General features: G+C 36.1%; 1 protein-coding gene across 1 annotated transcript; it reads right to left on the minus strand.

Annotated features, from left to right (window-relative positions):
- Positions 1-8144: 8144 nt before the first annotated feature.
- On the minus strand, positions 8145-57491 carry LOC131159509 (ras-related protein RABF2a). The gene is made up of 7 exons (XM_058114474.1): positions 57147-57491; positions 54550-54627; positions 54287-54454; positions 26116-26164; positions 25765-25838; positions 9913-10006; positions 8145-8531 (listed from the first exon to the last, which is right to left on the minus strand). The coding sequence occupies exons 1-7, from the start codon at positions 57183-57185 to the stop codon at positions 8437-8439; spliced, it is 597 nt and encodes a 198-aa protein (XP_057970457.1). The 5' UTR covers positions 57186-57491; the 3' UTR covers positions 8145-8436.
- Between the last annotated feature and the right edge of the window lie 14598 nt (positions 57492-72089).

The following is a 72089-nucleotide window of genomic DNA, read 5'->3' on the forward strand; positions in this document are numbered from 1 at the left end:
GGTGAGCATAATTAAGATAAAACTGAATTAACTAAGTAAATTCTCGATAAATATGGTTGTTTGACCGAATTCACCACATACACAAATACCACATACGCATGCACATACATCTATGCATGCATTCATACATGCAACATACATACATACATTCCCATGCCTCACACACAAATGGCATATATGCATACATCCATACAGATCGTCATGGATGCATGCACACATGCATCACACACATGCATACACGCATCTCCATGTCTATGCACACACATAACCACATGAACATGCATTCATGCATATACATCCATACATGCATTCGCCATATCATGCACAAGCACACACATACACATGCATACGTGCGCCACACACCCATGCATCATCATGTAGAAGCACACACACGCTCACACTGACACACACTGATGAAGATAGGAAAGAGAGAGAGAAGAGAAAGAAAATTTTAAAAATAAAAAAAATAAAAAAAAAAAAGGGGTGCAGTGTAGCTGGAAGAGCATAAGGGGCAGTGAGGGAATGGTAGAAGGTAGGGGGAGTGGCGTAGGGAACATGGGAAATGGAAAGGAAGGGAGAGGGAGGGAAAAGAGAGAAAAAGAGGAGAGGGGGTCCCTTACCGACGTTAATGGTGGGGGTTTCCAATGCATGTGCCGGGTAAGAGGAAGGAGACGATGCTGAAATGACATCGTTTCAACCTTTTTCTTCTATAATTCAAAACCCAATAAAATGATGTGGTTTTAAATAGGCGCGCATGCGTGTGTGTGTGTGTGTGTGTGTGTGTGCACACGTCTGCGCGTGGTCGCTAACCTGATTTTTTTTTTAAATAATTTTTTTTTGAAAAAAATATTATAATTGGAATTTAATTTAAAAGTAGAATATTTATTATAATATTTACTTTTTTGAAAATTTTAATTTATTAAATTAAAGAAAGAAAGTACGTGGGGTGCAAAAATTTTAGGGGTGTCTAAAAAATGCTAGAAAATTATAGGAAGATAAGAATTTTGTCTCGATTTTTGTGCAAAAATAGAAATCCAAAATTACCCTCCTTACTATTTCGAATTGCTTTGGATCACCTTGTGCAGTCAGATTCGGCGAAAACCAAGTTGAAAAGTCAGAAACGATGGGGCTTCTATCTCTTTCTTTATGTCAAATGGAGAAATTGCTAGAGGACACTACCTAACCATTTCAAACTATTTCAAATCTTCTAGTGCAGTCAGAATTGGCAGAAGAAGACCAAAAAGATCAGACCGATAGCATTTCACCTCCATTCGCGTACCCAATGTAACGACCTGCTATTTAAATGGGTTTTTTTTTATACTATAATATTTAAAATGCTCTAATACCATACTGGATTAAACCCATCCATCAACCTAAGCAGCAAGAAGCAGAAATCAAATAAACATAACCATATATAAATTATATACAATACTAGAGTGCTAAATTGTTTCCCAAAATATACATATATAACTGTTCCCCAGAAATATCCTCAACTGGCTGGGGCTATACAATACTCCTAAACAAATACTTACTCTCTATTGATAGGGCAGTACTGAAGCCCCTCTAACCGCGAGCCTGATCTGCTAGCCTACCTGGATCACCTGAAAAATGTTAAAGTAACTGGGATGAATCAACGCTCAGTAAGACGAAATATGCTATTGCTAGTGTGTGACAAATGAGTTACAATACTGTGAGAATCTGTCACTATATAGTCATGTGTCACTGAATCTGTAAAGTACAATACCAGCAATATAAATCTTCATCCTTTACCTGTTGCTTAACATTTCTATACTTTAGGTTTCTACACAAAATACTACTAATATACATATATATATTTTCTGTTTCTATAAAACTGTATAAACATAGTAATAACTGTAAACTTCCCTGTGGATAACTGTGTGTCATGATTTAACCCCTCATGACAAGGTTGTGCAGCCCGTAGGTGGGATTTACCTTGGCTAGCCAACCAGGAATAAATCACTATACTCCATAGTCTGATCAGCCCTCTTCAACCCATATTTGATGGGGAGTCTGTCTACTCGTGGGCTCTATGCGATCGAATTTTATACCACGTATTATCTGAATAGGTGGTTGCACTCTATATACTGTATGTAGCTACGGTATCGTGTTCTGTAAACTGTATGGTCCAACAGGGTCTGATACTATATAATACATCTCTATATATACAACTATCGTTTTTACCATGATTCTGTACTAACTGTATAAATTATGACGCTGTAGAAAATTGTATCTATATCAACTGTGTTTCTGTAATAAACTGTAAAAGTATATATCATGGTACTGTAAACTGTATCTGTATCAGCCGTATAATCATGGTATTTTGTAATTACTATAAAACATAGCCACTGTTTGTACATTCTATAAAACATAACACAGGAAAATACTATAAAACATATTTCTGTACTATATCTATATTCTCAAGCCACACAGTACTTTTAAAACATATTAATCATATTTGATAAACTGTATAAATTTCTGCTGTAAACAATACTCTAGTGGAACATTTATAATTTTATACTGAAAATATACTCAAATAACCTAGTATAGCATATTTCTCTTACTTATTTCCTGCTAAAAATCCCCTACTATTACGGGTCCAACACCACAGGGTTCTCCACTCAAGACTCTAAAAATCACATTTTTCATAACAGAATATCAATATTTCTTGGCCTACATCATTTCCTACAATTTCCAGAAGGCCAAAAATTGAAAAAAAAAAAAACATTTCCCTGGATTTGGGATGAATTCCAACTTCGTTCCACCGACGATCCACTCTAGTGGACTTGCAGAGAACTCCACCAGGAGTGTTGTGGTGGCCTCATATTGTCGATCCGGTGACTGACGGGGCCAAAATCGAAGAGAGAATAGGGAAAGGTCGTAGGAGACAGAGAGAGAGAGAGAGAGAGAGAGAAGAGCGGCATTGAAATTCTATGTAAAATGAGTTTAAGCACTATTTATACTGCGGGATTCATCGACGAGCCACGTCACCTCGTCGACGAGTCCTTCAATAATTTCGTCGACAAACTTCGTCCTTCGTCGACGAATTTCAGTCTGTCCCAAAAACCCCTCTTGGTATCTTCTCGTCGATGAAGAAAAGACCTCGTCAACAAGGTCCTAAAGAACCATTGTCGACGAAACCCCTGTGTTCATCGACGAGACCTGGGGAAATTTCTTGGAAATTTTACCTCCTAAATGCAATGCATTCGTCGACGAAGTCAGTTGCCTCCTTCTGTTACTGATTCCATTTCCCTCTCTCTTTATTATTTAAATACCATTATTTTTGGAGTCATTACACCCAAAGTCTAAATCACTACGAAACCTCTTCTTACTATTTCATATTGCTCCAAATCACTTGGTATAGTCATATTTGACAAAAAGAATCCAGAAAAGCTCGGAATAATAGGGGTTTTTACCTCAATTTGCACGTCTAAAGTCAAAATCACTATCAAACATTTTCTTACCATTTTGGTCTACTCCAAATCACCTGACATAATCAGATTTAATAGAAAGTGAGCAGAATTGCTCAAAGTGGTAGGGTTTTATCTTGGTTTGCATGCACATGGTCAAAATTGATGTTATACCCCACCTTGAAGTTTTGGATTGCCCCAAATCACTTAGGATAGTCAAAAATGGCAAAAACATAGTGAAAAAGGCAAGAAAAATAAAAAGGTAAAAAGAAAGAAAGAAGTAAAAATATTGTCTACCTTCGTTTTGGGCATTCGGTCAAAATGGCCATTGACAACTACCCCTCTTTGGCCGACACCTTTGAAAAAAAAGGGTCAAACAAAGATAGAGATGTCTATTTTGACTAAATTTTAAATGGAGTTTAGGAAAAGGGAAAAAAAAAAAAGAGACAATAGGGGTGATTGAAGTGATTGACCTCGAAAGTTGCTGATCCCAAACAATCAAATCGCTAGAACTTGTTTAGAAGGATATGGTGGAGTGATCGGCCTCAAGAGTTGTTGATCCCGAACTATCTAATTGCTACAACACACACTTAGAGGGATTAAGCAAAGTGATTGACCTCGAGAGTTGTTGATCCTGAACTGTCCAATCACTTGGAATAAAATACTTGACGAGTGGAATTGTAGACCCCTACACTATCAACCCACTTGGAATAAAATACACTTGTTAAGGATAATTGTAGACCCCACGTTGCCAATCCTTTTGGAGTAAAGTCCTCGATAAAGGGTAGTTATAAGATCTTTACACTGTCGATTCTTTCGAAATAACATACTTGACGAGGGAAATTATAGACCTCAACATTGTCAAGCCTTTTGGAAATAAAGAAACGTCCATGGGTACCTAACCATCTTAGATCGGAATCACTTGACAAAAGGGATTGCACAAGCCCTATATTGTCAAGTATTTTGGAAATAAAGAAACGTCCATGGGTACCTACCCATCTCGGACAAGAAAGAGCGCTTGAAAAGTGGGATTGCATGACCTTTACATTGTAAAATCATTCAAGAATAAAGAAACATCCATGAATACCTATTGGACTGGAAAGAGTGCTTGGCAAGGGGGATTACACAACCCCTACATTGTCAAGTCACCTAAGAATAAAGAAACGTCCATGGGTACCTACCTATCTCGGACGAAAAAGAGCATTTGATGAGAGGGATTGTAGGACCCCTACATTGTCAAGTCACTTAAGAATAAAGAAACATCCATAGGTAGTTACACATCTCGGACTAAAAAGGGCAATTGACAAGGGGGATTGCACAATCCCTACATTGTCAAGTAACTTAAGAATAAAGAAACATGTATAAGTACCCACCAATCTTAGACTCGAAAGAGTGATTGATGAGGGGGATTGCACGACTCCTACATTATCAAGTCACTTAAGAATAAAGAAATGTCCATGGGTATCTACCTATCTTGAATTGGAAAAAGCATTTGACGAGGAGGATTACACGACCCATACATAGTCAAGTCACCAAAAAAATAAAGAAACATCCATAGGTACCTACCCATCTTGAATTGGAAAGAGCACTTGACGAGAGGGATTACATTACCCAAACATTGTCAAGTCACTTAAGAATAAAGAAACATCTATGGGCACCTACCTATCTCAAACCGAAAATAGAGTCGATGAGGGTGGATTGCGCAACCTATACGTACATTGTCAAGACACTTAAGAATAAAGAAATGTCCCTGGATACCTACCCATCTCAGATCCAAAAAAGCATTTGACAAGGGGGATTGCATAACCACTACATTGTCAAGTCACTAAAGAATAAAGAAAAGCTCATGGGTACCTACCCATCTTGGATTAGAAAGAACCTTGATGAGGGAGATTACACAACCTCAACATTGTCAAGTCACTTAAAAAAAAATGTTCATGGGCACCTACCCATCTTAGACCATAATAAGCGCTTGACAAGGGGGATTACATGACCCCTACATTGTCAAGGTTCTTAAGAATAAAGAAACATCCATGGTTACCTACCCATCTCAAACCTTCATGGTTGATTACTTGAAAAAAATAAAAATGTTTTGCAAATGAACCAGACTTACATGCATCTTGCACACCCTAGAATAATTGAAAGAGAAGACAGGACTTAGGTGCATTTTGCACAGCTTGGATAATTAAAAGAAGAGACACTACTTAAGTATCTTTCGCACAACCTAGACAATTGAAAGAGAACAGGTCTTAGATGCTTCTTGCATGACCTAGATTGATTGAAAAGAGACAAGGCTTAGGTGCATCTAGCATTACCTAGATAATTGAAAGAGAACAAGACTTAGGTGCTTCTTGCATTGCCAAGATTTGATTAAAAGGAAACAAAACTTAGATGGTTCTTGCACAACCTGGATACTTGAAAAAAAAATAGGACTTAGGTGCTTCTTGCATGACCTAGATAATTGAAAGGAGACAGCAGTTAGGTGCTTATTGCATGTGTTGTATAATTGAAAAAGAATAGGACTTAGGTGCTTCTTGCACGACCTAGATAATTGAAATGAGAACATGACTTAGGTGAATTTTTCCCGACTTGGATAATTGAAAGAGAGCAGGACTTGGTGCTTTTTGCATGACTTGGATTGAGTGAAAGGAGATAGGACTTAGGTGCATCTTGTACGACCTGGATAATTGAAAGAGAATAGGACTTAGGTGCTTCTTGCATGATTTAGATAACTGAAAGGAGACAAGACTTATGTGCATCTTGCATGGGTTGGATAATTGAAAGAAAACAAAGCTTACATGCATTGCATCACCTGCATGATTGAAATAAAACAAGAATTATGTGCATCTTGCGTAGCCTAGAGAGATTGAAAAAAGAACAAGACTTATATGTGTTGCATCACCTGGATAATTGAAAGGAAATAGGACTTATGTGCATTTTACATGACTTGAAATACTTGGGAGGGGACAAGACTTATGTGTGCCTTGCACAACCTAGATTTATTTGCATTGATTGTTTGTGCATTAATCTTATGCGTATTAAATTTAATTATTTTTTAACAACCCAATTCACCCCTCTCTTGAGCTGCCTTTGGGCCTTCATAATGGTGCTCACATGTTGAGCATGCATGGATGAATTGATATTTGAGATGCTCAAGGTTAAGCATAAGTGTTGTCATATGTAGATCGAGCATGGATTCATTGATGGTCATGGATTAGAAATCTCAAATAAATTAAGGTATATGCTTATGGATTAAGTATAGATGGTTGCATGCTCACAAATTAATCATAAAAAGACAAATGGTCATTTAAGCATTGATGGATAGATGTTCTTAATTTGAGCAATAGACTGATGGGTGCCCACAGATTGGGCATAAAAGATAAATGCTCCTAGATTAGTAAAGATTGTTGCATGTTGACAAATTAAGCATGAAGAGACAAATGTTTATATAGAGATGCTCATAGATTGAGCATAGTGGGTTACATGCTCACAAATTGAGCATGGATTGGTGCTTATAAAAAGAAAGATTCTCACAAATTAAACATGATAGATTAATGTTCAAGGATCAATACTTGTTGATCGAGCATGGCAGATGTAACTAAATGCTAATAACTTGAGCATGGACTAACGAGAGGATCAATGGATGCTCATAGATTGAGCATAGCTGGAATGGTGCAAAAATAGTGAGCAAAAATAGATGGATACTCACAAATTAAGCATTTGTGTAAGTGTGCCCCTAAATTGAGGATGATTACGTGCTCACAGCTTGAGCACTAATGGAGGACATCTCTAAATTAAAAATGGATAGAAGGGTGCTCATAGATTGGGTATAGCAATATATAGTAGGAATGATGATATACTCCCAAAAGTTAATCAAAAGTGGATATGTGCTCTAGATTGAGAATGGAGAAATAGACAATTAAAGATCAATCATGGATGATTGGATGCTTATAGGTTAAGTTAGATTTGATGCTCTTAAATTGAGTATGAATGGATAGATGCTCATAGATAGAGCATGGTTGGATAGATTCTTGCATATTTAAATATATTGAGCTTGATTGGATAGATGCTCAACATAGAATTGGGGTTAATAGGGGCAGGATACTATGCTATACCCCAGTGTGAATCTCCTAAACCCTAATTTAACTTAAAACAAATTAAATATGTCGCAATTTACCACTACACAATGCACAGACAAAGAGTTCAGAACACTTACAAGACAAATGATAAAGAACATATTAGTTGATGTCCATATGAAGAAGGAAGAGGTCTTTATCCCTTATTTGGTGGATTTCTAGTTGAAGAATAACTTTTGAGGGTCAAAATGTACTTTACAATAAAAATTTTAATAGACATGACAATTGAAAAAATTATAAAAGTAGTTTGTAAATAGCTTTATTATTATTTTTTCAAATTTATGTATTTTTTTTCTAATTATATTTAAATTCATATAATCATTTAATTTTGATTTTAATTTAAAATGTATAAAATAAATAATTTAATCCAAAAAAACTAATTTTTCGATATTAAAATTTCTAACAAGTTGTCATGACAATTAGAAACCATAAAATTTGATTTTTAGTTTTTTGACAAGCAACTGAAAATCGACAATAGAAACAAAAAACTAATACTTAAAAATAAACAAGTATTTATAATTTATTTTTTCACTCTGAAAAAACAGAAACAAAAAATTAAAAATAGCAACAATACCAAACAGACCCAAAATGAGTCATTACTTTTTACCTTCTTATCATCAATAAACAAGATAATTTCGTACATACCATAATAAGACCGTTTAATGCATCCTAATACAATCCATATATATACCATAGGGACTTTGTTTCACTTGCACAATGTAGTTCACACAAAACGACTATCTCAATTCCCAAGTACCATCATATAGAGCATCTAAATGGTCATGTACGGTTTCTGAATGAATGATACGACAATTCCTCATCGGCAGAACACTGGGGAGTAAAATGGGACGGTCGGGTATTGATGGAACAGCTCAAGAACAACAGGATGCCATCTCCGTCGACCTGTTATTCATCAGAACCATTCCGGATGGGTTCTGCTCTGGCCGAACTCGAGGCAGTCTTTTTGCTGCAGCAAATATGAATGAATAAAACATTATGAAGATGAACAAAAACTAGTAAAGTTTAAACAGAACTGTGGACATGCGCAGATCTTTTAAAGGGGAAAAACCAATATATATTTTGCAGGTGTAGCAGGAATTCCACGACCCTCGCCCTGTTGAATAGCTGAATGGCTGGTGCTTTGAAAGGGTCCTAACTAGCACTTCCTAACCTTGTGTGAACCTTTCAAAGTATATTTATTTACTTATTTCTTATATAAACATATCTTTGGAATAGTTATCTAGCCATTTTTGACATATGAGAGTGGAATTGGATTCGTCATCTGTTTTAGTTCCAAGGGAAAATTAGAACCAGGACTAATTCAGTACCCATTTCCAGAAAAAAAAAAAATTTAAACCTTAGGTCACATAGGGTTTATGGAATACCGTTTCCTAGGAATACGATAGAACATAATGAGAATCTAATGAACTGTAGCGATGTAATAATTTAGAAAAAAGTTACTCCAAGAAAAATTTATACTACTCCACCCAACACAAAATAAGGAAGACTTTCCCATATGAAAATGGGAAATAGTTCATAAAAATGTTTGCACTCTTATTTGCTTTATGGTAATAATACTTATTTGTGTGTGTGTGTGTGTGTGTAAACTATCAAATTCTTCCATTATAACCATTCTATTCTAGGAATAGACATTCAAAGAGACAAATGTAAACTTATTCTTGGGTAAATCAATGCTATACAGATCCATATGTTCCAACTTATTTTCGTGTGAGCATATCCAAGATGCAGCACACGTCTCCTCATACAAGAAGTTCAAATCACCTTGTTTGCAACCAACACATAATTTTTAAGGAAACTTAATCCAAATAATCTTTTAGCTTCAGTTTTCTTCATTCAAATTATCAGAACAGAGATTGAACAGAAACAATTTGGTTTGCACTCATCACAACCAGAACCAAACTGAAGAACCCAGTTCCTGAAACAAAACTGAGTAGTTCAGACCAGTTTGGTTTAAATAATCAGGCTATCCAAACATGAGTTAAACACTAATAGACCGACTAATGATCTGGACTCCAGCAGCAGAATCCACTAAAAAAATTTACCATATTAGACATAGTTGTATTCCCAAAGATGGCCAGCTTCAAAATTACATTGAAATCCAATGTTTCTGAGATGCACACTATCTAAAGAACAGTAAAGGTCAAATAAAATAAAATCAAGGTACACAGACACACAAACTGAATTTTTTTTTTTTTTTTTGGGTACTCCCAAGCACTCTCATCCAACCTCGAGTGCCAAACAAAAAATAAATAGAATAAAATAAAACAACCCAACCCCCCACCCCCTGTGCCCCTAGGAGAGACGTGCAATAAAGACAGGAAACATACCTATTTCATAGAAAATATCATTGACATTTAATGCGGTTTTTGCAGAGGTTTCCATAAAGAAAAGACCATTTTCCTGAGCATACACTTGAGCTTCCTGCAACAAAAGTGGCAATGATATGAGAAACACAAAATTATTGATGTATGAATCTTAAAAACATTTTACCAGGTCTATGCCTTAGATTTAATAGGCATAAATATCATCATTTTTTAAATTAACAAATAATAAACCATCTGAAGAAGACAATTTTCTCACACATGGCACAGAATAAGCCATTAACAAAGTATTGAATAGGTATACTTCATGTAATTATCTGGATATGTAATTCAATGACGTTATGAACTGAACTTATGACATCTTGGAACTTTTGCTGAAAGGTATTAGGTGATATGCTGTGTTAAGATTTGACTAAAATAAACAACCTAACTTGAAGATAGGTCTCTCCCTCTATTTATAATACAAATTAAGTACATTCTAATGACAATAATACCCTTACTAACTCTCACCAATTAACATACTAACACACTTAATAATAATAATACTAAAAGACATAAATAACCTTTAACACTCCCCCTCAAGCTGGAGCATAAATTTCATATGCTCCAAGCTTGTTACAAATGAATTTAACATAAGCACCCCTCAATGCTTTGGTAAACAAATTAGCAAGTTGCATATCCGACTTCACATAAGCGGTAGTAATGAGCTTCTGCACAAGTTTCTCCCGAACAAAGTGGCAATCAACTTCAATGTGCTTCATCCACTCATGAAAGAATGGGCTGGAGGCAATACGAAGAGCAGCTTGATTGTCACACATAAACTTCATAGGCTGAGAATGAGAAATACCCAATTCTTCCAACATGTTCTTCAACCAACCAAATTCACAAGTAGTGTGAAACATAGCTCTATATTCTGATTCAGCACTTGACCTAGCCACCACAGTTTATTTCTTACTCTTCCAAGAAACCAAATTTTTACCAACCAAGACGTGTTACCCAGTTGTCGATCTCCAGTCGGAAGGCAGTCCAGCCCAATTTGCATTTGTATATCCATGGATATAAGCGTGACACTAATCATGAAATAAAATACCTCTCCCAGGTGCACCTTTGAGATATCTCAAGATGTGAATTACTGCATCTCAATGACTTGTCCTTAGAGAATCTAGAAATTGACTCACAACACTTGTTGCAAAAGATATATCCAACCGAGTGACTGTGAGATAATTCAACTTTCCAAAAAGTCTCCGATTTTGTCTAGGATTAGGTAGCAAATCACCCATATCTGGCACTAACTTGCTGTTCGGATCCATGAGTGTATCAACCGGCTTAAATCCCAACAATCCCGTTTCATCCAACAGATCAAGAACATACTTCCTCTGTGACAAAACAGTTCCGATACGAGAACTAGATACTTTAATACTCAAGAAGTATTTCAATGGTCCCAAATCTTTGGTCTAAAACTTGGTCTGTTAAAGAAGTTTGAGACTCTGAATACCTTTATCATCATCACTTGTAATAACAATATCATCCACATAAGCAACAAGAAGGATCCTACCCTATGAAGATAAAATACGGAATGATCCATAACACACCATCGAAGACCAAAATTAAGTACTACAACATTGAAACAACCAAATCATGCTCTGGGAGACTAATTTAAACCATATAGAGCCTTCTCGAGCCAAACACAAAGCCCGACTCCCCTGAGAAACAAACCTAGGTGGTTGCTCCATATAAACCTCCTCCTCAAGTTCACCATGCAAGAAGACATTTTTCACATCTAACTAATGCAGAGGCTAGTTGCAAGTAGTAGCCAAAGAGATGAACAGATGTACTACTGTAAATTAGGCAACTGGAGAATAAGTATTAGAATAATCTAGTCCATACGCCTAAGTGTATCCCTCAGCAACAAGAAGGGCCTTTAGACGAGCTACAAAACCATCAGGGTTGACTTTCACAGTGTAAACCTAGTGACAATCAACCATAGACTTGTTAGGAGGAAAAGGTACCAAGTTCCAAGTACCATTGTCATGTAAAGCTTTCATCTCTTCAACCATAGCATCCCTCCACCCAGAATGGGCTAAGGCTTCCAAAACAAATTTAGGAAGGTTTTTAGATGATAGACCAGTAACAAAACAGTAATAGGAGGGTGATAAGGAGTCATAACAAACATAGTTGAAAAGGAGATGTTGAATACATGTATGTTTACCTTTCCGAACAGCAATACGAGGATCAACATCACAGAAAGTATGATATTGAATGAGGAAACCAAAGGCGTGGTAGTAGAAACTAGAGGGAACTCTCTTCCTTGGAGCCGCCGTCATGAATGCACCTTAAAATTAGGATGATCGAGACGATGAGAAGGGCTCGAACTACATGGAGACTCAGATGGTTGGTTAGGTAAGGACAACAACGTAGAATCTGGAAAATTAGGCAAAGGAAGAGATTCATTGAGCTTAGAAGTGCTCAATTACTAGGTGTAGTAAGGTGTAGACTCAAAGAAGGTAACATCGGGAGAAACAAAAAAGCGATGCAACATGGGACTATAACAATGATATCCCTTTTGAGTATATGAGTAGTCCAGAAAGACATATTTTATAGCACGAAGATCCAACTTGTCCACCCTAGGAGTTAGTTGATGAACAAAAGACACCCAAATGTACGAGGAAAAGAAAATACAGGTGAATTAGGAAAGATGAAATTTTACCACTAAGAACAGAGGATGGCATCTTGTTGATTAGATAACAAACAGTAAGTACAACATCACTCCAAAACACTTTAGGTACATGCATTTGATAAAGTAAGGTGCAAGTGATTTCAAGATGTCTATTTTTCCTCTCTACAACCCCATTTTGTTGAGAAGTATGGCCATAGGATAATTCATGAACAATACTAAACCGAGTCATATTAGTGAATTGTACACTAAAATACTCTTTAACATTATTACTTTGAAGTATTTCAACTGGCAAACCAAATTGAGTATTTATTTCAGAACAAAAGGCACAAAATACATGAAATAACTTAGAATGATCGTTTATTAAAGATAACCAAGTCATTCTTGAATAATCATCCACAAAAGTTACAAAATACCGAAAACCCAATTTGGACACAACCCTTCTAGGACCAAACATCATAATGAACTAATGTAAAAGGGCTTGCAGCCCATTTATTGAATCGGGAAGCAAATGGAACACGATAGTGCTTTCCCAACTGACAAGACTCACAATCGAGACTAGACACAAAACTCAAATTAGGAACAAGACATTTTAACTTTTCCAATAAAGGATGATCAAGGCAACAATGAATTTGGAAAGGTGTGGCAGCAGTAGTGTAGGCGGTAGAAGGAGATAACGGCTTAAAGTGTTAGAGTCCACTAGCTTCACGCCCTCCGCCAATTGTTTTCCTCACCTTCAAATCCTAAATAACCATAGAATCAGGGAATAATGTCACTGAACAATTCATAAATTTAGTAATTTTGCTGACGGACATAAGATTAAAAGGAAATTTGGAAATATATAAAACCTAAGGAAGAGAAATAGAAGAAGTGGGATTTACAGTCCCAATTCCATTGATTGCCATGATGGATCCATTAGCAAGAGTAACATAAGGTAAACTTGCAGGATATTGAAAAGTGGGGAAGAAGCTAGGTATACCTGTGATATGACTAGTGGCAGGACGAGAAAAACTGGATGATAAGCATACTGTGTGATTACCTATTTGGGCAAGAGATGCATTGGGAAAAGTAGTTTTTTGTGACGCTTGATACTGCTGGAACTTGGAATACTCTTCCTTCAACATGCATATAGTACATTGCCCCCCACTCGAACCCAAAGGTAAGGAGTCGGTGGTGGCTGCATTGGCTGCCCCCAAAGGTGTGAAGTCAATGGTGGCTGCATTGGCAACATGTGAAGGTCTGCTGTAAATATCCCCGCAATGCTCAATAGTATGATTACTTCGTCGACAATGAGTGCACTTGCAAGGAGTACCTCTACCTCGTCCGTCTTTACCACTACGACCACTCGAACCACCTCGATACCTTTTGCGATTGTTTGGTAGAGAACTAGAATCACCTTGTGTAGCAAAGGTTGTCCTCTCAGTGCTAAATGCAAGAGCAAGAAAATGTGTGCTATAAGGAAGCACGAAGGACACAAGAACAAACATCGACAAATGATGGCAGCCCAACACTACTAAGTATTTAGGATTGGACTGCCTTAAACTTGAGTCTCAAGGCTGCTAGAACACGAAGAAATGTCATATGCTCCCTCTGCTTCTGCATCTCACGAACGTCAACAGTTATAGGTTGCACGACATTAAGCTCCTCATGAATAGGCTTTATCTCTCCAAAATAATCTGCAATACTCCTATCTCCTTGTTGTAACTGAAAGTACTCCTAGGATAAATCATACATGCGTGTAATGTTACTCGAGTATAAAAGTTTGACATACTCCCAAATCTCCTTGCACATATCTAGATGCATAAGCATCCATGCAATCTGTGGCTCCATCGAATTCCATAAGAGGGAAACAAACAACGCATCTTCTTGAACCAACATTTCTTTTCTCTTCTCATCAGAAGGATTAGATTGGAGCAAGTGGTTGGATTTCCCAAATCATGCTATGTTGTGAAAATTGAATGCACAGCGGAAACAAATGATCATACAACGCAACAATCAATAATGAAATATACAGAACCACAATCATACAGAGTATAATGAAACTAATAAAACAATAAAACGAAGAATTACGGGGTTTGGCAATGCCTACATCCACGGGAGCAACCGGCAATGTAATTTTCACTATCTTGTGTCCAAAGACAATAGGTTACATCATACATGTATATATAAGTTTCCGGGAGGCCTTCCCTCCAAAACCCCACTCGTCCAACATCCCAATTCAAAATTTGAAAACAAACACTGAGTAACCGAGCCAAACCGTCGACAGTTTGCAAACATACCATCAGTGGTTTAATACCGAGAGCAAACAGTCAAAGTTACAGACCCAGAACCATCGACTGTTTCACTGCACTGGACCAAACCATCGACGGTTATAGGGAAACCGTTGATGATTTCCTCTTGCAAGTCAACATTCCTGTTTTCTTCATGTTTTCCCTTTGTACATGCCTTCCACTCAACATATGAGCCACATATTACAACAACCTCCACTTGGGCAAATATACACCCCTTAGGAGAAAATTGAAAAACATAAACTCGTTGCTCCACCTTGGGACTATAGGTTGGGACCACCTCCCATCTAGCAACTGGAGACATTTAGCAAGTCCAAGCAATACTTGAACTTATCCGTGGTAACCGGCTTTGTCAAGATATCTGTTGTGTTCTCAAAATTGTGAACTTTCTCAAGCACAAGTTCACTTGAAGAAACCAACTTCCGGATCCTGTGGAACCTTGCATCTATATATTTGGTTCTTGCATGATACACTTGGTTCTTCACCAAATAGATGACACTTTGACTGTCACAATACAACGGAACTCCACCTTACTATATGTCCAGCTCCTTGACTAAACCAGTAAGCTACAATGCTTCCTTGGCAGCTTCGGCGACTGTCATATACTCTGATTCAGTTGTTGATAATACAACTAGAGATTGTACCATGGACCTCCAAAAAATAGGTCGTCCCACAAGAATGAACACATACCCTATCGTAGACTTCCTGTCATCCAAATTCCCTGCATAATCTGCATCAACATACTCTACAATTGACGGATTACTCTGTTGCTTGTCAAACATGATACCATAGTGAGAAGTACCCCATAAGTATATAAAAATCCTTTTAACGACATTCCAATTTTGTCTACTCAGATTTGAAATAAACTTACTTACCACGCTGACGGCTTGTACCAGGTCCGACCTTGTACATACTATAGCATGCATTAAACACCCCGCTACACTAGCATAGGGGACCTTTGCGATGTCACGGATATCATCATCCGTCCTTGGGCATTGAGCGGCAGACAATTTAAAGTGATTCGTTAACAGTATACTTACCGATTTTACATCAGTCATACTAAACATCTCCAACACCTTCTCCACATAACCACCCTGAAATAACCACAATCTCCTTGCAATTCTGTCCATGCGAATTTTCATCCCAAGAATTTTCTTGGCTGCACCAAGATCTTTCATGTCAAACTCTTTATTCAACAAAGTCTTCAACTGATTTACCTTAGTCATATCTTTGGCGGAAATTAGCATGTCATCAACATAAAGCAGTACAAAAATGAGAAAACCATCATCAAGATTCTTTACATACATGCAGCAATCATACTCACACCTCCTGTAGCCTACCCAAATCATATAGGTGTCAAAACGTTTGTACCATTGCCTCGGAGACTATTTCAGCCTGTAAAGTGACTTCTTCAATTTACAAACCAAATACTCCTATCCGAGTTGACTGAACCCTTCTAGTTGTACCATATAAATCTGCTCCTTCAAATCACCATGGAGAAATGTTGTTTTCACGTCCATTTGCTCCAATTGCATATCATAATGCATCACCAATCTCAACACCACCACCCTAATGGAAGTGTGTCTGAACACAGGGGAGAAGATTTCACTATAATCAACCCCTTTCTTTTGTGAGTATCCCTTTGCTACTAACCGTGCCTTGAACTTCTGTCATTTTTTTTATATCGCTTCCTTCTTCCTACACACCCACTTACAACCTATCGCCCTCTTCCCTTCTGGAAACTCCATCAAATCCCACATCTAACTCTTATGCAATGATTACATTTCCTCCACCATGGCACCCATCCATCTAATTTTTCTCCTGACTGTGTACTGCCTCTTGAAAAGTAGTTGGATCCTTACAAGTGGTAATGAGAACATAAGATATCAGATCATCAAATCCATCTAGGCGGTGGCCTGATAGTGCGTCTGGATCTGTGTATAGTAATACTATCATTCTACTTGTTTCTCGAGCTTGAACTCCCTGCATTCTAAATACTGTCATTATTGCCCTAAGTCTCTAATGTCACCTACACAACATGCTCATCTCTGCTCCAGTTTTCTGGCTTCTGTTTCTCTTCATCTTCTTCCTAAGTACGCTTCACCATGGCTTTCTCATCGAAAACCATGTCTCTACTGATCACCACCTTATTTGTCATTAGATCCCAGAGCTTGAACTCATTCACACCTTTCTAATACCCTAAAAAAATGCAACGTCTAGACTTTGTATCAAGCTTTGATCACTCCTCACTAGAAATGTGCAAATAGACTAAAAAATTGAATACCCTCAAACCGGAGTAGTCTACTACATTACCTGTCCATACCTCCTCTGCAACTTTCCCCTCTAGTGATGCCCTAAGCAATCAGTTAATCGAGAAACATGTCATATTCACTGCCTCGGCCCAAAAGTTCTTTGCTAGCCCTGCATTCAACCTAAGGCACCGAGCCAAAGCTCGGTTCATCCTTTCTGCCACACTATTTAGTTGTGGGGTCCAAAAAACTATGAAATGTCTCCTTTATGCCATGCTACTCACATAACTCCATGAACCTCAAATCAGCGTACTTAGTTCCATTATCTGAGTTGAGACATTTAATTCTCTTCCTGGTCTGGTTTTCAACCTCAGCTTTCGACAATTTAAACTTGGCAAACGTCTCTGACTTGGGCCGCATGAAGTACACGAAGACCTTCCGTGAGTAATCATCAATGAAACTCAAAAAGTACATATGTCCACCCCGTGATGCTACTCTCACCGGCCCTCAAACATCCGAATGAATGTAAACAAGAATGTCTTCTGTCTTGTGAATGACTATTTTGAACAGCACCTAATTCTGTTTTCCAAGAATGCAATACTTGCAGAAATTCAGTCTGCATGTTTTAACACCCTTCAAAAGATTCCTCTAATGAAGTTCCTTCATCCTATGCTCACCCATATGCCCTAACCGCATATGCCACGAAATAATGTCATCTAACTCAAAATCTACGGCTGCAGCTTCACCTACAATTGTAGTGTCTAGTAGTGCACAGATATTTCCTGCTAACTTCTGCCCGTTCATCGCTGTTAGAACGCCTTTACACACCTTCATAACCCCACTTTCAAGACTTGTAACTAAATCTGTTATAATCCAAAGTGCCCAATGAAATCAAATTCTTCAGTACATCTAGTATGTGCCTTACATCAGTACATCACACATTTTAATTATGACATTTCTTATTCCAACTATTTTGCACGAAGCATCATTTCCCATTAGAACAAAACCAGAACTAATTGAACTATAGGTTCTGAACCATTCTTTATTTGGTGTCATGTGATAAGAACATGCCGAATCTAGGATCCAAGAATCCGTAAGGCGATCCGACCCCAATGAAACATAAATCATATCACCATCACTGCTTTTTGAGTTTCCTTCTTTTACTACATTCGCTGATTTTGAAGTACCTTCTTCATTTTCAGCATTCCCCTTCTTCCTTTCCGGACACTCTGGTTTTATGTGCCCCTTTTTTCCACACTTAAAACACTAAATATCCTTCTTCTTCTTGGATTGCGATCGAAACTTTTTACCACTCAATCTGTTCTAGAATTTGCTTCTCCCATGTTCCTGGTTACCCTTTACCATAAGCCCTTCACCATGTGAAATTTCATTGCTAGCCTTCTTTCTTTGATGAAAACCCAGCAGTGTGTTTGTTACCTCTTCTAAATTCAGGATTTCTTTACTTCATGTTATAGTAACCAAATTTTCATACGTGTGAGACGCAGGTAGGGAATTCAATAGCATCAAAGCCTTGTATTCCTCCTCAAACTTCACATCAACCCACATCAAATCACTTACAATTTGATTGAATGCACTGATGTGTTAATTCAAATCCAAACCTTCCGCCATCTTAAGCCAGTACAACTTCTGCTTATGATACAATTTGTTCGTTATAGATTTAGACATATACTGGCTTTCAAGTTTCTTCCAAACATCCGCAGGAGATTCCCCATCCATGACGTGAAATAGCACGTCACCGGCCAAACAAAGTCTGATAGTTGCCACAGCCTTTGCTTGTAATTCATTTCAACTTGTTTCATCCATGCTTTCCGATTGAACACCATATAAAGCCTTCACCATACCTTGCTGCACTAACAGATCCTTAACCCTTTTATGTCATAAACCGAAGTTTCCCGTTCCATCGAACTTAACAACATTGAATTTTGCAGAAGAAGTTCCAGAATTCATTACAACAATGCTCCGATACCAATTTGTTGTGAAAATTGAATGCATAGCAGAAACAAATGATCATACAACGCAGCAATCAATAGTGAAATATACAGAACCACAATCACATAGAGTATACTGAAAGCAATAAAACAACGACAAGAAAAATTACGTGGTTCGGCAATGCCGACACCCACGGAAGCAATTGGCAATGTAATTTTCACTATCTTGTGTCCAAAGACACTGAGTTGCATCATATAACATGTATATATAAGTTTCCCGGAGGCTTTCCCCCCAAAACCCAACCTGTCCAACGTCCCAATTCAAAACTAGAAAACAAACGCTAAGTAACCGAGTCAAATTATCAATGGTTTGCAGACATACCATCGACGATGATTTAATACCGAGAGCAAACAATCGAAGTAATAGACCCAAAACCGTCGATTATTTCACTGTACTGGACCAAACCGTTGATAGTTATAGGGGAATTGTCGACGGTTTCCTCCTGCAAGTCAGCATTACCATTTTCTTCATCTTTTCTCTTTGTACATGCCTTCCATTTAACATATAAGCCACATATTACCACATGCTAAATAAATCCAAACAGCTTTAAACCACAAAATAGAGTTCCTTCCATCTAACTTTTGGGTCGTTATTTGTGGCAGCAATGTAGGAAGCAAATTTTTGGAATTCATAGATTCCATCCTAACACTCCCAAATTATCAACCACACCAAAACAAGAAGAACAATAAAAACTAATCAAGACAATCACAAACTATGTGAATCGCTAACACAACCTTGGACAAGGTGAAGAACTCACCGATGGATATAGCACTGCCACAGCTTCACAACTGAACATTCGAATGCCGTCACGGCTCCAAAAAACTCACAAAGAAGCCTTCACAAACCCTGAACAAAGATTAACGAAATACCCCACATGCATGGTCGAAAAAGGTTGAATTTTTTAGCAAAAAACAGGCCTAAAAGCTTGATAATATAGTCTAGAGAAGGAATCAAAGCATGGCAGAGTAAAAGAAACAAAAAAAAAAAATTGATCAGAACTTCACTCACGCGCCAGCATGTGGGTTCGGCATTGCTGGCATTTGGCCAGCACGTGGGGGCTCCTCCAGCGAAGGGGTTTTGTGGGGTTAGGCTTAGGGTGGTTCTTTTTATGTGTATGGTTGGTTTTGTGAAATAATACAAGATGGACATGGATCTGGGAAGGACAACTGCAGAAATGATGTTTTCTAGCAAGGCAACAACAGTTAAGGAGAATAAGGTTTAGGTTGGATCATGCTATAATGCCATGTTAAGATTTTATTAAAATGAATGACCTAACTTGAAGATAGGTCACTCCTATTACAAATTACATACATTCTAATGACAATAATACCCTTACTAACTCTAACTAATTAACATACTAACACAATAATAATAATATCAATAAACATGAATAACCTCTAACATGCTACTTCTATTGGATTTCTGCAATCTCGATTTTAGGCATCTAAAATGATGTCATATGACACAACTGTACTAATAAACAAAAATGCATTAGTTTTTTTGTAGAAAAATAAATTTCATGAAGAGATAAAATATGCCCAACACGGAGAAAAAGATATCCTTTTAAGGAACAAAATAAAACAAAAAGAGAAGCAAAAGAAACCAAATCCAGACAACTGGTAAAGCCAGAGACAACCCATTAAAGATACAAATATTTCTTTCCGACTCCCCAACAAACAGCAAATACAGCACTCGTCCACAGTCTTCTAGCATCATTCTTGCCAAACCCTCTAAAAGATGCAAGAAACCCTTCAAAGAATCCAAACACGCCTAATTCTGACTAAAAAAACAAAAAACTAAACAATATGTTCCACAAACTCCAAGCTACTTTGAATTGCAGAAGGGAAAAAAATGTGATTTAGTCTCAACACTGTCAAAACTCATAAAACAAACATCTGGGGAAAAAGCCTTAAGGCTGCCTAGCGTCTTCTCTGCAACAGATTGTTGGGTGTCAACTCCATTAAGTACTGCCAACCAAATAAATACCTTAATCATGGAAGGAACCTTAACTCTCCAAATATGAAAAGACTAGAATGAATCAAGCAGTTCAATAAAGATTTAGAGAAAAAAATCCCAAGCCGTCTAGACCCCACACTCTATAATCCCTCCCAAAAGCAGGCTGAAAACCATGTAAGAAATGGAGCAACAAAGGAGGTCAATCGCCTCCCCAATCATCAAGATTTCTACAAAAATTAAAATTCCAAGAAATGGATTCCCCCTTATTGTGAGGTCAAATGAGAGAAAAAGAAGCTTTCCCCACCCAAAGTCCTCCCAAAACTAGATATGAGAGCCATCACCAACTTATATTTAATAAATGGAAAAAAAGAGAATTTTCCAAATGAATTTTTGAGGACACATGAGTAGCTCCAAGCCTCCAATATCAGTACTATCCCAACCATTCTTCTACATGCCAAATCTGCTTTTAATAACCTATCTAGAATTTGGAACATTAGGGGGTACATTTTTACCGATATATCGGCGAAAATGTGTAATAATCCAAAATCCATGAAATATATTAATACAACAAAACCAAGCCTTAAGTCCCACTAGGTGGAGTCGGCTATATGAATTATTTTCCACCAATTTATGCGATCATGGACCATTTCTTTTGACAAATTCAGGGCTATTAAATCCTTACTCACTATCTCCTTCCAAGTTATTTTAGGCTTACCCCTACCCCTTCTACTGCCCCCCCACAGTAACTAACTCACTCTTCAATTGGAATGTTGTCTAGTCCTATTACTATCCCATTTTTCATCTTTTTTAGGGCAAACTTAACTTCATTAACTCCAATTTTGCGAATAAATCTTCTATTTTTAGTCTTTTCCTCATTTGTCAAATCCAAATTTAAGCCTTCTATTTGGTTTTCATTAAACTTACTAGACTAACTTTGCCATTTTCTTTAATGTCTTCCCATGAAATATATTAATAATGAATGGAAATAGAATTATAATGTTATAATTTCCCACTTTAACCAAAAAAAAAATGTTATATGAAAAATATTGAATTAAATCATTGGATTTTTGGATTTAGCATTTAGGAACGAAAATGTACCACATTTCAAAATGCTCAAACCAATACATTGTTTGCAAGGGTGCTTTTGGGTTTCTGGTAACTATGAGCCTTATGCCAAAGGGAATCTACTTCAAAAGGAAACTGCTATAATCAATTTACCCATTGAAGCTAAGTTTTCAGACATCAAGACATGAAGACCAAATCCCCCCTCACTCAGATCTACACACAACTTCCTGCTAATACAATGATCTCTCCTCTTCCCATACCAGAAAAGGACATCCTCAACCTTTTTTCTAACCTGCCTGCCATCCCAAGAAGAATACCAAACAAGAAAAGAATAGAGTTGAAGGAAAAAAAATACCAATGACTCATACTCAATGATCTTCAAACAAGAAACCATCTCGAAAATTCAAAAGAAATATAAGAACATTACCTAAGGACACATCATCAGCTATGGAAAAAAACTGTATAAGCAAATTGAAAATTTGATACAGTAATCGCCTCACTACCCGCTAAATCCCCTGAATAAATCCTCCCCACGGTCCTAAATTTGGTTTCTGCAACCAAGACGAAAGAAAAGAAAAAAAAAACCCATCCTACACACATCCCTTGAAATAAACCAATTTTTGGGTTCCCTAATGATAATAGAAAAACAAGCAGTAGACAAACAACCCCGACCTCCTCCACCGAGACACAAGAACCTCTCCATCCAAAACATTATCTAAAATTTTCCAGCTAGCTCAATCACAAATTTTCTCATAATTCACCTTAAAATCTACCTCTTAACCCTTGTTATTCCCATAGTGCTTTCTCATAATTCACTTGTACTATTTTTCAATTCCAATTATCTGCCCCCAACGAAAGCACTATGGGAATAACAAATAGTAACACTTAAAACTGAACTAAACATACAATCAAGGATCTGACAATAAACTTATACACACTAGTCACCAAGCTAATAGACCTGAAATCCTTTATAGAACAATTCTTAGGCACCAACATGATAACAGTGAAATAACACTACTCTTTCAATAATCCTACCTCTATAAAACTGAAACACCTTAACCAAGTTACTAACCTTCATCAAGTCACAAATAAACACATCCCAACAAACCGGGAAAAAAAAACTATATTAAAACTATCAAAGCCTTTTCCCTATCCTCATCCTCAAAAGATTTGTCCATCCAACTCAGAAAACCACAAAAAAACACCAATCCAATCCCTCAATCTTTGTCCTACACTCAAGCTCCTCCAAGTAAACATTTTTACAAAAACCAACAATTTCCTCAACAATTAAGTTGAGTCCCTAACAATGTCACTTGTACTATTTTTCAATTCCTTAATCATATTTTTCCTTCTTTTCCCATTCGCAATCTAATGCACAAACCTAGATTTTACAATTTCCTTCCCTAATCCACTTAAACCTAGATTTCGCCTCCAACTCCTTCTCCTAGAGTACTAAATCATTTAACTCATTCTTCAAAATGAAACTATCAGCCTCAACCTCAGGCAACTCCTTAATATCCCCCCCCCCCCCCCAACTAGCCCACACCCGGATCCAAACAATCCTCTCCTGTAAAATACTTTCGTAACTCTTATGTCTCCATAAACCTCCAAATTCCATCTTTCATACTTCCCTCAAAGTGCTTCAATCCTTTTATAAATTTAAAACCTTCCCAAACCAACACTGAAAAATCACCCAAGACTTCCCACTAAATAATGAAAGGAACGATAGGTCAATCAAATATTCCCAAATGAAAGGGATTAGGATACCTCACCTTACTAGACCAACATGGTGACAAATGATTGCATACTAGCCAAGAAAGAACCTCCTAGGTGACATTATGAAACTCATCCTCCTATTCCCACACACACAAAAAAAAAAAAAAAAAACGAGTTACCAACTGAGTAGGCATAGAATGCTGACCGCAAACAAACCACGCAATCAAGGAATTCTCTAAAAAGGGTATTTGGTTTGTAGAATCTTTCAACATTCCCAAGAATGTGATGCCTGTGTCATCCCATTCCCATGTTTGTTTGCGTACCGAAATCTAACGTGGCGGCATTCTAACATTTCTAGGAATGAAAGATTTCCACAAAACAAGGGCACCGCATTCCCACTCTCTCCCATGGGTAAAAGTTTCATGAGAATTGTACTTTTGGGACCAAATTGCCATCATTACTTGGTTAATTGGATGTTAATCCCATAATATAATATTATTAAACAATATTATTATATTTAATATAATAAATAATCAATAAAAATAGAAAAATATTTTATAATAATATAATATACTGGATAAGTTTTGGAGACTATATCCCCTCAATTACTTTGGTTAATTACTAAGTGTTGAATATTTTCTTTAATTTGTGATTGTCATAAGTTCGAGGACATGGATTCAATTCGTAGCAGGTTTTTGTGTTGAAAATATAATTGTTTTTTGTATATTAATTATAAACATGTTAAAGGTGTACAATGGGTCATCTTCTCGAAATACCTGCCAGGATTCCCATGTCCAACTTCACAAACATGGGCATTAGGATACATTTCTAGGACACTTACCATGCAAACAAAAAAAAAATATTTCCATAAAGCAAGGATCTCATTACCAAGATGGAATGTCATTTCATGAGAATATTTTTCATGTGGCGAACCAAACACCCCTTACAAGAATATTCCACAAAATGCACTCCTAAAATAAAGTCAAATTTTTGCATATTCTCTAGAGTGTCATTTTCCTTTTACCTCTGCTTTCATTTCATCTAGCCAAGGACTATGGGAATGGCACATTAGTCAACTCTCTAGCCTATTTAAAGAAAATGGAAAATAAACCAAAGTTCTTTTGTTTTACAAAAAACAATATCTATAGTATGTCTATACATACAGTGAACTATTCAAAAGGGCTGCAAACCATTGTGATTTCAAACATAGTAAACATACACTTGAAGAACTTCCATGATGTCAAATGAACTCCATTCATTTTTCATAACTTGTGGATCAGAACAGAATTTATATGCATACATACATTTAAACAAACACATGCACACCACACAGCCGCAAACGCAGATAAAAGGAACTCTCTAATACTATTTCTCCACAACACTTCCCTGGCCTTCAGATGATGCTAATTTTTAGTCTCTTCCACCACAAAAATCTTTCACACTGGAAGATGAGTAAATTATAAAACGAGTATATTTCACCATCTTCTAAAGAGGTTTGGTGATATTCCAAGCACCTCCCTGAGGTTTGAGAAGCTACTTACCAGCAGAATAAAACAACAACAACAAACCAAGCCTTAAGTCCCATTAGGTGGGATCGGCTACATGAATCCTGTTCCTCCAATTTATGCAATCATAAAAAATTTCCTTCGACAAAATCATGGCAATTAAATCCTTACTATCTCATTACCAACAGAATAAAAAGGGGAGAAAAAAAAAAAAAAACAGAACAAAAATAAAATCCCTAGCTATGTATTTCTTTTCAACTCTCGGATGTCAAAAAGGACCGAATATTCTTCAAAGTTCAAACTTCCTCAATCCTTTATATCTTGTAAATCTTCTTTGCTTATATTATAACCGGTTCTATCTGCATGGACTCAAAAGCTAATAATGATTTACTTGCCTCTGTTGTCACCTTCCTTGCATCCAACAAATCTGCTTTATTACCAGCGAGTGCCACCACCATATTTGGATTACCTTGCAGCAAAGAAATGAGGAAAGAGAGAACATTCAGAAAAATGACAACAAATAGCTACCCAATATACCAAGTAAATTAACTGTACAGAATAATGATTTGATTTTAAGAAGCCTATATAATGGTCACAGCTGAAATTCACTGTGCATTGCATGTCAAAGCAGTGCCCAAATCTGCTTTAACATGCTGAAAACATGTCAGAAATGCTGACAATAGAACCTGAACAAGAGCATAACAAGAGTACATAGAAAACATAGAATTAAGAATAACACACACTACCTTGTGCTTGAAGCTCTTGAACCCATTTTTTTGCCTGATGGAATGAGGCCTACACATTAAGGGATCCCAGCATTTATTCGCATTGCATAATTACAGAACAAGTCAAAGATGAGCAATAGTGCAATAAGAATAACATAATATAGATACATTAAAAAAAAAAAATTAAACAGCTCTTCTATACAAGCTTAAAGTTTTAGCTCAAGTGGTAATCTAACAAGGTCACTTTGTTCCTATTTCTTGCATATCCATCTAGGAAAAATATGAATTGTTTTGACATGTTTAATTGGTTTAAAAGTCTCAACAAGCGTCAGGTCCTAGGTATCCTTTTCTCACTTTGATGGGTGTTTAGATTCATATGCATTGTTTCTTAGACCGGCTAGTTTAAACAAAAAATTAAGTCAATTGGTATAGGTTGTCGGGTCACCTATGTATACATTTTGCCAAACACAAGCTCTATGGTTTTGCACAACAGTACAGGCAACAGGTGGAACATGACACAAAATACAATAGGAAAAACCTATTAACACATGGCATCATTTTTTTTATTAAGACTTTATTAAGAGAAGGAAAACATACAAGGCGGACATCAAACCCTCCCAAACAATACAAAAGACAACCAATAAATAAATAAAGCTAAATACTGCCAACGATCACATTGAAGATCAAACAAACTAAAATTACCAATCGTGGAAAATATGAATATATATCTCAGGAAAAAACACCTATAAAATAACAAAAATTGCACACAGCCATAATCTCCTGGTTTGCATCTGAAACCTCTTAAAAGGCAATCAAAAAAAGTCTCCAAAGTCCGAAGAGTTAGGACATACCCAACACTTACCAAAGAAACCAAAGAGCTTGTTGGCCTCCCTATCATTAAGATTTCTAGAAAAATGAAAGTCCTAAGAAACACAATCTTCATCAATTATCAAAAAATAAGAAATAGGAGACCAAAGTAACAAGAAAGAAAGAAAGAAAGAAAAAGCAACAGAAAATAGTGCCCTCCACCCAAAAGGTCCTCCCAGAAACGGATCCAAGATCCATCCCCCACTTTGTACTTAATACAAGGAAAGAAAAGGGGTGACAAAAAAAAAATGTGGCATGCAATGGGCAAGGCTCTCATGCCATTGGGGTCCAGGATGAGCATGATGTATGCAGTCTTACCTCCACAATTGGAGAGACTGTTTCCCTGACTTGAGCTGCTGACCTTCAGGTTAGGAAGTCGCACCCTCACCATTGAAAGAAAAATGTGACATCAGCTACATAAATATCTGTGGAATTCATGAGAAACTTTATTCCTAATATTACAATCCATCCATTCACCTGCAAACCAAATTTACTCTTGCTAACTTAATGCCAAAGAGAGTTGGTTTCCAAAGGAAAACACCAGAACCACTTACCCACATGGCATGAATGAAAAATATCTTAAAAGAGAAGTTTGTTCCACCATGAGGGAGTAATTAAAAGTTAAGAGGTCAGGTTTGTATCAAAATTCAAAAAACCAGTCAGTTACCCCTCGCATGTAGGACTCCAAAGTGGCCACCACCCTAGGTGAAGTGTTCATGAAGAGATTTACATAACAAGAAATTTGGAGTACCCTATTTCAAGTCCTTAGTGAATCCTTATTGTACAAAACTTTGGGCTTACTTTGATCATGCTAATAATTTCAGTGCACACATTTCCAATCTTTTCGTGGACAGAAAATCCAAGATGAATAGCTTACAAGGAGATAAAGATGCTAAACATGTGGACTGTCCATGCTCCTTGTGAACTTAAGGAGGGGATTCACCATTCAGTAGCACCAACTTGTTACATGATTTAATAGTTGAGACATGTGAAAACTCCTATAATCAGTCTTTTACTATTGAGGCCAAAATTCATGTCAATAACTTTGATCCTGACCACGTTTAGAGACTGTTAAATCTATTCATGGTCCCTCCAAGCTTGAGGCATCGGTCCATGATACTTTTTGAGGTGGTGTCTTCTTCTCCTTTGAAAATATGCCCCTCAAATCTACTCTTATAGTGCCATGCATTCCTTGACCAAATCTAATAATTTTTTTCTGTGATTGCATATTTATAGGATTTACCATTAGATTAAGGGCTTGTTTCTTTACCAAAAGGCAGGAGAGCCTCTTTGTTGCTTCTAGGAGACTGTAAAAGACTAATTACACCTCTAGTTCCAAGGTTTCAATTCCCCTTCTTGCTTCATGTGTTACATAATATGGATGTTGCCGAGATTCCAAATGACCACTTTCTGATTGGAATTTTTCTTTGCTACTTTATTAACAAGTGAGTTTGTTCATGCATGCTTGGCGTGTAACATTAGGATTTCTTAAATCTCATCCATTTCCAAGTTGGAACGGGAGAAACAACTTCTTTTGGCAAAACAACTGGTGCAACCCATCTCCTCTGAGGTCTCACTTTCCTGCAATCTTCAATCTTGCCTGTAACAAAGATGCTTTGGTGAGTCTGTATGTGGACCATTCTCTCAATGAGGCAGCCTGAAACATCCCTTTTGTTCAAAATGCTCATGACTGGGAGCTTGATTTTTTTGCTGATTTTAATGGATGTCTTTATAGATATATCTGAGGGCGAGCCTTGGATCAACGGTAAGGTTGCTCCTTTGTGACCGGTTGGTCATGGGTTTGAGTCCAAAGAAACAGCCTCTCTACATAAAAGTAGGGATAAGGCTGCGTACGCCATGATGACCCTCCCCTTACCCTCACAAAGCGGGGAACTTTATTGCTCGGGGACGCTCTTTTCTGTATAGAAATATCCCCGATATGACCAATCCAGATGTGCCATTATGGCAACTCATAAAAATGGTTACTTCATGGCCAGCTCCTTCTAGAAGCAGCTGAACAGCACTGACTTGATTTCCCCTTGGAAAGAAATTTGGAAAACTCTTGCGCTAACCAAAGTTGCTTTTTTCACTTAGGAGGCAACTCTGAGGAAGATTCTTACTCTCAAATTAATTCAGAGAAGGGATTCCACTTAGGTTAACAGATGCTTTCTTTTCAAAGTTGATGCAGAACTGTTGACTACCTTCTGCTCCACTGCCCCAGGACCAGAATTTTTTGGAATCTGACTACTAATCTTTCAGGACAGCCCTGGACCATTTCTGAATCTGCAGGAAAGGAAATCTGGGCTTGGAAGGGTTTTTCTGCGAATAGAGAAAGGAAAAAAGCCTGGTCCTTGATCCCTTTCACCATATTTTTGAATTATGTGGAGAGAGAAATGCTAGAGCCCATGAAGGAACTTCTACTTCTCCACAGTCCTCAAGGATGGGTGGCTTTCTAAGCTTCCTTCCTGGTTTAATAAACAGAACATGCCAGACATTCAATTTTTGATCTCTTGGATACATCGTCACACTGTTGATTGATCTCTTTTGCTTCTTTCTTTTTTTCTCTGTTTTCTTGTTTGTAAATTGGTGGCACCCCTTTGACATAGCCAGAAGAAAAAGCCCATAGAGAAGTGAGGAATCCAACTCTATTCAAAGGAATAAGTAATGCCAGAGACAGCATATTGAAGATACAGGCATTTCTTTCCAACCAAATGCTCCAAAATCCAAAAAAAAAAAAAAAAAACACTGCACAAGCTCACAATTTTCTAGCATCATTGTTCTTATGAGACCATTTAATAGAGTTAATGAACTTAATATAAAAAGATTTGTCACAGCTCTACATATGCAACAACAAATGGATAAAGGTTCTAAACACAACAATAACAAAGATGCAAACAAACAATCAAATGCACTGATGTGAAAAGGCATCTTTTCTGTGTTTTTTTTTTTTTTTTTTTTTTCAAACAAGAAACTGAGTAAGCAATAAATCACATACACTAAACAAACACAATGAGTGAATTTCTCGACTTGCCAAATACCCTAAAGATTGCCTTGCAATCACACTCAGCTGTTCCTGCAATTTATCAGACTTTTACCCTTTTTCTTTTTTATAACAAAGAATTGTATTAAAAGAGAGAAGCGTGTACATCAGAAAATTAGAAATAGAAAGGAAAGGAAAAAAGAAAAGGCAGGGAGAATAAGAAATCCTACCTTTACATCAATAGAAACTAGTTACAAAGAACGCAACCCAAACAGAGAACCAAGATCAATGTAACAGGGCCAAACAAACCCGCTGCAAGTCTTCCAGAGAAACATGACAAAAGAGCCATTTGCCAACACCCACAATGATCCAAGATATACCACCCTACTCCAAAGCAAATTGTTAGCAATAGCCACCTTTTGAATATTCTAGCATTCCTTCCCAACCAAACACACCAAATAATAGCCATAACGATGTAATTCCAAAGAGCTAACCTAACCTTTCCTTTGCCAAAACCCCTAAAAGTAATGGTATAAAACGCCTTCAAAGTGCATGGACAGACCCAATTTTCACCAAATATACCAAATAACATATTACAAATAGCCAACATGAAAGGGCAATGAAAAAAACAAATGTGCACAAGTCTCTTCACTCCTCATACAAAGGACACAAATGTTGAGGGACAAGGCCTTATTAGGTCTTCTCTCTTGTAGAAAATTATTGGTATTAATTCTTTCAAATATCACAGTCCAAATAAAAGCTTTTGTTTTTTAGGGAGCTTTAGCTTTCCAAAACAAAGGATACAAAACAAAAGGATCCACAGTAGAATCACAAGTCAAGTGGGTGAAAAAAGATTCACAAAAGAATTCCCCAAAAGGATCTAAACTCCAAACCCTATCATCACTCCCCAAATGAACATGAAAAGAATCGAGCGACCCGGTCAAAATAGCCATCTCATTAATCTCTCTCTCATTTAGATTTTTCCCAAAATGGAACATCCGAGTATGCCCATCTTCTTGCAAAAGAAGAAAAGCAGAAATCGAGATGTCACGAAGATCCGATAAACAAAAAAGACAAGGGAGGGAAGTACTAGCCAAAGGAATCTTCCGCACCCAATTATCCTCCCAAAAGTGAATACACTCCCCATTAACCACTCTATAATGGACTTTAGGAAGGAAATAATCATAAATATGAGATACAAACTTCCAAGGACTCAAATAATTAGTGTTAGTTCCCACTTCAGAATCCCACCCATTTTGTAGCATTCCAAATTTACTGTGAATTACCTTATGCCGAAGAGAATTAGGCTCTACAGGAAAGCGTCATGACCATTTCTCCACCAAAGACATGCTTTTGGACACCAAGTTATCAAGACCCAAGCCTCTCCCTTTTAGGCACAAGCAGTCTTCCAACCTACAAGATGATCTCTACTACCCTCTCTCCCACTCGACAATAAGAAATCCCTCATTAATTTCTCAAGCCTCAGCACCAACCTCATAGGGATTCCAAAAAGAGAAAGGTAATACAAAGAGATGGAAGACAGAAAAACGTGGATAAGGGTAATACGACCCCCTAAAGTGGACAACGCTCCTTTCCTCCCATCTTATTTCCTAGCCACTCTCTCAAAAAAAGGGTCCCATAAAGAGTTCACATTGGGATTACCACCTAGAGGGACACCTAAGTAATAGATCAAATCAAAATGGCACAACCAGCACGCCTAGAAAAAGGATAAACATTAATATCCCGACCCACCAGACCGCTCTGACAGAAATTAATTTTCAGCCTGGACACTTTTTCAAACACCTGTATGTTAGTCAACAAATTAGGGAAGTAACTTATATTATCTGATACAAAAAGAATAGTATCACCTACGAACTGAAGATGAGAAAAGATGCAATTCTCATAACCTACCATAATCCCCTCCACCAAAACTCTATCTACACCTCTCTCAATCATTCTACCCAAGACGTCAGTCACAACAGTAAAGAGAAAGGGAGAAAGAGGATCTCCCTGTCTTAGACCCCTGGACGCACGAAATTAAGACTTGGCCTCGCTGTTTACTAAGACAGAAAAGACCAAAGAAGATAGACATCCTCTAATCTATTTCCTCCACCTCAGGCTGAAACCCTTTCTAGCCATAATCTTGTCGAAGAAGCCCCAGCTTACCCTATCATAAGCTTTCTCAAAATCCAATTTCAACACAAGACCCCTCTTATTTCTTTGAACAGCAACTTTAACCGCCTCATTAGCTATCAAGGCAGCATCTAGGATCTGTCTGCTACCTATAAAAGCTCTTTTTCTAAGAGAGATAGTGTCCTCCAGAACAGTAGCCAACCCTTAGATAACACCTTAGTCAAAATCTTATAGACACTCATTACCAAGCAAATAGGTCTAAAGTCCTTGACTTTAACTGCACCATCTTTTTTGGGGACCAAGGTAATAAAAGTGGAATTCAAACTCCTCCCTACCACTCCATTGTGAAAGAATTCAAGAAAAACTTTGAGGAGGTCTCCCTTGAAGGTCTCCCAACTATCCTGAAAGAAAGACATAGTAAAACCATCTTGCAGAAACTCAGAATTTTTGGCAAAATTTCTTCAATGTCTTGCAAGAAAACTTCAAACTATCACCATTCTTTTTATAGAATCTTAAAATATCACAACAAATATAAATCTTGATGCAGGAAGAATTAATTCTCCTTGCACAAGCAGTCCAACTTCTCATGGTGCATATCAAGGAACTTGAAAAAGAGTGCAAAGCTAGTGTTTTTGGTCAAAATATGACATTCTGGAAATAGTAGGAGAAGGTTTGATCAAGTCACACATACAAAGCTAGCATGTGAGGCCCGTTGCTTCCACCAAGCATTCCAGTAACTGTGTTCAGCACAATGGAAGATTGGGATCACAATGAGCAGCAGAGTTGTAACCAAAAAAGGTTTGGAAATGAGGAGATAACTGACTTGAAGCAGTTGACCAACACCAGAGTGTCACGTGGAGGCACATCAACTTGCAGGTGGCAGCAGTTCTTCTAGTTTTGGCCAGTCTGTGGCTTTCAAGTTCAAATCTGAAGTCTGATTGCTGGTTAAACTCCTTCACAATGACCAGGCAAATTCAAGTCCTTTCCTGAGATTCTCTAAGTGCTGCAATGACTATGAGAACTCAGGTCAGAGAGACCTGGGCTTCAAAGATGACAGTTGCAATAGGAAACATCCACAGTGGATTGACTTTGCTGTGATATGTGCTAAACTCTTAGGTTACATTCAGTTTGTGGAAAGTCTATTCCCAGGGATAGAATGAATGAGATGGAAACATAATAAAAAATTGCATAGGAATATAATAAATTACGAAAAATTTACTAATGTGAAAGCTTGCATTATTCCATCCAACATGAAATAGAATGATAAAAAGGCATTCCTATGGTGAGAGTAAGGAATAGGTATTCCTTGTCAATTACACAGCAGGGAACAAGAAAAAGAGAGACAGAAGAAGAGGAAGGGGAGAAGAGAGGAAGAACGAGAAGAATGAAGAAGAGAAAGCAGTGGTATGAGTCCTCCACTACTCTGATTCAATTCAAATTGCACAACCGAATATACAACACACATGCACAATACTTTAACACCCCACCACCAAAGTAGAACACATATTAACATAACAGTCCCTAAATAACTAAAAGTTATTAAAACATAGCTTCCAGATTTAACACTCAATTCTTAACAACAACTAAGATAGGCTTGCCAAATGGGTGGCCTAAGCAGTGGTATGAGCCCTCCACTACTCTCTCTGCACAATTATCTATCAGGAGTCAATGAAACCTTGCCTGAGACCATCTCTTAAACTAAATGAGGTCTTCCATCATGTTCATTCCAGCACAAGTACACATAAGGAGTTCATAATCCCATGCATGATTTTGTTGATCCCAGTACTCAATCAATATGATTTCTCATCATGTTAATGATCAGCTCGGTGTACAGCCATTTTAGGCTCAAAAGATGTCAACAATGGGTTACTGAACTGAATTTGAAAACATTTTCTTCCTATGTTGATGCAGACTTCATGCTTGGTGAGATTCTATTTTAGATTGTTCCTATGTTTGTGGTTTGCATGCTTGTGATGTATTGGTGAAAGCCATGACAATTTCAGAATTTCATTTACAATGGGCACAAGTTGCCAAATTCCATCAGCAACAGCCATCAAAATTGGTTTAGTTCATGATAAATTGTGTTGCTACTTGTCTCCAATGTGAAAGCCTCCTTTGAGTGTAGATTTTGGGTTACTCCTGTACACCCAGTCCTATTAATCAGCATTCAAATCCAAACTTTTTCATAGTCGAGGGGAATCACGGCAGCAGTAGCCTTATGTAGAAAGGACCCAACCAGGAAGCCCCATGCATCATTCAAGAAATTTAGGAAATGTAGGAATCATTTAGTTGTGGCAAATAGTTTTCATTTTCCATTTTTAGTCTTCCAAAGAACTATAAAAAAATCCAACTTACTTTTTAGTTTTCCAAGATTCATATTAAAAAGGCAGAAAATGAAGGTTTTGTTTAGTTGTGCAAAACTGTTTTTATTTTTTATTTCTAGATTTCAAAAATAATTACAATAAACACACCTTGTTTTTCAATTTTTCAAAAATTACATAAGGTAGAATCAAGTATGGGGTTTAGATTTGGATTTGTGTGGATTTGGAAGAAACTCAATACAAATTTATACTATATTTTGTTTAAATCTGCACAAATCCAAATCTAATATCCAAATTCCATGCTGCCAAACACTGGGTAAAAATTCAAAAATCTGGAAAAAAAAAAAAAAAAAAAATTTGTTTTCCAACTTTCCTATATAAATTTTGAAAATTAAAAAGCAAGGTGACATTTTTTGTAATTATTTTTAAAATTAGAAATGCTAAATAAAACTATTTTCACAAGCAATTAGTGCCAAAAATTTTTATTGCTTTTCATTTTTTATTTTTTTTTGTACAAATGTTTTACAACTAAAAAATTAGCCAACTTTTTTTTTGTACTTCTTGGGAAAATTAAAAATGGAAAGAATAATCAATTTAATTTTGGGAATTACGCTTTAGGGTTTTGGTATAAATATTGCATTGCAATCACTTTGAAATTTGTGAAATTGGGAATTATATTTAGGGCTTTCCTACCCTTTGAGTTTAGACAGTACATCCTACACCAACCTCTGCCTTCATTCATTTATTGGCAACTGCACCAATGTCTCTGCCACATAGAGAAACTCTACAAGGCTCACGCAGTCCCCTGTCCAGTAAGCAGCTTCGATGAATCTGAAATCTGGTATGGTGCCTCATTCATCATAGTAAAGGCAGTATAAGACAACAATCATACTCCCCTCTATCACAGGTCTGTGAGGAGAAGAACCTCCTTTCTGGGAGCAAACACATTAAGAAGGCAGCCGAAGGCAGCCAAAATGTCTCGGGCCTAACCTGATTTGAGTCATTAAAGTATTCAATAATGGGCCTGACCACACAACTAATAATCCATTAGGCCCAAAGTTCGTTATAACCAATGTCCAGCCCGCCCTTGAGGGCTGCAGGCATTCAAACTTGAGTTGCAAAGCAGATGAAACATGCATATGTTATTGTGCCAAGAGCAACAACCAAAATTATTTCCCTCTTTGAACCAGGAACCTCCCTGCCTTTCCCACTCACAACTCGTCCAAATGGCCAGAAAACCACCAGCGCTGCACTGGTTCATTGCTGTTCTTTAAAAATTCAACAATTCTAGGCCTCATTGAAGCTCCCAATCTTCCAAAAAAAATGCTCTGCCCTGTCCCTGCATTCCTCATATCCTGTTCAACAGTTTAGGGAGTCTCAGAATGCTCCCTGATCATGTCAATGTTACAAGAACCACAATCCCTACGTATGAACATGATCTTCACTGGCAATCCCAGCTAGTATCTCACTAAAAGCAAACTCAGCTAGAACCTTAAACATTTTCCACCAATCGACTGCTTATTTTCCATAAGAAATTATGATCTTTTGTAGAACGCCCTGCACGGAATCTAGAACAACCACTGAAGTCCCTGATTATTAGTCACAAGATGCATCTATACACCATAATTAGGCGATTGAAAAAAACTCTTACCCAGGGATTCTCCCTTTTTCCAAACCTGTTCTCCCTTTGAGAGGCCAACCACCTTACCTGTCTCTCATCCACTGCAAAAAATAGAAATAACAACTACCTTCTCCACTTGGGAGGAACAGATCATCATTGCCAACCAGTTGAAAATTTAAAAAACCTTCTGTGGAGACACTCCACCCAGCAGTTACAGCTCATTTTTAAATGTTCCACAAAAGTTTAGTATAGTTAACAGGATCTCAAGATTCCTTGTTGGAAAATTATAGCTAGCTAGCATAATATGTGCATAAAGTCAAACTGCACATAGCATTTTACCCAAACCCCATACTTACACCGCAATCCAAATAAAACTGAACACTCTCCAGTCTTGAAGCCTTGCACTTTCAGAGACACATTTAGACTTTGTAGACTGCATAGATTTTTTTTTTTTCAAATATATATAAAAAGAAGCTATATTAGATAGAAAGAAAGGAACATACAACGTGCGGGGACAAGGATTCCACCAAATAAAACAAGAAAACCCCATAAGGGAAAAAAAAACACACACACTAATCAACTCCTTAACATATAACAGTAGACAATGTGTTAACTAAGGAAATCCCTTCTCAACCCCTTTCCATCATAATTTGCTGAGGTCTTCAATTTTGCTAATTCCCTTTGTCCCTTCAACTTTCGACTTTTTCCACCATCCATGCGCACTTCAATTCCTCCAAAATCAGTTAACTTTAAGCCCATTTCATCCAAAAGATCTTGTGCTTCTAGGTCCTTCTTAGGAACCTCCTCCACAGGTGTAGGCAAAATTCCATCCCTTCGCTGTAAATTGTAAACCAGACCATCATTATCAAAGATAGAAACTCCCTCAGGTCCTTCCAACGGGGTTTCATGGACATATGATAAATCCCCAAGCTCTTCACAAGAATCCGAAACATACCCATATTGTTCTCGAATCTCATCCAACAACAGCCCCCCACCACAATCAAACTCACTAATATTAGCACTTCTGAATCTGAGAAGTTCCCCCTTTTCTTTCCCTCTTTTTCTTTACTTACCCCATAACTATACCCAGCTTGCTTCTTAGCATGCAAATCTTCCACTATACTAAGCTCCCCTTTAGAATCTCTCTTTAATAACTTTGCTATTTACACACCAGATGTTTCTATCTTGTCTTCAAATACCTTCTTCAGCACCATACAAGCCGCCCTCCGATGAGCATAAACCTTGTTTCCCTCAAATTTGTTATAATTAAGACAAAAACCATCAGACTTTCTCCCCCCCCCAAAAAGCAAATTTTAACCTTTTTTTTAACTCTTTTCTGCATCACTTTCTAATTCCTCTTCTAAACTTAGTGCATTTATATCACCGCAATCTTGTTTCAAATCTTCTCTACTGCTAATCTGAGTTTGTTCAATTTGACTAATATCTTAGGAATCTATAGACTGGGAATGTTAAGTACTATCAAAAGATACAGTGTCATCCTTCCCAATTCTCGGCTTCTGGGATCTAAGGACAGACTCTTGGACCTGCCTATTTTTGGTTTCCAGCAAGAAAGTACCTGGATCACTATTATCCAAACCATAAGCCTGACTACCACCATGGTCCATCTGCATGAAGCCCCACGAATCAGATCCTCCCTTTAAGCCCACTTCAGACTTTCCTAAAACTTGAATCTGATCGAATAATTGGCCCAATTTATTAAGAATAGACATACCTTCTTTTTTTATTATTTGGGCAAGGTCCAGAACCAGAAAAATACCACCCAATCCATTCCTCTTTGCAATCTCCTCCTCAAAGGCAGCCCTAACTGCATCTGAGAATATTGTAACTACTGCCAAAACCCTAGCTTAATTGCCATTCAGGTCTAACAATTCTGGTCGTTCTGCAATGGGTCCAGACTTCAAAAACTCCGGTTCCTTCAACTGCATCACACCTCCACATCTGCAACACCGATCCTCTCTTCCACCCACCATACCCTGATTCCAGAGCAAGATTGACTACCACAACCCACATCTTCGCCCTTTTTACCTTCCAGCACCACCTGACTCCACAATCAGGGACATGAAGGGTCATCTGCAACTACAGCTTCAGATTCCTTCTGAAATACCTTTGCAATTTCACAGAAGTTGACAAAGTTTCAACAAACCTCGCCTTTTACGCCGGCAGGAATGAACATGGAAATTCTTTCCTTTCCTTCCCAGCCCTAACTCCATAAACTTTCCCACCTTCGTCCACCTAATTGACATCCAATACAGCATGATGGCCTTATGGAAACTCTAGTACCCCCCTTCCATCCGGCTGAACACTAACAACTCATCAGCAAACCAAGAAACTGCCTCTTTAGAAAACCTAACCCATTTGTTGCGCACCACATTGTTCTTGGCCACAAGCAAAGAAGAGAACTCCCTGACCTTATCCAAACGCAGATTGAAGGATTTTCCTTCAATTTGAATCGACCGATTCAGCATGGCTTACTGCATAAAACTCCATATCACTCGTACACTCGAGAGGGAAAGAGAATCGCTTCGCGAGAGGGGAGAGAGAAACTTTTCGCAAAACCCTAGCTTCCATATTGCAACGCTTGAGAGGGAGAGAGAATTAGGCTTCAACCCTTCACCAAAGCCTTCGACCCTATGAATGTTGATGAAGCTTTGAATCATTACTCACATTGAGCCATTAAGGAAAGAAGAGAGGAGACTTCAAGCATTCATAGCCAATATCGTCACTACGATTTCCAGTGAGTTGGCAACTGGAGGTTGGGAGGGAGGTCGAACACTAAGAAGTCAACACTAACATTGAGCTGTTGAGGAAAGATGAGAAGAGGCTTTAAGCATTCGAAGCCAAAATTGTCAAATGGGGGATGCTTTCTTAGAAATTAATTCAACCTTCAAATGATTTAAAGTGCAATTTGGGAATGATTTCTATCAGAGCGTTTGTGTTGTGTCCTCTCAGCTAGCCTATAACATGAAATTAACAATATTGCACAAGCTGGGTGTTAGGATTCCCAAATCAATTGGGATTTCTAATTAATGAATTATTCCCAAATCAATTGAGACCCTATTTAATGTTTGTTAGGATTCCCAAATCAATTAGGATTCGAGAGGATGTTTTACATTCCTAATAGGAGTAAGTTTCACTACCCTATATATATGTGTAACCCCTATGGGCTTTTCCATGGAAGCAATCAAGCATTAACATAATTCATAGCCTTCGGCTAATTTGGAGGTAGATTCCCTCAAAGTGATCAAACCCTAGTTTCTCTAACTATTTTCCCATTTTTAAATTTCCCCAGTTTCTCCATGATAATAACCTAGGGTCATATCACTTCAAGGGGATTTGCCTCCAAATTAGCCAAAAGGCTATGAATTTATGTTATTGCTTGATTGCTACCATGGAAAAGCCCCTCAGGGGGTACACATATATATAGGGTAAAGAAACTTACTCCTACTAGAAATGTAAAATATCCCCTCAAATCCTAATTGATTTAAGAATCCTAACATTAAATATAATCCCAATTGATCTAGGAATCATAACACAGTAATTAGAAATCCCAATTGATTTGGGAATCCTAACATACCCACCTTCTTCAAATCAGCCTCGTCCTCAAGGCTAAGCAGCAATAAACTCCAAGAATCTCTCCACTTTGTAGCTACAAGCACAATGGCTAGCATCTCTTTGTCAAACATGCCAATGTGGGACAAAGAAAAAGCCTTACTGGTAAAAGCAATGGGGCGTCTGTCTTGCATTAAAACTACACCAATGCCAACTCCTGTACATCAAACTCAATGATGTGTCCTTGTTGAAATCTTGCAAGGCAAGAACTAGTGTGGTAGACATTGCATGCTTAAACCTAACAAAGGCTTGTTCAGCTTCCTTACTCCATTTGAATGCATCCTTTTTAAGCAAAGCGGTTAGTGGAGCACTAAATCCTTGCAACATTTTTACTATTTGTGTAGGCCAGTCTGTCATAACTTGTATTTTAGAAGCGTCGACTGAAACATCTTCTTGGGAAAAAATATGCCCAAGGTATTCCACGTGAGCAAAACTGCATTTAGATTTCTTGACAAACAAATGATGCTCATGAAGGGTAGTGAGTACTATTCACAAATGACCTAAATGATCTGGCAATAGAGAAATGTAGTGATCATGTGTGCGCTAAGGTGGCAATCCCTGTGGCTTCGTTAAAAGGTCAAAATTCTAAAATAAGAGAGTCTAGCCCTTCATCCTATCCAAATTGATGTTGTAACTCTTCTGGTGCTCGAAGTTAAACCAGGAAACCATGTTGCTCCTTTTTAAGGAGCTTCTCCATACAAAGGCTTGAAACTGTAGTGAGATTACCACAAAATTTGCCTTCAAGAGTCACTCTCTAGCCATTCACAACAAACTTCATAATCATTTTAGAGAAATTCCAAGCAATATCACCTAAAGTCCTTAACCATTCAATAGCCAAAACCACTTCATAGTCTTCTAGTGGCAGAAAAAAGAAATCGACATACAACCCATGATTTTGCATAGTAAGTTTAAACTTAAAACACTTGCTCTAACATGTCATGGTCCTTTCATATGCAACCTTCACATCAAAATTTTCATATTGCTACACAAGATAGGCTAGTCGATAAGCAATTTTAGTGTCCATGAAATTATTAGTGCTACCGTATCGATTAAGTTAGTATCAAGTTGGCGTTTTAGAAAGCCACTAATGTTCATGGTTTGAGAATTACATAACCAGCTAAAGCATGAATTGAAGAAGTGATAGATTCATCACTATCATCAAATTTCATACATTCCTAATCTGAATAAGGAGGGTCATCCTTAACCTCTTCTGGCTCCTCCACTAGTTCAATCATCAAGAGTCGTCCTTTTTTGCAAAGGTGCCCTCTATGCCACTTTTCATCACAATGCCAGCACAAACCTTTTGTCATTCACTCTTTAAGTTCCTCCCGAGTCAATCATTTGGCAAGTGGATTGCGAGGAGCAAGTGGTGTGATAGTGCTGCTGGCATTTTGCTTGCTAATGGTCTTGTTAGAGCAACATCGTTCTTCTCCCAACTCTTCTTCTAATCGTGCAAAGGAAATTTCTGCAGTCATAGCTCATGGCTGACGCACTTTGACCTCATGTTGAATGTTAGGTAGGAGACCTTCAATAAAAGTACTGACAAGTTGGCTTTCATTCCAATCTTTAATCCTATTTGATAGCCACTCAAATCAAGTATGATACTTCAAATAGGACAAGCAATCCAGAAACAAATTATGCCCATGAAGGCATTCCATAACAAGCTTCAAACCAATCATACCATTGAATATCATCGCCATCCAGACTAATAGAAGCAATCTCAACTTTATAGGGAAAGCAAAAGTATTTTTCAGCCCTAGAATCCCAATCAGTAGGGTCATCACTATCCCACCGAGGAAATTCCACTTAATACGAAAAGGACCATGATCACGCTCTCCTTGGTAACCTCCTTCACGCATGTACGGTTGCTCCCTACGATTAGCTTATGTAAAGACATCATGTTCTCTCTCTATATGGGAAGATGTAATGAGTAGTTTAGAGAGTGATGCCTAGATCTCTTCAAATTGAGACTTAAACATACTGTTAAGTTCAGCCTTTAGCCTAGCTTGCATCCGAGACTGCTAAATTTTTTTAGGCCACTGAGTATGGGTGAAGATCAAGAATTTGAAGATCTTGCTTTTGTAAGCAGGTTACCGACATCCACAAGAACGTCAACTCTGATACCAAATGATAAGATCCTAAGGTTTTATCATGGAGAAATTGAGGAAATTTAAATAAGGGAAAATAGTAAGAAAAATAGGGTCTGATCACTTTGAGGGGATCTACCTCCAAATTAGCCAAAGGCTATGAATTTTGTTATTGCTTGATTGCTTCCATGGAAAAGCCCCCTAGGGATTACACATATATAGGGTAGAGAAACTTACTCCTGTCAGGAATGTGAAATATCCCCACAAATCCTAATTGATTTGGGAATCCTAACAAACATTAAATAATCCTAACATTAAATAGAATCCCAATTGATTTTGCAATCATAACACATTAATTAAAAATCCCAATAGATTTGGGAATCCTAACATTGCTCAGATTAATCACCCAAGGAACATCAAATAAGAAGCTCATTTTCTTGAACAAAAGGATGCTAAAGAAATTTTAAGTGACCATGCATTGGGTGTCACTAAAATCACAAGAAATGGATATTTGCCTATGTGCCCTAGCTTGGGGCCCATAACAAATTGTTATCATAGATGTAGGAGCTTAACACGTTTGGTTAAAGAAACAATATAGAATTTAAAGCATTATCACTGGTCGTTAATTGTTAGGAAAAGGATAACAAAAAGAGAAAGTGAATCGGTAGTGGGCTTCTGTTCTGCCACCTCACTAAAACCATGTTGAAACAGGCACTTAGTTGTTAATTCTTTTTCTTTCACCAATGAAAATATTATTTAATGTATACAAGGATGAAACATGTTGGCCTAACATGGCTTTCAAATCTTATTTTGATGATAACAAATAAAGGTAAATTTAACATGTTGTGGTTTAAGTATGATGTTTCAGGAAATCAAGTATATGAAGTTCAAAAGTTCAAGTATTAAGAGTCCAAGATCACAAGTGATTATTAAAAGCTCATACTCCAACAACAAGTGAACAAAAGGAAGCTTAAAAGGTCAAAGACAGACAAATCTTATGGAAGCTTAAAGGATATTGAAGCTCAAGACAAAATGGACTCAAAGCAAACATATACATGAAGACTTCAAGTTTAGAAAGTTTTAAAGTCTTAAGGAAGTCTTGTGTAAGTATTTCAACCGATATCAAAATGAATGCTTTGGAGCTCATTGGGGTTAATCATGGACCTAGAGACCTTTTTCGAAAACCCTTGAAAATATCTTTCAAAAGTATCAAAACAAGTTGGCAAGAGTTTTTGGAAAATACAATGTTTTAACTGCCCAGGCGACTGACCCTTGTTTGGTCAGGCGACTAACAATTTTGCTGAATTAAAATGGGAAGACAGTATAGGCACAAGCGACTAACCCCTATGAGTTCAGGCGCCCGACCCTCTTCTGATTGTGATAATACACTGTATTTAAAGTTCAAGCGACTGACCCCGATGAGTTCAGGCACCTGACCTTCATAACAGCTATTTCAAAACAGCTTTTAAATGTTTCCAAATTAAGTTGCTTGTGCCCCAAACTTTGTAAAAACTTGGGAAACACTCAAATAACTTGGGCAACACGAAAATATGACTTTTTAAGCCTATAAATACATGATTTCACAAATCAAATCTTACCAAGAATTCATAATAGCAATCAAGCATACAACTTTCATACTCTTCTAAAAGCTTTCTTGCTCACATACTTGTTGGAGTTGTACTAAGATTTGCTGAGCTATTTTTCACCGATCTTTGAGGATAAAACTCTGAGTTTGATCAATCCAAAGAAAGATCCCAGTGATATAAAACTGAGCTTCAAATATATTCTTCATTGATATTTAAATTGAAGTATTCTTAGCTGTGCTATAACTTGTACTAATTTGCTCTTTTTGAGAGTAATTCTTGAACGTAAGAAGTTCTTTCTTATTTTCTTGTTTTCTTGAAAGTTTAGGGCTATTGAATCGTTGTACAGAGCATGGGGTATCACTTGGAGAGGTGGGCTCCAACCTATTGAAGGAGTGTTGTAAGGTTACTCCTACCCGTAAAGGAGTGGTATAGTGGAATCCTTAGGTATGTTGCCTAAGGCGAGGACGTAGGCGGGTATAGCCGAAGCTCGTAAAAAACTCGGTCTCACTCTCTTCCCTACTCTTTAATTTTCTGCATATATAAATTGCGTGGATGTTTATTTAAATGCTGGAAATTAAATTGATATTGAGATTGAGGAAAACTTTTAATTAAAGGGAGTACATTGATTGATCTTTTGTGGAAACCTTAAAGGGAGTACGTTGATTAATCGTTTGCAAAAACCTTGATTAAAGGAAGAACATTGATCAAGAAACCTAATTGATAACAAAGTTTGAATCTTGAAAGCACTACTGCAATTCATAAATTATTTAAGTAACTTGTGGATTGTGATGGCTTATTGATTGATTGATTGATTGGGTGTGGATTTAAATTGATGCAAGATCAGTATGCTTTCTAATTAAGATTTAAAAGTAAATTCGGTTTTCATCTGATATTGTAATTGAAATTCATACTTCATTTAATTGACTAACTTGTGAATTGAGATTGGCTTATTATTTGGGTATTAAGTTAAAATTGCTGCAAGATCAATATACTCATTCATAAAGTTTTAAAAGTGAATATTGATTTCTAGCTAATATTGTAATTCTAATCATCCTTGTGTGATTAGTAAACTTACAATAAGTTGGAAATCTATAAAAAGAGTTCAAAGAAATTTTTAAAAACCCAATTCACCCCCCTTCTTAGGACTACACCTTACTTTTCAATTGGTATCAAAAGTAGGTTGTAGCAAATCTTAACCTAGAAGCTACACAAAGATCTTTATGGCACACCTAAGCGTAGCTCCCTTTGCCGAAGGTCAATCCTCAACTACGTCTCCTATCTTTTGTGGTCTTAACTATACTTTTTGGAAACAAAGAATGAGAATCTACCTACAAACTATGGATTGGAAAGCATAGGGGGTTATCACACATGGTGATCTTATCCTCAGCAAACTTGTAGATGGAAAAGAAGTTCCCAAAGAAGAAAAAAAAATGACCGAAAATGATCATAAGATGTTGCAAGTAAACTCAAGTGTTATAAATGCATTATATTGTGTCATTGATATAAATGAATTCAATAGGGTCATGGCATGCAAAACAGCCAAAGAAATATGGGATAAATTAGAAGTAACCTATGAATGAAAGGTTAACGTGAGAGACAATAGAATTGACATGCTCACTAGTGAATATGAAGCCTTTAGGATGAACCCAAATGAAACCATTACTAATATGTACACTAGGTTCACTCATATAATAAACTCCCTCAATGCCTTAAGGAAAAACTACTCTACATATGAGATGATCTGAAAAATCTTGAGAGGTCTTCCACCCATTTGGGAACCTAAAGCAACAGCAATTACGAAAGGAAGAAATCTCAAAAATACCTCCTCAGACGAATTAATTGGATCACTTCTCACCTATGAAATGGCAATGAATGAAAGGAATGCTGAAAGTAAAAACAAGAAATCTATAGCCCTTAAAGCTGCAAAAGAAAGCTCTAGTGAAGAAGAGGAAGATGAAAACGAATTAGATAATGATGAGATAGTACTACTCACTAGAAGACTTGGAAAGTTCTTTAAAAGAAATAAGAAATTTGCTAGAAAGCTTAGAGGTTCAAAATCTGAAAAAGGAGAAACAAGTAAAATGGAAATAAGAATGAACCCCCTACTAGTTACAATTGTAAAAAAGTTGAACATATTAAACCTGATTATCCACAGCTGAAGAAAGACAAAAAGAAGAAGAAGAAGAAGAAGGCAATGAAAGCTACATGGAATGATACAATCTCAAGTGAATCAGAGAACGAATCAAGTGAACAAGAGATGGCAAACATATGCTTCATGGCCCATAACACTGAGGTAAACTCCTACTAGTTCATCTGAAGAACCAAGTGATGAGTCAAGTAGTGAATCATGTGATAGTATGCCTTCATATAAAGAAATCCAGGCTGAATTATTTGCCTTACACAATAGGTTCATAAAAGTAACTAAAAGAAATATTGCCTTAAAGGAACAAAATGAAAAGCTAAAGAATCAACTAGAAACTTTAATATCTACTGAAAAAGAAAAAGACTCACATATTGATGATCTTATGAAGAAAATAAATGAGATGTCTCAAGATTTAGTTAAATTACAAGTGAATGGTGAAAGCAAGAAGGACCTAGAAATAAAAGACCTTAAAAGTAAAATTGAGGAAAAGGATAGAATCATCTACAATTTTATAAAAGGAAAAGAGAACTTTGAAAAGTTGATTGGAACTCAAAGAATGTCATTAGACAAAGAAGGAATAGGATACAATGGAATTGAGAACAAAAAGAAAAGAAATTTATATATGGGATACTTTGTAAAAGAATCAAAACATTATGCAAGCACATCTTTCACTAATATCTATGAACACACTACGTGCTTCTTGTGTAAGAAAAAGGGACATATAAAATTTGAATGCCCATTTAAAAAAAAAAATGTCAAAGTCAAGAAAGTATGGAAAGTTAAAGAAAATAAATCTGAAATAAAAACATCTAAGAAGGTTTGGGTACCTAAGAGTAACACATTAAACCCTTCTTGTAGGTTTGCTTTAAGACAACACCATCAAAAGACAAATGATACTTGGACAACAGGTGTTCTAGGCACATGACCGGGGATAAATCCAAATTCACCACATTAAGGTAAAAAGATGGTGGATACGTCACATTCGGAAACAATGCCAAAGGAAAAATCATTGGGATTGGTAAAATAGGTAAAGAACCTTTCCTCACCATTGATGATGTGTTATTAGTAGATGGATTAAAACATAACCTATTGAGCATAAGCCAATTGAGTGACAAAGACTTTGATATAATTTTTAAGCAAGACAAATGTATTGTTAAAAATAAAGAAAAACATAATATTCTATTCACCGCCAAAAGAATTGATAATGTGTATTGCATAAATTTTGAAAAGCTAAAATCTCAAAATATCACATGCTTAGCAACTATGAACAAGGCAAGTTGGTTATAGCATAGAGGACGAGGACATGCTAGTATGGACTTACTATCAAAACTAGTTAAGAAGAACTTAGTTAGAGGACTACCTTGCACAAAGTTTTTTAAAGATAAAATTTGTGATGCTTGTCAATTAGGAAAACAAACTAAGTCCAACTTTAAGAACAAGAAACACATCTCCACTAGAGCCGTTCAAGCTTATTCACTTAGACTTATTTGGTCCCACTAGGACACAAAATATAGGAGGAAAGCAATATGCTTTCATCATCGTTGATGACTACTCCAAGTTTACCTGAGTACTCTTCTTAGCCTCAAAAGATGAAGCATGTAATATGTTGATAAACTTGTGTATGTTCAAAATATTAGAAGTGATCAAGGGAGAGAAATTAATAATAAAGATGTTGAAAAATTTTTGCAATGAACATGGAATTAGACATAACTTTTCAATACCTAGAACTCCACAACAAAATGGAGTTGTTGAAAGAAAGAATAGATCCCTTCAAGAAATGGCTAGGACTATGTTAAATGAACACAAGCTACCTAAGTACTTTTGGGTTGAAGCGGTTAATACCGCATGCTATGTAATGAATAGAGCTTCCATTAGATCAAGTTTAAATAAAACTCCCAATGAATTATGGAAAGGAAGAAGGCCTAACATATCTTACTTTCATGTATTTGGATGTAAGTATTTTGTACTTAATAATAAAGATGACTTAAGGAAATTCGATGCTAAATCAGATGAAGGTATCTTTCTAGGGTATGCATCAAATAGAAAAACCTTTAGAATTTATAATAAGAGAACTCTCATAATCATTGAATCAGTCCATGTAACCTTTGATGAATCTAATCCTTTTACAAAAGCAATTGAGATTGAAGAAAAAGATGATGTTTCAAAAAAACTAGAAAATGTATAAATCATAGAAGTTAAAGAAGAGAAAAATGAAGAAACTCCAAATGATGATCCTATAGAAAAACCTGAGTTACCCAAAAAATGGAAATTTGTAAGAAATCATCCTAAAGATCAAATCATAAGAGAACCTTCTCAAGGAGTATCTACTAGGTCATCATTGAAAAACTTAGGTAACCACTTTGCATTTCTATCCCAAGAAGAACCTAAAAACATTGAAGAAGCCTTGAGTGATGATTCTTGGATAATAGCTATGCAAAAAGAGTTAAATCAGTTTGAAAGAAATAAAGTATGGAAATTAGTTCCTAGACCCAATGACCATTCAATAATTGGAACAAGATGGGTATTTAGGAATAAAAAGGATGAAAATGGCATAGTAAGAAATAAGGCAAGACTTGTAGCTCAAGGATACAATCAAGAAGAAGGAATAGACTACGATGAGACTTTTGCTCCCGTAACAAGAATGGAAGCCATTAGAATGTTGTTAGCATATGCATCTCATAAAGAATTCAAACTCTATCAAATGGATGTAAAGAGGGCATTTTTAAATGGATTTATTAATGAAGAGGTCTATGTGGACCAACCTCCTGGTTTTGAAGATATAAATAACCATGATTATGTATTTAGATTAATAAAAGCATTATATGGGTTAAAACAAGCTCCTAGAGCTTGGTATGAGAGGTTGAGCGGATTTTTATTAGAAAATAGATTTTCAAGAGGAAAGGTGGATAGCACATTATTCATAAACACCAAAAATAAAGACATGCTTATCATACAAATTTATATTGATGATATTATATTTGGTGCTACAAATGATGATTTATGCAAAGAATTTTCCAAATGTATGCAAGATAAGTTTAAGATGAGCATGATGGGAGAGTTAAATTACTTCCTAGGATTACAGATTAAGCAAGCTAAAAATGAAGCTTTTATAAATCAATCAAAATATATAAGGAACCTGCTTAAGAAGTTTGACGTGGAAGGAAGTAAGCCCATAGGAACTCCCATGAGAACCTCCATAAGCCTTGATAAAGATGAAAAAGGAAAACGAATAGACATGAAATACTATCGAGGTATGATAGGAAGTTTATTGTACTTAACAACTAGTAGACCGGATATAATGTTTAGTGTATGTATGTGCACCCTGTTTCAATCAGCTCCTAAGGAATCCCATCAGATAGTTGTCAAAAGAATCCTAAGATACTTAATAGGCACAATTGATTTAGGACTATGGTATCCTAAGGACACCGGTTTTGAAATGATTAGTTACTCAGATGCAGACTATGCGGATTGTAAGATTGATAGAAAAAGTACAAGTGGGACTTGTCATTTTCTAGGACGGTCTCTTGTCCCTTAGTTCTCCAAAAAATAAAATTCCACAACTTTATCCACCGCTGAAACTGAGTATGTGGCAGCAGGTAGTTGTTGTGCACACACACTCTATATGAAACAACAATTGAAAGACTTTAATTTAGAGTACTCAGCCATACCAATTAAGTGTGATAATACAAGTGCAATAAACATTTCTAAAAATCCGATATCACACTCAAGAACCAAGAACATAGATATAAGACATCATTTTCTAAGAGATCCCATGCAAAAAGAAGACATACTATTTGAATTCATACATACAAACGACCAATGGGCAGACATTTTCACAAAACCTCTTCGAGAAGATAGATTTATATCAATTAGAAGAGAACTTGGTTTATTACATAGTAGGGAAGTTGTTTAGGAAGAAGTCATGTTGAGTGAAAAACTAAGAATGGAAGTTTTGTAAGGTCAGGCAACTGAGCTTGGAAGCCCAGTCAATCGAACTGCGAAAAAAGGAGGGTCGGGCGCCTGAGCTTTTTGACCTCAGGCGACTGTAATGCTACTGACTTGTGAAAATTGAATTTCATTAAATGTCAAGCGACTGAGCTTGAAACCTCAGGAGCCTAGACTGACGCGACTTTATATATTTCAAGCGCAAAAACCCTAACCTTTCAGATCCCAATCAACTGACCACTGTTCCTTCACTCACTCGAGCCTCCCTTTCTTGATCTCCTTTGATCCTTAGCCTCAAAATCCTTCGAATCAAAGCCTCAAAATCACTTTCCTACACCTTTCTTCACGAATTCTAGGGTTTCTCTTTGTTTGATTCTCTGAAATCAAGATGTCTCGCACCAAGATTACGGCGAATCGTGGTGCCTCTTCCGCAAGAGATGACATAAATATCGAGAGATGGCTCATAACTCCTCAATCCCAGCATCGATACAAAACTCATCTTCGTTCTACGGATCTGATTTTTGGTAAAATTCTTGTTACCACGTTCTTTAGGTCAAACTTTCTAGACATTCTACCAATGTTTTAGGAAATTGGATGGAAAAATTTTGTAGTTTATCAATCAAAAGGCCTTTATCCGAACTTAGTGAAAATATTTATGCAAATATAGTACAAGGCGAGTTCGTATTGACCACTGAGGTTAGTGGAAAGGCTATTGCCTTAACACCACAGACTTTGGCCCCTATCTTGCACATTAGCCCAGGAGAATTTGAATGTCCGACACTTGCTCAATTATGGATTATGGAGCAAGGTTTCACCTCTGAGGAATTTTTTCCGTTGATCATGGTAGAGGAACCAGTATACTTTGGACATCCTCCCTTGTACAATCAGCTGAACCTACAAGCACAAATCCTTCAGAAAACAATTACGAACAATATCCTACCCCAAGCTGGTTCATATGATCACATATCCCACATTGATTGCTTTTTGTTATGGTGTTTGTTAAAAGGGAAGAAACTTGATTTGTCCAACTTAATTCTGAAATGGATGTGGTCTAAATTGGAAGCTCGTCAAGTCACTCTTCCATATGGTGGTATTCTAAACCTCCTATTTGCTCACCTTAGTGCCACCACTCCTACCGAGCTGTTCATAAAGAAAACTCGATATGATCTTTTCAACTCTACGACCCTGAAACAAATGGGATATGTAAAACATCAACAGGGTTAGTTTCTGAAAGGGGGTAGAGCACCGAGACAAGCAGATGCACCTCCAGCTTAGCAACAAGAACCTGAGCCCGACACTCCATCTTGGTTTGTACCCTTCCATCATCAGTTCACTACATTTAGTAGTGATATGCGCTCAGGACTATAGTCACTTCAGGAGAACGTGACCTCACTCCAAACTACGTGCTCCTCGCTTGACCAGCGCCTTACTCACATAGAGCAGTATAGGGCTAGTTCTTCTCGGAGTGCTGCTCCCATGGACATCAGCTCTACACCTCCTAGTGATGATGTATCTGATGAGGAGTCTGACAAAGGAAGTGATGAGGGTACTGAAGAAGATGCTGCAGCTGATGATGATGTTGCAGCTGATGATGATGATGCCTCTAATGATGCTTGATCTATTTGTTATTTTTTGTGTTGTATCTCAGTTATCTATGTATTGGCTTTGCATCTCTGATGTTTTTTTGTTTCTTTTTGGCATGTAACTCCCTATATTTATGACACTTGTACATCTTGCTGCACTGAATGAATATGCATATTATTGTGTACTATTCTGAGTATCCTTGTGACTATACTATTTGTTTCTTTTTGATTGATGTCAAAAGGGGGAGAGAAATTTCAGAGCAAAAATGAGAACATATTTGAAAATCATAAATAGCAAGGGGGAGAAAACCAAAATGCAAAACTTGAAATGAACTATGATGCACTAATACTTAATTATGATACATAGACCTTTGAACTTACATATGAAACTAATTTTGATATATATGAATGATTATTTTTCCAAACTTCGTTAAAAGTGTGCTTATTGTAAGGGGGGGCCTTATCAAGGTTCTCTCATTTTTGCTTCTTATTTGTCATCATCAAAAAGGGGGAGATTGTTGCCCTAACATGGCTTTCAAATCTTGTTTTGATGATAACAAATCAAGGTAAATTTAACATGTTGTGGATTAAGTAATGATGTTTCAGGAAATCAAGTATATGAAGTTCAAAAGTTCAAGTATTAAGAGTTCAAGATCACAAGTGATTATTAAAAACTCATACTCCAACAACAAGTGAACAAAAGGAAGCTTAAAAGGTCAAAGACAGACAAATCTTATGGAAGCTTAAAGGATATTGAAGCTCAAGACAAAATGGACTCAAAGCAAACATATACATGAAGACTTCAAGTTTAGAAAGTTTTAAAGTCTTAAGGAAGTCTTGTGTAAGTACTTCAACTAAATATCAAAATGAATGCTTTGAAACTCATGAGGGTTAATCATGGACCTAGAGACCTTTTTTTGAAAACCCTTGAAAATATCTTTCAAAAGTATCAAAACAAGTTGGCAAGAGTTTTTGAAAACAAGGTTTAAAAAATAATGTTTTAATTGCCTAGGTGACTGACCCTTGTCTGGTCAGGCGACTGACAATTTTACTGAATTAAAATGGGAAGACAGTATAGGCACAAGCGACTGACCCCTATGAGTTCAGGCGCCAGACCTTGTTCTAACTGTGATAATACGCTGTATTTAAAGTCCACGCAACTGACCCCGATGAGTTCAAGCGCCTAACCTTCGTAACGGCTATTTTAAAATAGCTTTTAAATGTTTCCAAATTAAGTTGCTTGTGCCCCAAACTTTGTAAAAACTTGGGAAACACTCCAAGTAACTTGGGCAACATGAAAATATGACTTTTTAAGCCTATAAATACATGATTTCACAAATAAAATCTTACCAAGAATTCATAACAACAATCAAGCATACAACTTTCATACTCTTCCAAAAGCTTTCTTGCTCACATATTTGCTGGAGTTTTACTGAGATTTGTTGAGCTATTTTTCACCGATCTTTGAGCATAAAACTCTGAGTTTAATCAATCCAAAGAAAGATCCCGGTGATATAATCTCTGAGCTTCAATTCTATTCTTCATTGATATTTAAATTGAAGTATTCTTAGTTGTACTATAACTTGCACTAATCTGCTCTTTTTAAGAGTAATTCTTGTACGCAAGAAGTTCTTTCTTGTTTTCTTGTTTTCTTGTTTTCTTGACGGTTCAGGGCTGTTGAATCGTTGTACCAAGCGTGGGGTATCGTTTGGAGAGGAGGGCTCCAACCTATTGAAGGAGAGTTGTAAGGTTGCTCCTACCCGTAAAGTAGTGGTATAGTGGAATCCTTAGGTGTGTTGCCTAAGGCGAGGACGTAAACAGGTATAGTCAAACCTCATAAAAACCTCGGTCTCACTCTCTTCCCTACTCTTTAATTTTCTGCATATATAAATTGTGTGGATGTTTATTTAAGTGCTAGAAATTAAATTGATATTGAGATTGAGGAAAACTTTTAATTAAAGGGAAGTACGTTGATTGATCTTTTGCGGAAACCTTAAAGGGAGTACGTTGATTAATCATTTGCGGGAACCTTGATTAAAGGAAAAACATTGATCAAGAAACCTAATTGATAACAAAGTTTGAATCTTGAAAGCACTGCTGCAATTCATATATTATTTATTTAACTTGTGGATTGTGTTGGCTTATTGATTGATTGATTGATTGATTGGGTGTGGATTTAAATTGCTGCAAGATCAAATTAATATACTTTCTAATTAAGATTTAAAAGTAAATTTGGTTTTCAGCTGATATTGTAATTGAAATTCATACTTCATTTAATTGACTAACTTGTGAATTGAGATTGGCTTATTATTTGGGTCTTAAGTTAAAAGTGCTGCAAGATCAATATACTCATTCATAAAGTTTTAAAAGTGAATATTGATTCCTAGCTGATATTGTAATTCAAATCATCCTTGTGTGATTACTAAACTTACAATAAGTAAGGAATTTATAAAAAGAGTTCAAATAAATTTTTAAAAACCCAATTCACCCCCCCCCCCTCTCTCTCTCTTGGGACTACACCTTACTTTTCAAAACATATGGATTTTTACTTGGAAAAATTTAACTTATGGGCCATTTGACGACATACATGAAAACATTGTTACATTCCAGACACAAGGAACACATTTATATACCCAAAAGATCAGCACTATACACAAATTGTATATGCGGACATGAAGGCAAGTGTGTCAATTTCTCAAGACTTAATCCATTATATTTCCGAAGCTTCACACCCTAAGAATGCTTCAAACAGTTTATTTTTATAAGCTTAATTTATTGATTTTAAAATTTTTAAATGTCTAGCAGAACAAAGATCTCCTTCAACAAAATGTGAGGAGATTTATGTGACCTATCATAAGTAAATCCGATGAATAATTTGCAAGTTCTTGTTACAACAAAAACTTAACAATAGTAACAGAACAAAAGACAGAAAAGAGCAAATAGAAGGATTTGTTGGATTTATTCTCTTCTTCCTATATAAATGTTGAATTATAAGTGCATGCAGCATACCTGCACTTTTTTTTTTTTTAAAAAAAAAGTCTTTATTTCTCTCATTTCAGCTACTATGAAATATATGAACATTTTAAAAAAAATTAAAAAAAAAAAAAAAGTTTTGAACTTTGGCCTCAAGGATTTCACAAGTCTAAAGGTCTTAATTCCTCGTCTTACACAGTTTTTTTTTCAAATAATTATACATGATTAAGCTTTCACAAATTTGACACACTGATAATGGGGCTTCCCAAACACCACACATAGGAATGAAAAGAAAAGAGCAGGTATTGTAAGTGTGCACATACTTGGTTTGTCATGTCATACACAACTATTGCAGCTGCAGCTCCCCTATAGTACATTGGAGCCAAGCTATGATATCTCTCTTGACCTGCTGTATCCCAAATTTCAAATTTTACAGTTGCATCATTGACAGCCAAAGTTTGTGAGAAAAAAGCGGCGCCTATGGTTGATTCCTACAATGTCACATAACAAAAGTGAAGCTCTAAAATACAAAGGATTAAAAAAAGATTAGAATGCAATTTAAGTATCCCTACCAGCAAGCACCAACCTGAAATTCAACAAACTGCCCTTTAACAAAGCGCAGCACTAGACTAGATTTTCCAGCTCCAACGTCACCAAGAAGCACCTAGGGGAAAAAATAAAACAAAATAAAAATCAACCATGAGCATAAACAAGCACAGACTTTAGAGAAATTTGATGTGAAGTGGGAAAAAAAATAAACATATTTAAGAAAATGGGGATGGCTGAGAGACCTGGGACATCCAACTGGAATAACAACAACCATCAGTTCTTTCTTTGGTATTTTTTTTCCCCTGAAAGACATGCTGGATTGGCAGGGGTGGACTGCCGGGCTTATTGAGTCATCCTCAATAAAATTATACCATAATGCATATCTAGGTCAAGATGAAACTTATTCGTTATTGACTCAAATCATGGGCTCTAGCTTCTAGAAAAGCTAGAAGTCGGTTAACAAACCATAGAGGCTAACAAAATAGATGTAAAATAGAGCTTTTGAGAGAGAGAGAGAGACCACAATGCAAAACAAGTAAGAAGGAATCATGAAAATATCTTGTGATGAAGTGAAAAGGAGCTTTTAAAAAGGAGATGATGAGACAGAGGTGATTGGAATGGTTGTAAAAATTGTTTGGTGTCACTGTGAAAAGTAAAGTTGACTTGAGCATTTGGTAAAATAGCCATAAACAGACTGAAATATTGAAATTACCAGAATGATCTCTTAGAGCTAGAAATGTAAATGATCTACTGGTAAATTTGTATTATTTGAGAAAAAGTCCAAGAAAGACCAGATTGTATCTTTTAAACTTTCAAGTCCACAACTCTAAAAATCTCCCCAGAAAAATAAAAAAAAGTTAGGATCCATTTAGTTTTGGAAAACAGTTTCATTTTCCATTTTAGTTTTCCAACAAATTACAAAAAAGTTAACTAAATTTTCATTTTGCAACATTTGTAAGAAACAAATGTTTAAAAATAAATGGTTTTGGCACTATTTGCTTGTGAAAAAATAGTTTTACTTTTCATTTCTAATTTTTCCAATAATTACAAAAATGCCACCTCAATTTCCAATTTTCCAAATTTATGTAGAAATGTTGGAAAACATCTTTTCATTATTTTTCTAGATTTCAAACTCTTACTTTGCATATGGGGACATGAGATTCAGAACTTGGACTTCAGTTTGTGTTTATATATAGAATATCTTCCAAATCCACACAAATTCAAATTTAACCCCCAAAATCCATGATTCCAGATATTATATTATATAAATTTGGAAAATTGGAAAACAAATTTTCTTTTTTGTGATTATTTTTAGAATCGAAAAATTAAAAATGAAATTTTTTTTTTGCACATCTAAACAAACTCTTCACTTTCTACCTTTTTAATACGAATTTTGAAAATTTAAATAATAAGCTAATTTTTTATAATTATTTGGAAAACTAAAAATTGGCACACAGGAAATGTTCTCCAAAACTAAAGGAATCCTTAGCTTTTTTAAAAGCTCAGAAAAGCTATTTACCAGACGAGTCATACTCAACTTCCCTCCATAAGAAAATATGATGGCATAAAATTTATTTAAGCATGTATAGAACAGGTAAAAGTCCTAACATAGGAAAACCTCATAAAGATGTGTATGGGAACATGGATTTTGAGCCTTGGATTTGGATTTATGTGGATTTGTACAAAATTCAATGCAATTTTTGTATTATATTTTATCTAAATCTACACAAAGTAGGATAGCAAAAGATGACACAAAAAAGAAGAGGTTGAAACCAGCTAAATATTACATTCTTCAGAAAAAATTAAATCCCAGCTCCACATTATATGAATTTCCAATGACAATTATGATCCAGACCTGTCAAAGTTCAAATATTAATCCAAAAAACAAACATTATAATACAGGTGAAAAATAATATTACAATATCACATCTTCCCATAAAAGGCATAGTTGGTAAAAATGAAGAAGTTTCAAATGCTCCAAAATAAACTAGAAAAGTAAATAACTGTGAAGAAAAAGAAAAAGAAAAAGAAATTCTACCTCAAAAGGTGAACAGGGAAAATGCCAGTTTAATAAAAACTGACAATTGAAGCTCCGTCAAAGGGGAAACACCTAAAACTAAGCTCATCGTCCAAAGCAAATAAATTTTCTATCAAATTCATAAGAACATCTCAATATTATTTAAATAAAGATTATGCTAAAACATTCGAAAGTCAGAATATTAAATATATGTACACACACACGCATATCAAAATTTATTGAAAAATTGAAGCAACCAAGTCAGAAATTGCATAAGAAACATAAAATAAAATAAAAAATCCAGAAAAGAACTGATGCTTAAAAACGAAAGCGAGCTCAAACCAGAATCAGCGTAGAAAAATGTAATGTATACAATTTTTTTTTTTTCTAAAACAAAATTAAAGAAGACCCACATCAGAATTTACATCAAAAGCATACACAATGAAACGAAATTCTTGAGAAATAAAGGTAGCATAGACTAGAACTCGCAGATATATACATACAACCACGCACACAATATTCACACAAAACTCGGGGAAAAAACACGAAGAACGATGATACCCCCCAAAAAATATTAAAACAAACTCACGAAAAAAGGGAAAGACGAGAAGACCCACCAATTTAGCATTGATGTTCTTGTTTCCGCTGGTTGCCATGACGTTAATTCTTCGAACTTCGATCAGAAAAACAAAGAATGATAATTATATATTGACAATAATTACATTGTTCTATCAGATTGCCGTTGAGAGGGAGGAGGGATTGATGCAACTCGAAGACAATGGATCAACCTCAACCAACCTCTCTCTCTCTATCTCTCTCTCACGCGCACTCGCACTGGCACTCGTACAAATACCAGAGAAGCACACAATAATCACGAAAGAAAAACAAGTTTTTCGTAAGTTTTTTACCAAAACAAAAAATATTGTGCCAACAAAAAATATTGTGCCAAGCGTACGTTTCAAGTAATTACAATTTAAAATTTTAAAATAAAGTCATGATGCTTAAATTTTAAATCTTAAATTTATTTAGATTTAATCGAATATTCATATAATTTTTTTATTAATTTTTTTTAAATTTCATATAAATCTAAATTCAAAATCTCTCCCAAATCTCTAATTTATCTTATGAAATACTTGGAAAGAGCAATACCTCCATGTGAGATTTGAAATTAACCAAATTAAAACATCACATTAACATGTAAACCCATAGAAATAAAAATTATTGTTACATATAAATCCCATAATATTTTTGGTTGGTTTGAACATTAATATAACAACTTGTGACTGGTTGGGAGTTTTCTACAAAAATAATATTTTTCGTCAAAAAAACACAATTATATGTTAGTTAGCCAAATACATATGAAAATGTACTAAAACATAATCAATTTTTGTCAATGGAGCGGAAGAAACTAACAAATGAAAAGTTGATTTATGAAGAACATACCAACTTTTCGTAAGCTAGTTTATCAAGAGGTCACCAACTTTTCATAAATTGGTTTATGATGGATTTATTTGTTGACTTTTTTAAGTCTGATCTCGTTTTGATTATGACACTTATATCTTATGTGCATATTTAACATTTGAACATGTCTATTATTCAGCACACACATAAAGGAAAAGAAAAATGGAAGTTTGAAGGACTTTAAGGTTATATATTCTAGCGTATTTCATTGAAGACTGAAGAACAAAGAAGAAAGAAGACATATGTATTTTATTTTTGCATTTGAAGTTGTCTGTAATAATGCATATCTTGCATGATGTGGATGAATGCTCATACAGGACCATAAACTTACCGTAGGGAAAAATAATTTTCATGAAAAACCATTTTCTAGAAGGACAAAATCTTACAAAGGTTTTTAAAATGATTTTGAGGTCAAAAAAAAAACATGGCTAAACTTTAACTTTTATTGACCTCAGTCGACCGGCCCCTTTCTGTTTTAAACGCCCCAACCGACCGACCATGTTTTGATCTATTTTATAAAGCCTCGGTCAACCAGCCATATTTAAAGCTTCAAAGGTCCAACCAATTGGCCCATCTTTTAGCTTGTGTTAAGCAGCCTCAGTCGACCGGCCATTTAGTCTTAGAAATGAAAATTATTGTTACTTGTAAATCCCATAATATTTTTGTTCGTTTGAACATTAATATAACAACTTTTGATTGGTTGGGAGTTCTCTGCAAAAGTAATATTTTTTATTAAAAAAACACAATTATATGTTAGTTGGCCAAATACATAATTCCATGGCACTGCTTGATTCAAAGTATAAGGAAATGGTGAAGGTGGTTTAATGGTTATGGAATCCATACTGGTTGGGGATGGTATATGGTATTGAATGTACACTAGAGTGCAGGTAATGGTGATGGAAGGTGTGGAATTTTGGACTTTACAAACTTCCAAGGCATTGATGGAAGTATTTCCATGGTCAAGTAATAAATTGGTTTTGATGTTAAGATTAGTAGTGCCCCCAACTAATTGGAACTTCAAAATGTTGGCATCAATTAAGTCTTGTACTCTATATTTAAGAGCTAGATAGGTGTTTGTGGCATGACCGGGTGCATTCATATGGTAGTCATATGATAAATTTGGGTTATGGAACCTCATGTTCTGCCCTGATTTCATTGACCGATTTTCCTTTAGGTCACTAACTGGTGGTATAGATGGACCAAAGGTATCAGTAAGGTGGTGAACTCCCTTTTGGGTCAAGGATTGGAATTTTTCAAGTTGGAATTGAAATTGGGTGAGTTTGAGGTACTAGCTGGTTGATTGGTAATAGGCTAAGTGGTATACGTGCAAATTGTAATGACCCGGAAAATAAAATAATTAAGAAATACAATAAATAAAATGGATTAATGAGTAATAAGGAAAAAGGAAAATAATTAGAAGAGGAACAACAGTCCACATTGACAAATGTCTTGTCCTCGTCGACGAGTGTCCTTCTATAGTTCGTCGACGAATCCAGTTCCTCGTCGACGAAGGAATCCCGAGAGAGTATATTTTGGAACTCTAAATTTCGTCAACGAAGGTATCTTCTCTTTGACGAAGTCTCTATAGCGCCTTGTCGACGAACCCATGTGTCTCGTCGACGAAGCCTTGCTTATAAATTTAAGTTTTCTTCATTTCAACGAGGAAACTCGGGAAACTTCTTCTTCTCTCTCTAAAATATGGTTTCCTTAGCCTTCTCTCTGCGATTTCGGGCCGGATTTGACTTGGTTTGACGATTCGGAACCACCACAAGGTTCGTAGGATCATTCTCTACAAGGCTGTAGGAGCCGATCGTTGGATTGAGGGGTTTGGGAAACATCCCAAAATCAGGGTAAGTAAGTTATTTTGGGATTTTCTTAAGGAATAATGTTATTTGGAACATAGGAAGTAGTAAATAGGTGTTTTCTTAAGATTTGAGTTAATTGAAATTTATTTTAATTAAGTTAAGATTTTTGGTTCAGGGTCCAAGTGAAAGCTGCGGTATTGGTTCGGGGATCTTGCCAGCGTAGTTTGAAAGTTAGGTAAGGGAGAAATTTATGTATTAGATCAGGTTTTTCATGAATTAAAATGAATTATGTGTTATTTATGTATATATGTTTATATGTGGGTTTAAAATGCCAGCAATGAAATTTATGTTTTTTGAGCCTAGGATTGTTTATATAGCTATGTATATGTGAAAGTAAATGAATGAAAGTGAAAGATATTTTCTGAGGGATTATGTAAGAAATGAAATGTATTTTTAGCATATAAATGTTAAAAGTGGGTTGGCCTATTTTAGAAGAACATGTATGAATTTTACTGTTAAATTGTGTGGCATGAGATTCTGTGCAAATATATATTAAATGTATGAGATGCAGACTAAGTAAGTAAAGTATTGAGAATAAAATATGATATGGACAATGTTGTCTGTGTATGTTAAATGCAACCATGTAAATGTAAGATAGTTAAAAGACAGTCATGTTAGCAGATTCTAGTGCATTTCTATGTGGACAAACTGTAGCAGATTCTAGTACATTTCTATGTGGACTAACAAATGATGGTTAAAGATCAGCTGTAGTATGAAGGAATGAAATGAAAATGTTATGCAATGAAATGACAATGAAATGACAAATGTGAATGATGTAAATGAGAAAGAATCACTTAAAGTGAAATGAAATGCAATATTTAAGCTATGAACATGAACATATATGAATGAATGAATAATGACAGAAAGAAATAAAGTATTATGATATTAGAAGTATCTATGTATGTAGAACATGTTACAATTGGGTGAGGAAAACTCTTCACCTGAGGGCTTGCTGAGAAAGGCAAGTGCACTAGTAGCTTCAGATGTGGTAGTAGCTACATAATGTACTAGGACAGAGGGAACCTATTTGTATGGGCAGGTAGGTTTCCCTATCCTTAAGACCTTTGCCAGTGAACTATTGTTGAATACGTGAGTACAAGATCAAGTTAACACTTAAGGGCTTACTGAGTAAGGTGAGTGCCCTGGTATGCTTTAGTTGTGACCTTAGAGTTACCTAAGTATCAGAGTAGAGGGGTGTTACTTGTATGGGCCAGTAATCACCCCTATCCTTAGGTAATCTCGTGGGTTAAATATTTGTATATGATTATTTAGGTTCAGAAAACGATTTCAATGTTATGAGATAATTTGCAAATGTAATTAAAATGATATCTAGTTACCTTATGTTGGTCACACGCTGTTTTAATATGTATATTTCTTCCCTTACTGAGATGTGTCTCACCCGAATATGAATGTTTCTTTTTCAGGATATCCTCAAGGTTGGGCTTAGGAGCTCGAGGGTTTATAGTTTTTTGAGGGTTGTAAAGAGAAAAGGTTATATTTTTGATATACTGAGGAGTTGTATAAAGTTTAAGTTTAAGTTTATGTTTTAAGTCTATTAAGAAAGTATGGTTGCAAAAATACTGAAATGTTCTGGAGATGTATGTATTTATGGAAATGCAGGTATTGGATGGTTAAATATGAAATTTAAATAGGAATTAGTAAACTATGGTATTATGATATTACGGTATTATGGTAATGTTATATGGAGATTATATTTATGTTTTCTACTGCGTATGTTATGGATTATGATTTATCAGGATATTATTAGGTATAACGCACCGGACCCCAGTTTATGGGTTTGGGCATTACACAAATGGCTTGAGTAGTTTGATTTGGTGTCTTTCCTTAAGATACTACACTGACTTTTCCTTCTTTCTTCTCCTTCTTTATCTTCTTTGCAGTGACTTATTTAGCAATTTTTAGTGCAACAATCTTCAGTGCAGTATAGTCAATTAGCTTTCCTAATTTCAAACCACTTTCAATTCTTTCTATGATTGAGACAATAGTTGCAAAGTTAAAATAAATTTTATGGAATTAGATTATCATAGTACATTCCCTTCAATGTCCAACAAATGTGCTCACCATCTCCATGTCGGATAATGTTGGATTTGCTTGTGCTACAACCTCCCTTCATCTTTGTGCATAGTCCTTGAAAGTTTCAAAACTTTTCTTCTCTATATTTTGCAAACTCATACGACTAAATGCCACATCAACATTGAACTAGTATAATTTAGGAATAAATTAGCCAAGTCCCTTCATTTATAAACCTTAATTTTTTTTCCAAAGAGGCATACCACCTTAAAGCAGGTTCAATCAAAATTTCGTCGAAGACGTGCATAAGTAACTTTTGATTCTTCATGTACAGTTCCATCTTCCTTGCACATATTTGCAAATGTATCTTGAGAAAACCCATGATATTGTATTTTGTCAAAGTCATAAACTTTTAACTTTTCTAGAAATACCACATTGGTGAAGAGGCAAAGATCTTCAAAATTTCTAACTCCTCCATCTTGTATTCCTTGAATAGAACTTATTTGTTCTTCAATGTAAGTTACACAATCCTTATCTCCTTCTAATTTATTCTCCTTTTCCTTAGTCTTAGTTGGCTTTGCTAACTTATTTTTGATTCCTAACTTAATGTTGATTCCTTCCCAGTTATATTAATGAATATTGGTTTTTGTGGAATTGGTTGCGCAAGTTGGGTTTCATCCTTTCCCTTGATGAACTAGACTAGGTCTACTATAGATTTTTCCAAAACTTCAATTCCCATGTCTATTTGAGACTCTTTTGGTTGACTTTCTTCCAGTATCTCCATACTTTGTGACCAAACTCTTGTAATGATTAGGTCATGAGTTTCTTAATAATTTTTTTTCCTTTATGGAATTTTGATTAATCTTATGAATATATGGCATGATTTAGGCAGATGCAAAGGGAAAAAAATACAACTTAAGGCACATAACACGGAACTAAATTGCATTATGGGCACAATAGCCACACGAATCCTTGCTTTGATGAAAGACAAATACCATTCTTTTATTCCATTAGAAATTCAAAATGCAATCATTCATTAAAGGGGAGATATTTTGCTTCCCTTTCTCACATACATCACTAGCCTTCTAGATGTAGGCAAACACTTTGTTGGAATTATTCTATCCACCACACTCTTGACCATAAAGTACAACTCCAAAGTTGACTTGTCACCTTGCTAGAGAATGGGGCCTAAGCCAAGGAGACTCTCTTATATAGCATGATAAATTGGGATGATGATCTAAAGCTTATATTTGACTTCTCTTTGTATGCCAAGAACTAATATAGTTGTTTTTCCTTATGCATGATGATCCACTCTAACTCTTGCATATATATCTACTGAGCTACCATCTTCCCTCTTTGTCCATAGATGTTTGCCTTTGCCTCCTATAGCATGTTCCCTAAATCTTGGTTCAAAACTAAGAGCCAGTGAATTTGCATTTTTGAGTTTTTATCTCAAATGCTTTTTTTACTAGCTTAGCCCTTTTTGTTTCCCACTCGATCCTCTGCTTCTTTAGCTTTTGGTTTGCTTCCGTCAATTCATTCACTTCAGCTTGAAGATTTCTCTTAGCCATCTTGCACATCATTTTCTTTGCCATGGCTATCTTCCAATCCTTCTTTAGCCTATTGGCTAACATATCTAGCTTGAAGATTGGAGCTTGTAGAGCTTCCCCTTCTTCAACTTCTTTTCTCCGCATCTCAACCATCTTTCTCTTTGATTCCTTGAACCAGTTCACCTTCCCTTTCCACTCTTTATGGCAGTGCTACTACTAGCCTAGAATTCTTTATAATAGTATTCTAACTCATCTATGTAAGGTATAGGTTTATCCGATTCTGAAGACCTTATAACCTTTGCCTTTGCACATAAGCTAGGTAGGGTGGCCTAAGGAAGTTTGGACGATAGTTCCTTCTTTCTCCAGAATTATAGGACTTAGCCAAACCCTTTTAGCTTGCTCAATGAAAAGGTTAAATGTGCTCTTCTAGTATTAGCAATAGAATTAGTGAAGTCCTAAAGTCTAAGATGTATGCTGGAAATGCTTGAGCTGAGTAGAGATAAGGCGGGTTCATAGCTAATGCATCTCCTTGCTCCAAATAAAGGAATCCAAGGCATGTCTCCACACCGTAGCAGTATAGACCGAATAGGCATCCACTTTGCTAACCACTAAGTTTTTTTCCCCTCCAAGCTTTAGAACTACAACTATGTTCACCCTTTGACAATCGATTGCACAATCAAGTAATAGATTCCTTCCCCATTAAAGTATTTAGGAATAAGTGGGGACCTACATGATCAAGGAACCAAATATGTAGCAATTGTGTGCAACAAAGTATACAATAATTGTGTGCAATAAAGTATACAACACTGTGTACAACAAAGTAGGGATCCTTTACCTTTCTCCTAAACATATATGAAATGGAATAACAACACAAGAAATAAGGTTATTAGTGACGGTTTTAAACCATCACTAATAATTAAAAAATCGTCACTAATAGTATTAGTCATGGTTTTATCAGTATTAGCGACGGTTTTAAATTTGTCACCATATCTATCGATACAACTACTTATTAGTGACGAATTATACAAACCGTTACTAATAGTGGAATATTAGTGATGAACACAAATCGTCACTAATAGCCTACGACCGTCACTATAAAATCAACATATTATCGGCTCAAATTTGTCACTAAAGCCCAAGTATTAGTGACGATTTTAATAATCGTCACTAATACGACGTTATTAGTGATGGTCAATAAACCATCACTAATGTTACACTTTTTTTTATGGTTACTAAAACCGTCACTAATAATGTAGTATTAGTAACGATTATAGAATCGTTACTAATATTTGGCCTTTAGGGATGAAATTGAGCTAAGAAAATGTTGATTCTAAACTGATGGTTTTAGTCCTTAGTGATGGCTTAGAAATCGCCATTAATACTTCGTCCTGCTATTATTAGTAACGGTTTTTCAAACCATCACTAATACTTTGAAAAAATTAAATTTTTTTTTTGAAATTCCTGTAAAAACCTGTAATTACATTTTCGCATACATAAAATTAAACCAAAATTACTAAAACATTCATAAATTATTTAAATTTAAAATTCAAATTGTTCAAAATTCAAATACATCCAAATAAAAATTCAAATTAAATATACAAATTAATTATGTTAAGATAACAAGAAATACAGGAAAAGTTAAAAGTTATGCGTGCATCCGACCCAACTATAGTGTGTGGCATCGTCGTAGTGTTCTGACTGCTGCAAACCCTACAAAATAATAATTATACAAGAAATTAGATAGTATATTACAATGTTTGAACATATATGCATATACTATTATTTAAAATGATTTGATAGCAAAATAATCGGATATTCGGACATAGTGTAAAAAAATGACACACTTGTAACTAAATTTGATCAGTCGGAATTCACCCTAATCGGTTCAGATCTCGTATGCCCGAATTGTAAACTAAGTGCTTAAAATGAACTAAGTTTACTAAGTTTTTTTGTATTTTAACTTTACTTCTAAGTGCAGGGGAAAAAGCTCCCGGTGAGGAGTTTTTAGGCACCGTCAGCTCTGGACCCATTCAAGCACCGTCATTTCAGGTCAATGTGATGGATGTGTCAAGACTAACCCCATTCAGTTTGGATCTCGTATACCCGAATTAGACACCTGGGTGCTTAAAATGAACTAAGTTTACTATGTTTGTATTCTAACTTTACTTCTAAGTGGGGGAAAAAGTTCTCGGGGATAAGTTTTTTGGGCACTATCAGCTTTGACACGTCCAACTCAATGTGACGGACATGTCGGGACTGACCCCACTCAATTTTGACCTTATATGCCTGAATTGGACACTTGTGGTGGTTAAAATGAACTAAGTTTACTAAGTTTGTCTCTAAGCGTATACTTTTTAATCGGGGAGGGGTTTAAAAGCACTGTTAGTTTCGACACGTCCAACTTAATATGACAGATGTGTCGGAACTAACCCACAGTTGGGACCTCATATTCTTGAAATGGACACCTGAGTGCTTAAAATGAACAAAGTTTGCTAAGTTTGTTTGTAATCTAATTTTGCTTCTAAGTGGGAAAAAAGCTCTCGAGAAGGAGTTTTTGGGTACCGTCAGCTCTGACACGTCCAGATCAATGTGATGGATGTGTTGGGATTGACCCCATTCAGTTTGGACCTCATATTCTTGAATTGGACACCTGAGTGCTTAAAATGAACTTAATTTGCTATGTTTGTATTCTAACTTTACTTTTAAGTGGGAAAAAAGCTCTCGGGAAGGAGTTTTTGGGCACCGTCAACTCCGACATGTCCAGCTCAATGTAATGAACATATCAGGACTGGCCCGAGTTAGTTTGGACCTCGTATGCTTGAATTGGACACTTGGGGGGTTAAAACAAACTAAGTTTACTAAGTTTGCCTCTAAACATATAATTTTCAATTGGGGAGGAATTTTTATGCACCGTTAGGTTTGACATGTCCAACTCAATGTGATAGACGTGTCAAGACTGACCCCATTCAGTTGGGACCTCATATGCTTGAAATGAACACTTGAGTGCTTAAAAATGAACTAAGTTTAGTAAGTTTATTTGTATTCTAACTTTGCTTCTAAGTGGGAAAAAAGCTCATATGGAGGAGTTTTTGGGCACCGTCAGCTCTAGCACATCTACGTCAATGTAACGGATGTGTTGGGACTGATCCTATTCAGTTTGGACCTCATATGCCTGAATTGGACACTTTGGTGCTTAAAATGAACTAAGTTTACTATGTTTGCATTCTAACCTTACTTCTAAGTGGGGAAAAAGCTCCTGGAGAGGAGTTTTTAGGCAGCGTAAGCTCCTACGCATCCAACCTAATGTGACGAATGTGTCAAAATTGACCCCACTTAGTTTGGACCTCGTATGCTTGAATTAGACACTTGGGTGATTAAAATGAACAAAGTTTACTAAGTTTGCCTCTAAGCGTATAATTTTCAATTGGAGAGGAGTTTTTAGGTACTGTTAGCTCCGACATGTCTAGTTCAATGTGACAGATGTGTCAAGACTGACCCCACTCGATTGGGACCTCATATGCTTGAAATGAATACCTTTAGTGCTTAAAAATGAACTAAGTTTACTAAATTTGTTTGTATTTTAACTTTGCTTTTAAGTGGGGAAAAAGCTCCTCAAGGAGGAGTTTTTGGGCACCGTTAGCTCTGACACATCCATCTCAATGTGACGGACATGTCGGGATTGATCCCACTTGGTTTGAACCTCGTATACCTGAATTGGACACCTCAGTGCTTAAAATGAACTAAGGTTACTATGTTTGTATTCTAACTTTGCTTCTAAGTTGTCGAGGAGGAATTTTTAGGCACCGTCAACTCCGGCACATATAGCTCAATGTGATGTATGTGTCAAGATTGACCCCACTCAGTTTGGATCTCGTATGCCCGAATTGGACACTTGGGTGCTTAAAATGAACTAAGTTTATTAAGTTTGCCTCTAAGTGTATAATTTTCAATCGGGGAGGAGTTTTTAGGCACTGTTAACTCTAACATGTCCTGATTAATGTGATGGACATGTCAGGATGGACCCCACTTGGTTGAGACCTTGTATACCTGAATTGGACACCTCAGTGCTTAAAATGAACTAAATTTACTAAGTTTATTTGTATTATAACTTTGCTTCTAAATGGGGAAAAAGGTTCCGGGGAGGCGTTTTTGGGCACCGTTAGCTCCAGCACATCCATCTCAATGTGACAAGCATGTCAGGACTGATCCCACTTGGTTTGGATCTCGTATGCCCGAATTGGACAACTTAGTGCTTAAAATGAACTAAGGTTACTATGTTTATATTCCAAGTTTGCTTCTAAGTGGGAAAAAATCTGTCGGGGAGGAGTTTTTAGGCATTGTCAGCTTCAGCACATCCATCTCAATGTGTCAGATGTGTTAGGATAGACCCCACTCAGTTTGGAGGATTTCAAAGGCTCGAATTGGACAATTGAGTGATTAAAATGAACTAAATTTACTAAGTTTTTTTGTATTCTAACTTTGCTTCTAAGTGGAGAAAAAGCTCATAGGGAGGAGTTTTTGGGCATCGTCAGTTCCGGCACGTCTATCTCAATGTGTCGGACGTGTTGAGATAGACCCCACTCAGTTTGGAGGATTTTAGAGGCCTGAATCAGACACCTTAGTGCTTAAAATGAACTAAATTTACTAAGTGTTTTTATATTCTAACTTTGCTTCTAAGTAGGAAAAAAGCTCTTGAGGAGGAGTTTTGGGCACCATCAGCTCTGGCACATCCAAGTCAATATGATGGATGTATCAGGACCCCACTCAGCTTGGACCTCGTATGCTCGAATTGGACACTTGGGTGGTTAAATTTAACTAAGTGTACTAAGTTCGTCTCTAAGCGCATAATTTTCAATTAACATGGAATTTTTAGGCACCATCAAATTTGGCATGTCGAGCTCACGGAGGTTTGGACCTCATATGCGTGACTTGGACACCTAGGTTCTTAAACAGAACTAAGTTTACTAAGTTTGTTTGTATTCAAAGTTTGCTTCTAAGTCGGGAAACAGTTCTCGGGGAAGGATTTTTTAGGCACCATCAGATCTGGCACGTCCAAGACAATGTGACGGACGTCTCGGAACTAACCTGACTCAATTTGGACTTCGTATGCTCGAATTGGACACTTGGGTGGTTAAATTAAACTAAGTGTACTAAGTTTGCCTCTAAGTGCATAATTTTCAATTGGCATAGAATTTTTAGGCACCGTTAGCTCTAGCACGTCGATCTCAATGTCATGGACGTGTCAAGACAGACCACACTCAATTTGGACCTCGTATGCCTGACTTGGACATCTGGGTGCTTAAACTGAACTATGTTTACTAGGTTTGTTTGTATTCTAAGTTTACTTCTAAGTGGGGAAAAAGCTCCCAGGGAGGAGTTATTAGGCACCTTTAGATTCGACACGTGTAATAACCCAAAAAAAAGAAAGTAGATTAATAATAATGGTCATTTAGAAAGTGTTTCTCTATTAGGATCATTGATTCCATGTTTGATACCTAAGAAAGACCTTGTCTAAGTGAGTGCTCAGAGACCATTGTGGCTCAGCCGCTTCCTGGAGGTTGGCCTGGTCAAAATGGAATTTCATAGGATAAAATAGGGTAGACACTGTTTGTATACGTAAAAATTTCAAAGGAAGAGAAGGATTAGTGAGTGAAAGAAATTGTGGTGGAGAGAGAATTTTTGAGTAAGTTCTCACTCACCCAGTCTTTCCGATCTCATTTTTTAGAGATAGCTACTGTGTTCATAGCACAAGAAAAAAGAAGAGGTAAGTAAATTTGATTATGTTAGTTTTTTTTTATTTAAAATTTATGCCCAAGTTTATTTTGTAAGTAAATTTCAATTATGTTAGTTAGTTCCATAAAATTTTCATGAGTTTATTTTTACGTATATTTAATTATACCAATTCTATCTTTAATATGTTTGCATTTATTTTTGGGTTAAGAAACGTTCTAATCCCCTCGGGTAAATTTTTAGTATTTCTTTCTATTAAAAAAAAATTATATATATTTTTAACACAAAAATTGTGTGGCATGAGTTTATTTCTACGTTACATTTTTTTTATGAAAATATGAGTAGAGATGAGACTTTTACGATATTATTTTAAATTGTATAAATTATAATAAGATGATTTTAAAACCCCTTATGGCAACGAAAGTTCAAAGTTACAGATGCTCGGTACCGTAGCTTAAAGTTTAAACGGATCAGAGTGTACCCACACTATTTACATAGTGGTTATTTATGTTAGTGGATTTCTCCTGAGTGCACACCTGGTTCCGGACTAGGATTAATAAGGAAAATCTCACTTAATGTTTATGTACGTTGATTTAGTTTGGTCGGCCAGCCAGCTAAGTCCAGTTTTCGGACCGCACAACCCAGTCATAGGGGTAAACATGACTTGCGGCAAACAGGCCTAAGGGTGATTTTTACAATATATGTTTATACATATTTAATTACATGTATAGAGTTATTGATGATTTGAAGGAAAAGTATATGTTTATGTGAAAATGGTCATTCTTGTGCCTAAATGACGATCTAAAGGAAACGTATATGGAAAAGTATATATATGTAAATAATTAAATATTTTTACAGTTTTAAAGTTAAAAGTTAAATTTAACAGTCACAGTATATGGTTATTAAATTTTACTGTTATAGTTGATGGTAAAAGTTTTATGCAAAAATTTTTAAATTTACATTTATTTTAGAAGTAGTTTTGAAGTTATAGTATTAAATATTGTTTTACGAAATTTTAAAAGCTTATTTTGGTCACACACTAATAATAATCTTATTTACTTACTGAGTGTCGTCTCACCCCAATCATATTTTTATATTACAGATAACTCTGAAGGACATATCGAAAATCAGGCATAGCAAGCATGCAGGTAGGAATAGAATAGAAAAATAAAACTTGATTATAAATTTTAGTATGATGCCAGATATTTAGGCTTATGTAATTTTTCTTCTTTTGAAATAAATGATTATAATATGGATAATTAGCGCTCTGGTTTAATAATAATTGAGTTTATTTACTTCCGCTGTAAATCAATGGTAAAAAGTAAATATCTCAGACCCTTCAGGGTTGGGGTATTACAACACGTCTAGGTCAATGTGATGGACGTCTCAGGATTGACCATACTCGGTTTGCAAAAATGAGACACAAAACTTTATAACATGTATAGGAATATTGAACTTTTTGAATATATAGATAATTATTTTATATCTAGTTACATAGACCCAAGTGTGGAGAATCAGCTAGTCGAGAAGGTGTTCAAGCTTGGACTATATTTCATAGCAAGATTTGCTAGGAAGATCATTGTGCGTGTTATGAACCAAAAATCCATGTACAACAAGTACAAAAGTATAGAAAAAAATTGGGACATTGATCATTACCATAATATAGGTATAGATAACACATCCACAAGAACTTATAGGTGAGACAGGTCCAACATTTTTCTCTCCTCCAATGCAAGCTTCTTGCGTAGTCGCTTCTGATGATCTACAGACTCCACGAATAAATCCCTTAGTCACTTAGCTCATGTATTCTGTAGTTCCTAACTCACAGAGCTTTAATTCTTCGCCAATTATAGCATTTGTACTCTGTAATTCATGCTATAAGATGAGAATCATAAAATCAATTATGCAATTCCACAACAGAGGTCGAACAGTAGCACAAAATCTCACTTTTATACTTGATGATATTTCCTAAAAAAAATAATAAAAATAAAAATGAAAGAACTTTCTAAGGACTTCTCTTTCAGGTTCCCAATTAATGGTTTAAACAGTCCATGCCTTTGTATCTTTTTAGTTATCACCCATGATCTGCAGAAAATGAACAAAGCAATGAAAGCTAACTGACCATAAAATGCTAAAAATCACAAACATCACTTGGCATTTGATTGGGGAAGTTATAGGACCATTAAAGAATTCACTTATATATTCAATGAATCCCAAGTCATGAACATATCTAAAGTTTTCAAACAAAAGTGCAATATTCAGTTAAAAGGTCAATTTACATTTGGTTCAACATGACAAGGGAAATATAAGTTCTAATGAAAAGGTTCAACACTAGAAATTAGATACTTGCATTACCTTACATTTGAGGAGTAAGCAAATGTGGCAAAAAAGTGCTCGAAAAAAATGGCTCTCTCTAAAATGCATTCCACATGCAACAATGATGCTCAGTAAACTAATTCCACCAAACAATCAATGATGTTAAATTGTGAACAATGAACTCATAATGCACTGATAACAAAACATATCACATATGAATACAAGGAAGCTATGGATACAAGGAAGCTGTTGTATACTTCACTTCAATTCACCAAATATATATAAAAATAATGATAATCATCCAATTTGTATAAAAATACATCTGACAGAAGACAAGATACTGTAAAATCAGGAAAAAAAATATAATTTCTTGAATCTAACATTTCAAAGCTACACTTCATTCACATTGTGCTAATGAAACAATGGAAACCATAAAAAATAAAAAATTAGAAAGCAAGCAACACTAACTGGGACCAAGTCACCAAGGTGCAACAAGAATAGACACCTTCCTGTTGAAGATGTTATAATGTGATTTGGATTCTCCAAAAATTCCCATAATTTCTCCAGGTTCTCTTTAAAATCCAACACAATGGTCCCCCTTGTGTAT

The sequence above is a fragment of the Malania oleifera genome, chromosome 7 (assembly GCF_029873635.1).
Source record: "Malania oleifera isolate guangnan ecotype guangnan chromosome 7, ASM2987363v1, whole genome shotgun sequence".
In the NCBI taxonomy this organism is placed as follows: domain Eukaryota; kingdom Viridiplantae; phylum Streptophyta; class Magnoliopsida; order Santalales; family Ximeniaceae; genus Malania; species Malania oleifera.

Coding starts and splice junctions, on each gene's coding strand:
- LOC131159509 (XM_058114474.1), bottom strand. CDS start 57,185: ATGGCAACCAGCGGAAACAAGAACATCAATGCTAAATTG. Junction 54,455..54,549: donor GGCAGTTTGTTGAATTTCAG/GTTGGTGCTTGC, acceptor GTGACATTGTAG/GAATCAACCATAGGCGCCGC. Junction 10,007..25,764: donor CAAGGAAGGTGACAACAGAG/GCAAGTAAATCA, acceptor CTTTTGTTGCAG/GAAGCTCAAGTGTATGCTCA.